The sequence below is a fragment of the Nycticebus coucang genome, chromosome 14, assembly GCF_027406575.1.
Source record: "Nycticebus coucang isolate mNycCou1 chromosome 14, mNycCou1.pri, whole genome shotgun sequence".
Taxonomy (NCBI): domain Eukaryota; kingdom Metazoa; phylum Chordata; class Mammalia; order Primates; family Lorisidae; genus Nycticebus; species Nycticebus coucang.
This window is the reverse complement of record NC_069793.1, coordinates 12,178,948-12,250,201: the sequence shown is the minus strand read 5'-3', so window position 1 is coordinate 12,250,201 and position 71,254 is coordinate 12,178,948. Positions and strand designations below refer to the sequence as shown.

General features: G+C 48.1%; 1 protein-coding gene across 11 annotated transcripts; it reads left to right on the top strand.

The window, feature by feature from the left end:
* Window positions 1–13,889: 13,889 nt before the first annotated feature.
* Window positions 13,890–55,762, top strand: CD6 (CD6 molecule). 11 transcript variants are annotated; one of them, XM_053560177.1, is made up of 13 exons: window positions 13,892–14,188; window positions 42,710–42,778; window positions 43,634–43,978; window positions 44,598–44,909; window positions 45,641–45,943; window positions 47,724–47,789; window positions 49,917–50,057; window positions 50,394–50,492; window positions 51,482–51,604; window positions 53,255–53,326; window positions 53,542–53,796; window positions 54,078–54,188; window positions 54,727–54,940. In XM_053560177.1, exons 1-13 carry the CDS (start codon window positions 14,128–14,130, stop codon window positions 54,789–54,791), a joined length of 2,022 nt encoding a protein of 673 aa, XP_053416152.1. In that variant the 5' UTR covers window positions 13,892–14,127; the 3' UTR covers window positions 54,792–54,940. The 11 variants fall into 11 exon arrangements, with proteins under 11 accessions (XP_053416154.1, XP_053416153.1, XP_053416155.1 ...); XM_053560176.1 differs by having other exon boundaries at window positions 13,893–14,188; window positions 54,075–54,188; XM_053560169.1 differs by having other exon boundaries at window positions 13,897–14,188; window positions 53,974–54,188; window positions 54,727–55,762.
* Window positions 55,763–71,254: the final 15,492 nt, after the last annotated feature.

The following is a 71,254-nucleotide window of genomic DNA, read 5'->3' as shown; positions in this document are numbered from 1 at the left end:
TATAATTTTTCAGACTATAAAGGGGTCTTGTGATCAAGAAGTTTGAGAATTGCTGCCCTCTATCTGCTAAAAGGTGGGAAATAAACCCCACAAAGCCTTAGGTGGCTGCCATATTGGGGAAGATTTCAGATGTTCCAAGGTCTAAGGTATGCTGGGATATTGCCTCTAGGGTAAAGAACAAAGTTTTTTGCACCTGTCATCCCCGCCAATAAGAACAAGGAACAATACAAGGTGAGCCTCTCTGGGTTTTGGAGCATCCTGTCTGAACCATTTATCATGCAATTTGGAGGGCTACCAGTTATGAGTGGGGCCAGAGTAAGAGAAAGCTCTGTGGCAGGTCCAGGTGGCAGTGCAAGTTGTGGCACTACCTTGGACATCAACCCAGATATCTCACCATGTCAGAGATACCCAGATAAGTAAAGATGCTGTGTGGAATCTCTGGAAGGCTCTAATGGAACAAATGTGCAGTACAAACCATAGCTCCTATAGCAGAGATGCTCGTCATTTGGAAATCATCTCCTGGTGTGCTACTGGGTCCTAACAGAGACTTGTGCCTGATGATGGGTCACCAATGACTAGGTGACTGCAGGGCCCCACCACAAGCTGGGTGTTATCATGAACACCAGGTTGTAAGACTGGGGAAAGGGACAAAGCAATCCATTCTATAATAAATAGCTTCAGGCCTAAGCAGAACCAGAAGGTACAAGTAAGTTACATGGACAGATGGCATGTACTTCTCTTGTGATCTCAAGGGAGCTCCCCTTGATGGAGGAGGAAAACCTCATGCCTGGTTCACAACTGGGGCAGCATGATAGGCTGTTACTAACCAGAAATAAGGAGCTGCACTATGGCCTCCCTCAGAACTGGTTCTGAAGGACAATGATGAAGGGAAGTCCTTACGGTGGGCAGAGAAGGGAGGGTACCTCTGGTCATCCACTGTTTATAGAAAGACAAGTGGCTCAAGGCATGGACATTCTCAGAGACTCCTTGGCAGGGGCCTAGAAGGAGCAAGGCTGGAAAACCAGAGACAAGGCTATCTGGGTGGAGGCATGTGAGTGGGCACAGAGCATGTAGCTCTTTACGTCTCTGTGTTATGTTCACCCAGAGAAGCTCTTTCACAAGAGAGGCCTGTGGTTATCAAGTGGACAGGCGGCCTTTCCCTGTGAGTATTGGCCAGTTTTCCTCTGTCAGCCACACCAGCGGGAATGGAGAACTATTTAAGAAGTCTGCAACCAAGCACCAGTTGCCCATGGCATGGCCAACTCAATGACGGATCCTTTTACTGATTTTTCTTCTGTTCCCGTTTCCCTCCTCCTCCTTCCTCAGTCTGTTCCCTGGGATGACATTCTCAAATAACCTATCAGCAAATGAGCCCTTTGTCCTAGGCTCTATTTGTCAGGGAGAGGACAGGCTAAGATACTACCCTATTTAAAATTGTAAATCATTTCTGGCACTCCTAACTCCTTTTCTACAGCTCTATTGCTTTTGTCCATATAATTTACTTATTTATTATGTCTAATGTTTGTTACATTTCTCTCACACTAAAATGTAAGCTCTACAAGAATGAGAATATTGGCTGGGCATGGTAGCTCATGCCTGTAATCCTAGCACTCTTGAAGGCTAAGTCTGGTGGATTGCTTGAATTCAGGGGGTCAAGACCAGCCTGAGCAAGAGCAAGACCCTGTCTCTACTAAAAATAGAAAAATAAGTTGGGTGTGGTGGTGTACTGCCAGTTACTGGGGAGGCTGAGGCAAGAGGATCAACTGAGCCCAACAGTCTGACGTTGCTGTGAACTGTAACTCTACAGCACTCTACAGCAACAGAGTGAGAGTTTGTCTTTAAAGAAGAGGGGTAAGGAGCAAGATGGCAGCCAAGTAACAGCTTCCTTGCAACTGGGCTCGGTGAGTCTTGGGAGAGAAGACACCAGGCACCTCTGGCTGGTGGGATCTGCCCAGAAATATCCCTCTGGGGACACAGGGAGTCAGCAAGAGACTTCTGGACCCTATGAGGAGGACAAAAGCAGCAGAGAACTGGCAAGTGGTTGTGTGTGTTCATTTGGTCTAATCCTGCCAGCAGCTGACTCATTGAAACCCTAGTCCAGAGGCACGGTAACTTAAAGAGCAAGAGGAAGTGAAAGGAAAATTAGGGCAAGGAAATAGATTAAAGAAAATACTCATGAGGAAGAATCAGCAGAAAAATCCTGGCAACATGAAAAACCAGTCCAGAACAATCCCCTCCCCCACCAAGGAACCGTGAGGTAGCTACTGCAGAGGATTCCACCTATAAAGAAATGTTAGAAATGACAAAAAGGGAATTTAGAATACAGATAATGAAAACAATGAAGGAAATGATGAAAACAATGAAGAAAACTGCTGATAAAGTGGAAAATAATCAGAAGGAAACAAAAAAACAGAATCAAATAAGAGATGAATGATATGAAGAATATAGAAAGGATATAGCAGAGCTGAAGGAACTGAAGTAGTCAATTAGGTAACATAAAGATGCAATAGAAAGTATCAACAACAGATTAGACCATGCAGAAGAAAGAATCTCAGAGCTCTTGAGATAACTCAGATAGTTAAAGAGGCAGAAGAGAAGAGAGAAAAAGCAGAACGTTCACTGATGGAATTATGAGACTTCATGAAGCATTCAAACATATGAGTTATAGGTATCTCAGAAGGGGAAGAAGAATGCCCCAGGAGAATGGAAGCCATACTAGAGAATATTATAAATAAAAATTTCCCAAATATCACCAAAGATTCTGACACACTCTTTTCAGAGGGATATCGAATCCCAGGTCACCTCAACTCTAAAAGAGCTTCTTCAAGACACATTGTGATGAACCTGTCCAAAGTCAAGACAAAAGAAAAGATTCTGCAAGCTGCAGGAATAAGTGCCAGTTGACCTACAGGGGCAAATCCATCACAGTAACTGCAGACTTCTCTAATGAAACTTTTTAAGCAAGAAGACAATGGTCATCTACCTTTAAACAGAACAATTTCCAGCCCAGAATTCTATATCCTGCTAAGTGAAGCTTTAAAGTTGACAGAGAAATCAAATCATTTACTATATATAAACACTAAGGAAATTCACCACAATAAGACCAGCTCTACGGGAAATACTTCAACCTATTCTACACACTGGCCATCACAATGAATCAACAGCAAAGTAAGAACTCAGAAATTAAAGAACAGAACCTAACTTCCACCAATGATGCAAAAGATAAAACTAAGCAATGGACTCTCACAAAATAAGATGAATAGAACACTACCACATTTATCAATTATCTCAATAAATGTTAATGGCTTGAATTCCCCACTAAAGAGGCATAGATTGGCTGACTGGATTAAAAAACACAAGCCATTCTTTTGCTGCCTGCGGGAAACACACCTAGCTTCAAAAGACAAATTAAAACTCTGAGTTAAGGGTTGGAAGACAATTTTTCAAGCAAACAGAATTCAGAAAAAAAAAGAGGAGTTGCAATCTTATTTTCAGATACCTGTGAATTTAAAGCAACTAAAGTCAAAAAAGACAAAGATGGTCTCTTTATATTGGTCAAGGGAAAAATACAATAAGAAGATGTTTCAATTCTAAATATTTATGCACCCAACTTAAATGCTCCCAGATGCTTGAAACAGACCTTACTCAGTCTGAGCAATATGATATCCTATAACACCATAATAACAGGAGACTTTGACACTCCTCTTACAGAGCTGGACGGATCCTCTAAACAGAAATTAAACAAAGATATAATGGACTTAAACTAGACCCTAGAGCAAGTATGCTTGATAGATGCATATAAAACACTCCATCCCAAAGGTAAAGAATATACATTCTTCTCATCGGCCCATGGAACATTCTCCAAAATTGATCATATCCTAGGACACAAAACAAACCTCAACAGAATCAAAAGAATTGCAATTTTACCTTGTATCTTCTCAGACCACAAGGCACTAAAGGTGGAAGTCAACTCCAACAAAAATGTTCAACCCCACACAAAGGCATGGAAATTAAACAACCTTCTGTTGAATGACAGTTAGGTGCAGGAAAAAATAAAAGAGGAAATCATTAACTTCCTTGAGCATAACAACAATGAAGACACAAGTTACCAAAACCTGTGGGATACTGCAAAAGCAGTTCTTAGACAAAAATTTATCACTTTATATGCCTACATTCAAGAAACAGAAAGAGAGCGCATCAAGAAATTCACAAACCATCTTATGGAATTGGGAAAAGAACAATCTAACCCTAAACACAGCAGAAGAAAAGAAATATCCAAAATTAAATCAGACATCAATGGAATCGAAAACAGAAGAATCATTTAGAAAATAAATGAAACAAGGAGTTGTTTTTTTAAAAAAATAAATAAAATAGATAAACCTTTGGCCAGATTAACTATAAATAGAAGAGTAAAATCTCCAGTAACCTCAATCAGAAATGATAAAGGGGAAATAACAACTGATCCCACAGAGATACAAGAGATCATCTCTGAATACTACCAGAAACTCTATGCCCAGAAATTTGACAATGTGAAGGAAATGGATCAATATTTGGAATGGCACCCTCTCCCTAGACTTAGTCAGGAAGAAATAGAGCTCCTGAACAGACCAATTTCAAGCACTGAGATTAAAGAAACAATAAAACATCTTTCAAAATATGTCCTGGTCCAGATGGCTTCACACCAGAATTCTATCAAACCTTCATGGAAGAGCTTATTCCCGTACTGCAGAATTATTCCAAAAAATGGAGGAGGAAGGAATCTTCCCCAACACATTCTACGAAGCAAACATCACCCTGATACCAAAACCAGGAAAAGACCCAACTAAAAAGGAGAATTTCAAACCAATTTCACTAACGAATATAGATGCAAAAATTCTCAACAAAATCCTAGCCAATTTATTACAGCTGATCTTCAAAAAAGTCATACCTCATGATCAAGTAGGTTTCATCCCAGGGATACAAGGCTGGTTTAACATACGCAAGTCCATAAACATTATACACTGTATTAACAGAAGCAAAAACAAAGACCATATGATCCTCTCAATAGATGGAGAGAAAGCATTCGATAAAATCCAGCATCCTTTTCTAATTAGAACACTGAAGAGTATAGGCATAGGTGGCACATTTCTTAAACTGATCAAAGCTATCTATGGCAAACCCACAGCTAATATTTTACTGAATGGAGTAAAACTGAAAGCTTTTCCTCTTACAACTGGAACCACACAAGGTTGTCCTCTGTCACCTTTACTATTCAACATAGTGCTGGAAGTTCTAGCCAATACAATTAGGCAAGACAAGGAAATAAAGGGAATCCAAATGAGAGCAGAGGAGGTCAAACTCTTCCTCTTTGCTGACAATATGATCTTATACTTAGAGAACCCCAAAGACTCAACCACAAGACTCCTAGAAGTCATCAAAAAATATAGTAATGTCTTAGAATATAAAATCAATGTCCACAAGTCAGTAGCCTTTGTATACGGCAATAACAGTCAAGATGACAGGCTGATTAAGGACACAACTCCCGTCACCATGGCTTCAAAGAAATGAAATACCTAGGAATATACCTAATGAAGGAGGTGAAGGACCTCTATAAAGAAAATTATGAAACCCAAAGAAAGGAAATAGCAGAGTATATTAACAAATGGAAGAACATACCATGCTCATGGATGGGAAGAATCAACATTGTTAAAATGTCTATACTTCCCAAAGCAATCTACCAATTCAATACTATCCCTATTAAAATACCAACATCATACTTTCAAGACATGGAAAAAATGATTCTGCGTTTTGTATGGAACCAGAAAAGACCCTGTATAGCTAAGGCAGTTATTAGTAATAAAAACAAAGCTGGGGGCATCAGCATACCAGATTTTAGGCTGTACTACAAGGCCATAGTGGTCAAGACAGCATGGTACTGGCACAAAAATAGAGACATTGACATTTGGAATCGAACAGAAAACCAGGAAATGAAACTAACATCTTACAACCACCTAATCTTCAATAAACCAAACAAGAACATACCTTGGGGGAAAGACTTCCTATTCAATAAATGGTGCTGGGAGAACTGGATATCCACATGTACAAGACTGAAACTGGACCCACACCTTTCTCCACTCACAAAAATTGATTCAAGATGGATAAAGGACTTAAATTTAAAGCATGAAACAATAAAAATCCTCAAAGAAAGCATAGGAAAAACACTAGAACGTATAGGCCTGGGGAAAGACTTCATGAAGAAGACTGCCATGGCAATTGCAACAACACAAAATTAAACAAATGGGACTTAATTAAATTGAAAAGCTTCTGTACAGCGAAGGAGACAACAACCAAAGCAAATAGACAACCTACCCAAAAGGAAAGGATATTTGCGTATTTTGAATCAGACCAAAGCTTGATAACTAGTATTGATAGAGAACTCAAATTAATCCACATGAAAAAAGCCAACAATCCCTTATATCAATGGGCAAGAAAAATGAATAGAGTCTTCTCTAAAGAAGACAGATGAATAGTTAACAAACATGAAAAAGTGCTCATCCCTAATTATTAGAGACATGCAAATCAAAAATACCCTGAGATACCATCTAACCCCAGTGAGAATGGCCCACATCACAAAATCTCAAAACTGCAGATGCTGGCGTGGATGTGGAGAGAAGGGAACACTTTTACACTGCTGGTGGGATTGCAAACTAATACAACCTTTTTGGAAGGAAGTATGGAGAAACCTCAAAGCACTCAAGCTAGACCTCCCATTTGATCCTGCAATCCCATTACTGGGCATCTACCCAGAAGGAAAAAAAATCCTTTTATCATAAGGACACTTGCACTAGATTGTTTATTGCAGCTCAATTTACAATCACCAAAATGTGGAAACAGCCTAAATGCCCACCAACCCAGGAATGGATTAACAAGCTGTGGTATACGTATACCATGGAATACTATTCAGCCATTAAAAAAAATGGAGACTTTACAGCCTTTGTGTTTTTTTTTGTTTTTTTTTTGGCAGTTTTTGGCCAGGGTAGGGTTTGAACCCACCCGGTGCCCTACTCATTGAGCCACAGGCGTCACCCTACAGCCTTTGTATTAACCTGGATGGAAGTGGAACATATTATTCAGTAAATCATCGTATTCATATGAGGACAATTAATGACAACTAATGACACAGTGAGGGTGGGGGAAGGGGAGAGCAGAGCGAGGGAAGGAGGGAGGGGGGTGGGGTCTTGGTGTGTGCCACACCTTTTGGAGGCAAGACATGATTGTAAGAGGGACTTCACCTAACGAATGCAATCAGTGTAACCTGGTTTCTTGTGCCCTCAATGAATCCCCAACAATAAAAAAAAGAATGTACATAAGTGTGATGGTATAGGAGTGTATTTAAACAATCAAATTAAAAAAATAGTATCCTAGTCTTTCTAAGAATTTTTTGAAATATGAAAAATTATACTTTGTGTTCTAATGGTGGAAATAAAAATATTCTTATTCAATCAAAAAAAAAAAAAGAAAGAAAGAAAGAAAGTCACCTTGACTTGGAGATTTCCAGTGGAGGTCTGGTAGATCCCAAGGCTGCACCCTCTTTGCCTTCTGGCCTGGTTGCCTCTGTTTTGCGTATCTTGTTTAAGAAATCTTTACTTGCTGCTAGGTTAGGCAGACATCCTCCTATTACATTATAGTTTTGGAGTTGTTTTTTGTTTGTTTGTTTATTTTGCCATTCACATTTAGATTTACTATCTATGTGGCATTGATCTCTGTGCACAGTGTAAGGTGGCCGACTAGAGAAATATATTTTCTTGGGGAGAACCAACTGACTCCCAACTATGTATGGAAAAGCTGCATTTCTGGGTGGCGCCTGTGGCTCAACGGGTAGGGCGCCGGTCCCATATGCCGGAGGTGGCGGGTTCAAGCCCAGCCCCGGCCAAAAATAAAAAAAAAAGAAAAGCCACATTTCTCCTTTGTTCTGCAGTGTGACCCTTTTGTTGTAAAACAAAACCAAGTGTTGGCATATATTGTAATTCTATTCCTGGATGCTGTGTTCCGTTTCACTGATCTATTTGTCTCTGTGCCAATAGCATACAACCTTCATTACTGCAGCTTTATGAGTCTTGATAAGCCTCTTTGCCGACTTGCCCTGGCAATGGAGGCCTGTTTGCTGTCTGGGTGGCAAACGTATCCGGCTGTCTAACTTTTCTTACTCTGTAAGCCATCTTTCTCTTCCTCAATAAACTTTATTTCAAGATTGAAACAAAAAAAAAAAGAAGAACAGGAATTTTTGTCTGTTTTGGTCAGTGCTGTGTCCCTAGCACCTAGAACATATGATAAAAGTTGTGTTTAACTAGATACAATGTACATACATTTAGGTGCTGACTCCTCAGGCTGTGACAGAGAATTCTGGGCCTCGGGAAAACCAAATGCTGGCTGTGAGTGGTTTGGAGATGGTGGTCAGGACTGAGGAGTTTTAGAACTCCAGAGAGTGAGGAAGGGGCTTGGTTTGGGCTGGGGGCAGGACTGGTCCACAGTTCAGGGTCTGGTAGAACCACAGCCTCTCCTGGGAGAGGTGTTTTATTTCAGCCACAGCCTTTATGCTTAGACAACAACGCCCCCCACCCCCGTTGCCCCACCCTGTCCCCCAAAAGGCTGATTTGCCTGTGGTTAAGATCCTGGGGTCTTAGGTTCAGAGACAGAGACTAGCCCTACTACTTAGCTGTAGTGTCTTGAGCAAACTACCTCTCTGCAAGGAGGTAGCAAACTACATCTGCAAGGATGTGCTAAGGACCAAACCTACTTGATTGTGTTATTGCCAGAATTAAGGTAAAAATTCCATGTGAAGTGTTTGGCACAGTAGGAAGTGCCCAGTAAGTACCATTCAGCCTTAACCTGCCCCCTGTGCCACACGGCAGGGCTGGGTGGCATGCGGGTCTGGGTCCTCCTCCCTTCCCCTGGCCTGAGAGGCAGGCTTCCCTCAATCATGTTGCTAATTCCACTTTGCTGAGCCAAGGTCAAGAGAGAGGGACAGCCTGGATGAAAAATGCTTGGGTTCTCCACAGGATGCAAAGCCACTAAGTGTCCCTTGCAAATTGAGTTCAAAAGGTCCTGGCTCTAAGAGTTATAAATAAAAATGAGCTCATTGATTTGGGCGCCCCACTGGGTGCCTCTCAGCTTCCCCTTCAAAGCTTCATGTCCATGAAACATGGGAAGCTTGGGATGAATCACGTCAATCCAGCCTAGGAACACTCAGGTTATACTGTCCTGGCTGTGCCCCCTGCCAGGAGCACCCTTCCCGCCACCCTACACCTTATCTACCTGCTGAAATCTACCATCCTTCTGTTTGTCCTGTTCTTCCTATTTCCTCCCTTCCTTTTCCTTTCCTGTCTTCTTTTGGCTTTACAAAGGGGAACCTCCCCACCCGTTCCATTGTATTGCTCTACTAGTTTAGCACACACAGTTAATTTAACAAGGTCAAATGCTAGTCAGTATTCTGCCCTCCCATCAAATAATAGGCCTTTCTCACTCTGATTGCTCCTTACTAATTCATTTGTTACCATTTTGGTTCTTTAGTTTTATCTCATTTACTTTGTTTTATTTTATTTCATTTTATTTATTTGTTTTGAGACAGAGTTTCACTCTGTTGCCCTTAGTAGAGTGTCGTGGCTTCACAGCTCACAGCAACCTCAAACTCTTGGCTCAAGTGATCCTCCTGCCTCAGCCTCCCGAGTAGCTGGGACTACAGGTGCCCATCACAATACCTGGCTGTTTTTTAGAGACGGGGTCTCACTCTTTCTCAAGCTGGTCACGAACTCCTGAGCTCAGGCAATCACCCTCCTTGGCCTTCCAGGGTGCTGGGATTGCAGGCACCTATCTCATTTACTTTCTTTTTTTTTTTTTTTTTGTGGTTTTTTTTTTTTTTTGGCAGGGGCTGGGTTTGAACCCACCACCTTCGGCATATGGGACCGGTGCCCTACACCTTGAGCCACAGGCGCCGCCCCTCATTTACTTTCTAATCCCATGAATTAAACATTTTTGTAATTGTTTCATACAATCAATGTTTACTTAGCCAGGTGAGGCGGCTCCTTTGTAATATCAGCTATAGCAGGAGGATTATGTGGACAAGAGGTTGAGACCAGCCTGGCCGATATATTGAAATCCCATCTATAAAAATTAAATGGAAAGAAAAGGCAACTCAGTGTAGTGGCAACTGCCTGTAGTCTCTGCTATGCAGGAGGCTAAGGAAAGAGGTTGGCTTGAGCCCAAGAGTTTGAGGCTGCAGTGAACTATGATTGTGCCACTGCACTCTAGCCTGGGTGACACAAAAAGACCCCTTCTCTAAAATATATATATATTTAAACTTTCACATATATTTTGCTCATCATTCCTACTTGAATCTTCGGCTTTCTGGGATTACTGTTCTTGTTCTTAAAGGACATCCTCTAGAATTCCTTAGGTAAGGGTCTGTTAGTTGTAAATGTTGTCAGTTTTCATCTGGAAATGTATCTTTTCTTTTCTTTCTTTCTTTTTAATGAGACAGAGCCTCAAGCTTTCACCTTGGGTAGAGTGCCATGGCATCATAGCTCATAGCAACCTCCAACTCTTGGGCTCAAGTGCTCCCCTGCCTCTGCCTCCCAAGGAGCTGGGACTACAGGCACCCACCACAATGTCTGGCTATTTTTTTTTTTTTTGCAGTTTTTGGCCGGGGCTGGGTTTGAACCCCCCGCCTCTGGCATATAGAGTTGGCGCCCTACTTTGTTGAGCCATAGGCGCCACCCAGCGCCTGGCTATTTTTTGTTGCAGTTGTCATTGTTGTTTGGAGGCCCAGGCTGGATTAGAACCCACCAGCTCAGGTGTATGTGGCTGGCGCCTTAGCGGCTTGAGCCACTGGCACTGAGCCAAAATGTATCTTTTCAACCTCATTCTTGAAAACCATTCAAGGCTTCAGACACCCATCACAACGCCCAGCTGATTCCTTTTCTGAATGTATTTATGTTGTTTGTTCTTTACGAGGTTTTTGTTTCTAGTCCTTATCTTAAACATTGTTATTGTTATTAAATTTCAAGTCTTTTTAATTTTGTGAAGGCAAAAAAAAAAAAAAAGGAAACCTAATTAACACATGTATATGTAAAAATAAGAAAATAAAAACTATTCAAGGCTAATAGTTACTTTGTCTTAGCACTTTGAGATGTTACTCCATTGTCTTCCAGCTTCAGTTGCTGGCATTGAGCATTTGGTTGTCCACTCAGTACTTAGTTCATCCATCTTCTCTCTAGTGGTCAACCATTTTGCCACTATAAATGCTTGCTTTCCAGTTTTTATCTTTTTTTCTTTTTTTTTTTTGTAGAGACAGAGTCTCACTTTATCGCCCTTGATAGAGTGGTGTGGCTTCTCAGATCACAGCAACCTCCAACTCCAGAGCTTAGGCAATTCTCTTGCCTCAGCCTCCTGAGTAGCTGGGACTACAGGCGCCCGCCACAACGCCCAGATATTTTTTTTGTTGCAGTTTGGCTGGGGCCGGGTTTGAACCTGCCACCCTCTGTATATGGGGCCGGCGCCTTACCGACTGAGCCGCAGGCACCACCCCAGTTTTTATCTTTTTTATGAATTATGTTTGGGTTGTGAGAGCTTCTAGGATCTGAGGATTGTGTCTTTCATCAACTGGAAATTGTCCATTTTCTTCTAGAACTCTAATTGGACAAAAATAAGAACTTGCTCATCCTCGACATCTCTTAGCTTCTTTTGTAGTTTCCATCTTTTCATCTGCTCCTTTCTGGGTAAGCGCTTCAGATCCATTTTTTTCAGCTCATGAATTCTCTCCTCAGCCACGTTAATCTGCTGTCTAATCTGTCCATTAGATTTCCAGTTTTGAAGATTATGTTTTTACATAATTTGTATAAGTACCACATGCTTTTTAAAATTTCAGATCTTCCTGATCATTTTTAAAGGTCTCTTGCTCCTTATTTATACCCTCAATTACCAACTTCTAATTCTTTAAGCATATAAATCATCCTTACATTATATATACCATAATTCCAATATTTAAAAGTTTTGAAGGTACGAGTCTTTTGTTTTCTGCTTTGTGCCAGTCTCACTGAAAATCCTTTTAGCCTGTGTGTTACAATTTCATTTCCGTGCTTTTTTTTTTTTTGCATGTGCGCTCATATTCTTTGGAACTTTTTCTGTGGAAATCCTTTGGGGCTTAAGAGTATCAATGTCATTTGTTTCTTCCAAGTGCTGGAGGGACTATAGTCTACTTTACTTTGAAGTAGACTTGTTAGTTATGTTGTTCTGTGTTGCTGTTTTTTGCCACAAAAGTACCACAAACTCCACCTCCAGACCCATTTGTGGCCAAGTTATGGTGAGGGGCATCCAGGCTTCATGTTCCTTTTGCTTCCGCTCAAAGTCACAGCCGAGCCGGCAGGTTTTGTCAAGGCTCCTTAAACTCACGTTCGGCCACCTGGACCCATGGGTGCCTTGGGACAACTGCCACTTCTGCTCCTAATGACCTCTTTGGATTTGTGCATCCTGGTCATTTTTGACCTTTGATTATTTCCCTTCATCTCCTGGCATCTCAGCTATAGGTTTTTAAAGATGACTTAAATCTTTTGTATGTGTTTTTGTGTCCTGGCCTCTGAGGTAGCAGAGGCCACCTACTGTACTGTCAGGAATGGAAGACCAGCCATCCTTCTCAGCCCATTTCAAACATGTTTCTCTTAGGACCAGAAGACCTCAAATTGTGTGTCTTACTCTGGCCTGTGCTTTGGTCACTCATGTTTGTGAACTACATGCCCCTCGAGGGCAGAGGTGGGGAAGAAACCACACAGAGTATCTCCCCCTTGCCTGCCCAAGAGATCCACACTCCCAAGTCTCTGTAAATGAGGGGGGAGCTGGAGGCAGCTGTGCACTGGTCTGTGTTGCCAGGGACTGTCCACAAGGGGGCAGCCACAGCAGGTGCCAGGGCGGGGGCAGGGCTTGGGCAGGAGGGGCCTGGCTCCCTATGGGCTCCTAATGGAGGGGGAGTCTTCCCTATCCCACAGGTGGGGAAATGAAAGTGAGCAATGATGCATGAGGGCCAGGAGGGGTGAACCTGAGATGGTGCCACATGGGGCAGGGCCGGGATTTGAAATCAGTCCCCTTCTGGGCTCAGTGACTTCAAGCTTCTGCTCAGACAAGCAATTATCTATTCCTGTCTTCATGCAACACTTATTCAGCATCTACTGTCTGCTCCACAGGGGGTGCAGTGGTAGATTCGATACACCTGGTCCCTGTCTCCTTCCTGTGGCATCTGCTCCCTGATATGTGACTGTAAACTCAGCCTCTCTGCCTTCCCTTCTTGGGTTCCCTCCCCTCAGCCCTTTGCTTCTGTGGTTTCTTCTGGCCCTGAGGCCTCCTTCATCCTCGTAGGTTATCCTCTGCCTGATTCCCACAGAGGAACGCCCGGCCTGGCACCCAGGGGTAGGGGAAGCTGGCCCTTCTGTGCCATTTCAGGGGGCCTTGGTTTCCGTCTATGTAGAAGGTCGCGTGGCACAGCCACCTCGCAGACCCCTCCTAGTCTCTGTTTCTTGGAGGTGAGCCTAAGGCTCATGTCTCTCAAAAGTGTACCAAGACCATACCCTCCCTCTTCCCATTGCTCCCAAGGTCAAGGTAAGCCTTGGGATATAATCCCATGAAGCAGGATTCCATGGAATAGGACAGACAAATGGGTCAGTCGTGCACTCTCCCACCACGTACGGAAGAAGCATCTACTACAAACCACTTCTCCCTTTTGCTCCAGAAGTGAGGCATGGCCCCTCCACTTCCCTTTTCCAAGAATGTGGGTATGTGTGCGTGTCCGTGTCCAGCTCCGTGACTTTCAGGGTTCAGCAGGCTGGGTGGGCTCCCAGCAGAGGCAGCTGGGTTCTACTCCCCAGTCCCTGTGACACCAGCCTGGCTTCCTGGAGACCAAAACCACAAGCAGCACAGGGAGGCGTGAGAGATACTCACAGGCTGGGGTTGGTCGCATGCGTGTAAGAGCGAGTGGCAGAGAGAAAGGCACAGGCAGGAACAGAGAAGGCCAGAGCGGGCGGGCGAGAGGGGCACTCGGTGGCCGCGTCCTCCGCTGGCCCTAGGATGGTACTTCCTGCTGGCTGGCATGCGTAGCAGCCAGAGATGACCCCAGGCATGTGGCTGTTCCTGGTGACCGCTGGATCGCTGATGGCAGCCCTCACAGGTACATCCCCTTCCCTCACCTCCTACCACTCATGCTGGAGGAACTGGGTCCTGGCCTCCTGATCCCCTTTCTGGTTGTTTTCTCATGGTCACCTTTCTGGAGCCTGTTAGCCAAGACTATGCTCAGGTCCCAGGAAGTCTCTGGAGCTGTGACAATGCTCCAGTCCTGAGAGGCCCCCTGGGAGTGAGATGACGCAGGCAGCATGCTTCAGGTCTCCTCACCAGGTCCCTAGGGGCTGGAGAGAAAGGTGCACCTTCCACACTTAGGCTCAGCAACTTCTCTTCCCATTTCATGCCAACTCTAAGGTAGGAGCCGTGCACCTTCTAGAGAGGCAGGGCCACTGATGATCATATTTTCAATGCCAAGCTCACGGGGCCTAACTTGCTCATAGGCAAGTAGTTCCATAAATAGAATCCAGGGAAACCAAGGGGAGTTCTAGTCACTGATGGCTTTGGCACAACTAGCTGGGATAGTTTAGGGCACAAATGAGCAGGAGGGCTGATTATAGCCACCCTGTCCCATCTGGAACTGCCCCCGAGTGCTGAGACACTCACCATATGGGCCAGGGGATCAAGTGGCCAGAAAGCTTGGGGTGCTTGGCTGTGCACCCCAGATACTTGCTGGTTTTGCTGAGCCGGAGTCCAAGCTGGAGGGAGCTGGGCAGGCTCTAGAGATACAAGAGCTCCCTGCTCTTGTTGTGCTGTCACATTTTTAGGGAGTGGGTGACCCAGTACAGAACCAGATTTCTGGGCAGTTCACCCTGCCGTGGAGGAGCCAAGTGCTTTCAGTCTTGGGTGACAGAAACTCAGGAAGACACAGTGAAGGGGGCTAAGAGGACTGGGTATATGTGGAGAGCCTTAAGGGGTCTCCTCTCTCTCCTTCCATCTGTGGGCACTTCCATCTTGCCACACGGGTTCAGGGAAGCCAGCTGGCTCTGCGTACCTTCAGAATTTGTGTACCTCCAGCCCCGTGTGTGTGTGGTGGGGACAGGGGATCATCTCAGCTTTGCCCTCTCACTCTGCAAAGCAGCACCTCCGGGACTCAGCTGCCGTCTGCCCCTGTGCTGAGACTGGGGGAGCACCTAGAGTGGCCTCCCTTCTCACCTCCATCTTGGCCATCCTCTCTGCCCTTCCCCAGGGTGCAGTTACAGACTCAGGAGTAAGCTTGATCCAAAAGGTCTTCAAGGGCCCAGTGGGCTCTCCCACTCAGGGCTTCAGACCAGCTCCTCCAGCAGCCAGAGGGGGAATAGGCCTTGAACAGCACCATTGTCAAGCTCATGTTTTTGAAACCGTGTGGATATTCAGTTGACTCACTTGTTACTAGTAGGAGTTCAGTTTTGAAAGGAAACTTTACGTCACTATTGTAAATGGAAAACCAGTGTCGTTTGTCATAAATAAATTTTAAAAAAGGTAAAGGCAAGCATACAAAATAGTGTAACAAAACCCAATTTCTATTACATGCTAGCAAAAGGCCCAGCGCCCACCCCTCTGCTAGAGGCAAGACCCGGGAGGCGGCGCAGACGCCTGGCTCCAGCAGTCATTCTCTTGTCAACTTTGCAGAAGGACAGGGAACACTGCGAGCAAAGGGTTGTCTCCTCATAGTGTGACTTAATGGCATCAGATGTGACGTGTAAGCTCTCTTAAGAGCCACCAGTGACATGTGTCCTACTGCTGAGACACACGGCCTAGGAGGAAGGGCTCTCCAGGTAGAAGGAAGATCGTACACAGAGGTGCCCCGGCCCCTCCGGGACTGACATGGAGTCGCTGCCCGGGGCCTGCCTGAGCTTTTCTTGCTCCCACCCTGCATCTGTGTTGGGCTAACCATACTGGGGAGAAGGGATTTGGGTCTCCCAGAAGAAAAGGAAAGAAAGAAAAATGATGGCAAAGAGGGAAGCTGAGAAGGAGGCTCATGAAGGAGTTCTAGGCCTTCACCCCAAGAGCTGTGTCCAGGATGGGGGCACCTGCCTCTGCCCTGGGGACCACAGGCCGATGGAGTCTGGCTCCAGCAGCCAGAAGGGGGAACCAGACCTCCCCTCTTCTGCTTCCCTTCCCAGTCACAGCACTACGCTCTGTCCTGAGCCTCACGCAGCCATTTCTCTGCCCCGGCGTCCTGGATTCTGGGATGGCCTCTGAGTGGGCCTTGGTTTGTGTTGTTAAATGAAGGGCTTTAGAAGTCCAGGCCCTCCAGTGTGCTGCCGATGTCCCCCAGAGGACTGCACTTCTCTGCCTTAGTTTCCTAATCACCCAGCTGGGGATGAAGGGGCAGAGAGAATGAACTAGAAGCCCTGGACTGGGGAAGTTGGGGTGGCGTCGGGAGACCCCAGATTTTGCCCCAGTTCTCCCCCTAATTCACCATGTGGCGATGCTTCTTTTCTTCTCTGACCTTGGTTTTCCCATCAATGGAATGGGGGTACATTGGGCAGACAGTGTGTAACGGTTTGTCCAGATCCCACACTACGATTTAGTAACGAAGAGCAGGGCATTTCTTGCCAAGGTGGTGCCCAGGTCTGTGACGCTAACTCCATCTGTGCCATGGGTGGTGAAGCCCTTAAGGGCTGCTTTTATGACTGAAAAAGCTATTTGTGGTTACTTTAAAAATACTATTCAATTTTTTAAATTAACAAATCTAAAAATCTGTTTTTGCTTTAACTTGTTCAACATACAAAGCGCATTTTATGTATAAGGCCAGTAATTTTTAATAGTGACTTTCAAGGAGCCGTTGATTAATATTTGAGCAAACCAAGTTGAATAGAGCAACTTAAATAATAAATACCATCTACAAATGTAGCTAATTAAAGTCCCTTAGCTTTGTGCTGTCCAATACGATAGCCCCCAGAAACATGCATTTAAAATGTGGTCGTTGGAATAGAAAGGTATAAAGTGTTAAGTGTGCAACAGGTTTTGAAGATGAGTTGAAAAAATAATGTAAAATACCCCATTACTCAATTTTATGTGAATTGCATGTTGAAATGATCATATTTTGGGTATGTTGGGTTAAACACATTTTATTAATACATTTAAGTTTACTTATTTCTTTTTACTTTTAAAAAATGAAGCTTTCAGCGGTGCTTGTGGCTCAGTGAGCAGGATGCCGACCTCATATACTGAGGGTGGCGGGTTCAAACCCAGCCCCGACCAAACTGCAACAAAAAAATAGCCGGGCTTTGTGGTGGGCGCCTGTAGTCCCAGCTACTCGGGAGGCTGAGGCAAGAGAATCTCCTAAATCCAGGAGTTGGAGGTTACTGTGAGCTGTGATGTCATAGCACTCTACCGAGGGTAATAAAGTGAGACTCTATCTCTAAAAAAAAAAATGAAGCTTTCTGGGCATGGGATAGTCCAGGCTACTTGTGAGGCTGAGGTAGAACGATCTCGCAGGAGTTTGAGTCCAGATTTTTTTAAAATGGGGCTTCTGTAAAATTTTAAGTTATATATGTAGCTTGTATTATATTTATATTAGATGGCACTGCCTTTGATAGTCTAAGCTGCATTTATGAATATAATGAATTTCATTTTTTTATGGAATAAGAAACAAAACAATCCCAAGGATTTCAAAAAATGCTTTCAGATCTAAAAAAACTAGCAGAAGCAAAATGAATATTAAGTCTTTTTAAGTATTCTAACAATGGTTACAGATACAGTCAAATTCTATTAAATTTCACCTTAAAATTTGAACTAAAGTCCATTAGTTGATCAGTTGATTAGTTTTCTTTCAAAAGAAAGTCAACGGTCCAATGTTCTTGAATAGTACAAATACAGAACTTCCTGCACCAACACACAGAACTTGACCTAAATTACACCTAACACAAATGTATAAATACTGGGGATGTTGGTTTATTTTATTTTATTTATTTAGTTTGAGACAGAGTCTCACTTTTGTCACCCTTGGTAGAGTGCTGTGCCATCATAGCTCATAGCAACCTCCAACTCTTGGACTCAAGTGATTCTCTTGCCTCAGCCTCCCAAGTAGCTGAGACTATAGGTGCCCCCCACAACACCCGGCTATTTTTTTTGGAGATGGGGTCTTGCTCTTGCTCAGGCTGGTCTCAAACCTGTGAGCTCAGGGCAATCTACCCGCCTCGGCCTCCCAGAGTGCTAGGATTATAGGTGTGAGCCACCATGCCTGGCGTCTACTTTATCGTCTTTATTTTTAAAATTCTAATCTTCCCGGGTTAAAATTACTTACTAAGGAGAAAACAACTATGCCATCAAAGGTAACTTGGGTTGCACTTTGGGAGGCTGAGGCAGATGGATGGCTTGAACTCAGGAGTTCAAGATCAGCCTAAGCAAGAGCAAGACCCATCTCTACTAAAAGTAGAAAAACTAGCCGGGCATCATGGCAGGTGCCTATAGTCCCAGCTACTCTGGAGACTGAGGCAAGAGGATTTCCTGGGTCCAAAAGTTTGAAGTTGCTGTGAGCTATGACACCACTCTCTACACAGGGTGACCGAGGGAGAATCTGTCTCAAAAAAAAAAAAAAAAAAAAACTTGGGTTATATCAAGCAGGTTGAAATTTTCCATCTCAGTGGATTGAGTTAAGGTTGGCTTTTTTGTTGTTTCACCAAAACGTTAGATACGGTTCTCCTGTGCCACTGTTGACTGTGCTATGCCTCTTTTGATGGCCTGAGCCCTCCAGTTGGGCTGGTCCCTTGACCCGTGATCTCTGGATCCATGTTATGCAAACCTAATATCCTTTACCTCCTTCCGGCTTGAGACAGCTTCACCTCTTGATTGGATTAAATTAAACACATGTTTGCTTTTCTATTCTGAATTCTTTTTACATTCTTCTTGCCTGGCCAGACTACGCCTCATAGATACACACATATACACAAGGTGTTGCAGGAGCCTGCATATTCCTTCCGGCTTAGCATGGCTCTCTGCCCACGGGTCAATGACTGATGAGGACGTTAGCATGGCCACCACCACAGAGGGGGCATGGAGGGGGATGGCTCCTAGGGAGCTGGGGCTGGCACTTTTAGCTGAACATAGGTGATTACAGAGGGGTCCGGAATGAGAGGGAAACAAAGCCCACAGCCTCCTTCATTCAGTCCACATTTGGTGAGGCCTTTTTATAATGGCAGCACCAGCCTCATTTTCTGATGGGAATACTCAATAATAAATTTGGGCCCACAGCTGTTCATTTCTGACCTATGAAATCAACCTTTTCCCTGGGAGCAAGGAGGAATAAGCAGGTGATCTCAGCTGAGGCTTTGAGACAAGGGCTAGGAGGATTTCCAAGAACTACCTAGTGGGAGAAAACACCCCTGATTACCTGGCTACTCTCTCCCTGCTTGGACCACAGATTTGAAACCACCAACTTTAACACTCACACCAGGTGCTCAAGCAGACTGTGGTGGGGCTGGGATTCCCCAGGTCCCATAGCCTTTCCCAGCCACCATGTCCTCCAGGCCTCCTTCCCATCAGGGCCTGGTGAGTCATCCAGAACTGCACTTTCTGGGGCCCTTGAACCACTTGGCCTTCCCATGTTTGCCAAAGTGCCATCGACCAGACAATTTCTTAGCACTTTTTGTTTTGTTGTTGTTGTTGTTGCAGTTTTTGGCCGGGGCTGGGTTTGAACCAGCCACCCTCGGTATATGGGGCCATTGCCCTGCTCCCTGAGCCACAGGCGCTACCCCTAGCACTCTTTCTTAACTGCTGTTTTAAACTTAAATACATTTATTTTTCAGGAGAAACTTTACATCTCTCCTTTAAAAGGAAAGCCATTGTAAATTGGCAAAATGATTATAATGGTGAAAACAAACATAATGGAAACAAAATGAAGTCATTTTTCTGCTTTAGGGAGGGTTGCAGGTGTTGGGCAGTAGAGACTAGCCCCATGAGAGCATTTCTCCGCCATCCTGTAATCAGAAATACTGAAAGGGAAATAAAGGGCACGTAATTTAGTGCCAAGTCAGGGACCACATAAATCATGTTGTGTACCTCTGGGAATGGGCCCCCTACTTTGGAAACACTGATCCAGAGAAGGGACAGAGGGGCTGGTACTATGCCCACCTTGTGGTACAGAGCCTGAGGAAGCTGCTTGCTCAGCTTCCCTGAGATGTCCTGGACACGAGGGCCCCGCATTGTGGAGGGGGGTGTCTCCTTGCACCGTGGGCAGCCAGGCAAGCAGTTTCTCCAGTGAGCTTTGAAGTTGGGGATGACACCCAAGTTCATGTTCCCTCATACCTGGAAAACTAACCCCTGCAGTTTGGGTAGAAAGATCCTTGAGGAAGGGTGAGAGGGGAATGGATTTTTGGAACTAGCTCTGACCCTAACATGCTGGGTAATTTCCTGGACAAGTTCCTTCCTTTCTCTGGCCCTAGTTTCCTTCCTAGAAAAAAATGGGCAAATTGAACACTAAGGACCCAGCCTAAAAATCCTCGTACTTTGTGTGTGTTCCTTGAGGCCTTACAGGGTGTGGAGCAGGGCAGCCACCTGCAAACAACAAAGACCTGGCCCTTAGAAACTTCGCCCTAGGAGGGGCACAATATCACGGCCTCGGCCGGCATCTTCCCGCATAGGCTCATGGACCCTGGCTGGAGTCAGGCCAACTTGCGTTCCATCTTGCTGTGCACGTTGCTAGGGTTATTTCTATGCCTGCATGTTGGAGATAAAAACTCCCAGCTCACCAAGGTGTAAAAGTTAATTTAGGAAATGTATCTAACAACACCCATCCAAAATGCAGCACTCAGAAGTATTCGCTTATAAATGTTGCACAGCAAGGCCAAAGTGAATCCCTTGCATACGTGAACAGAAGACCTAGTGGTTAACATAGCAGTGTTTGCACGATGAGCTGCTTTACCCACATGGCAACCTCATTCTACAGATGAGGAAACCAAAGTTTAGTGAAACTAAGATATGCGTCCAAAACCAGTAGCATGTTAAATGCCAAGGCTTGAGCTTGGGCCTCCCAGCCCACAGTCCATGAAAGAGGGCCCTGGTCTCCCTTTATCCTGGTAGGAGGTCTCTCCCCCAAATGCCACCCCTGAGCTTGCAGCCTCACCATTGATTCCAGGGACAGCTCTGAGGGGCCTCTCTTCTTAGCGACCGAGAGGATTAAGTGTGACTGCCTCCCTCACCTTGGCCCTCCTTCTTGGGGTTTGCCAGCCATTGCCATGCACTTGGAGACCAGAAATGAAGGTGAAGTTAAAGAGACCCCATGAGTCAGGGGAGAGCTCGCCTGGCAAGAGGCACCATCTTTTCATATTTATTGAGCACCTGCTGTTTGTCATGCCCTGAGCTGGCACTGAGATGTGTGATAGGACATTGTAGTATCATGAAAAAGGTGATAAAGGGCGGCGCCTGTGGCTCAGTGAGCAGGGCGCCGGCCCCATATGCCAAGGGTGGCAGGTTCAAACCCAGCCCCAGCCAAACTGCAACAACAACAAAAAAATAACCGGGTGTTGTGGCGGGCGCCTGTAGTCCCAGCTGCTCCGGAGGCTGAGGCAGGAGAATCGCGTAAGCCTAAGAGTTAGAGGTTGCTGTGAGCCGTGTGACGCCACGGCACTCTACCAAGGGCGGTACAGTGAGACTCTGTCTCTACAAAAAAAAACAAACAACAACAAAAAAAAAACTAAAAAAAAAAGAAAAAGGTGATAAAATACATCAGCGTCAGCCTGGGATAGGTATGACAACAGGTACAATCCTATGATCATTGTAATCACCTCCCATTGCTGGGGACTTAAGCTCTCCAAGCTCCTGCTTTGCCAATCTCATCACACCTGACAACGTGAAGGCAATCATCCCCACTTTATGGGTGAGAAAGCCAAGGCTCAGAAAGTTACATATTTCATCCCAAACTCGTGGCTGATGCTGAATTTAAATCCATGTCATAACATGTCACCTCTGGAGGAAGCCGAGTGATGTGTTCAGGGGACTTCTCTGTGCTATTTTTTTTTTTGCAACTTTTCTTGAGTCTACAATTTCTTTTGTCTTGTTTTTTGTTTTAGACACAGAGTCTTGCTCTGTCACCCAGGCTGGAGGCATGATCACAGCTCACTGCAACCTCGAGCTCCTGGGATCAAGTGATCCTCCTGCCTTAGCCTCCTGAGTAGCTGGAATTATAGGAACATATCATCAGGCCCATACCACCAGCTTAATTAAAAATTTTTTTTTATAGAGATGGGGTCTTACTTTGTACAGTGGCACCATCATAGCTTACTGCAACTTCAAACTCCTGGTCTCAAACGATCCTCTTATCTCAGCTTCCTAAAGCACTGGGATTACAGGCATGAGCCACCATAGGCTAGGCTATAATCTCAAAACAAGAAGTTAGGGGATTAAAAAGGTTTTTTTTTTTTTTAATTGAGACAGGGTCTCACTTTGTCACCCTAGCTCACTGCAACCTCAAACTCTTGGGCTCAAGAGATTCTCTTACCTCAACCTCCCTAGTAGTTGGGACTACAGGTGCCTGCCACAACACCTGGCTGTTTTTTGTTTGTTTGTCTAGCAGGCCCAGGCTGGGTTCAAACCCACCAGCCCCAGTGCATGTGGCCGGCTCCCTAACCACTGAGCTATGGGCACCCCTCAAAAGGATTTTAGACAGAAGGACCCACTTGAGCAGAAACCTGGAAGTAGGATAGCCATTGAGAGGCCACTAGTGGGGACCTGGTCCCACAGGTCATGGAGAGTGGATGCAGCTGAAATTCCCAAAGGAGCCGAGGGCCAGCCCCTTTTCTTTGTCTGATGTATCCAGACTGCTGTGTCTCGAGGATGCAATGAGCTAATACTCATGAAAAGGTGGAACACGGGACTGGCCCACAGCAGGCACACACACAAAGTGTAATTTGTGACTATTAGCCAGGCAATAACAAGGATGACAGCCTCCTTGCAGCACTCTGCAAATAGGAAAACCTGCCTTCTCACCTCTGCCCTTGGGGGCGTGTAACTATTATTCCCCGTTTCACCAAGTTAGTGACTAAGGCTGGAAGAGGTGAAGTGACTGTACCTAGATGACTCTAACAGTAGATGTCGGATCTTCAGCTCAAACTTAGGACTCTAAGCCCAGTTCTCTTTCCCAGCCCTGGAAACTGGGCAGGGTTTGAGCAGGGCCTCCAGAGCAGTGCCACCAGAGGTATGTGACAGAGCTGGGATCAGACTCCCTTTCTGGTCACAGACCCGTTCCTGCAGCTGCATCTTTCTAAAGGGGGGTGGTGAGGGAGGATCTTGTCTGCCCTTCAGTATATGGATGTCCACCTCTTCCAGGGAATGGGGCGAGGCAGGGCAGAGGTGGGAAAGCCCCCCAGGACTGGTAGGAGGCCTGGTCCCCACCCTGCCTAGCATCTTGCTTCCCCTCCTTCCTTTGGCTAAAGTAAAACACTCGCCAAAGGAACGACACTTCTCGGAGAAATGTGTTGCTCTGCCCAGATGGGAGTCTAGAAATATCACTGTGGCATTTGAGCAGGAAAAAAAACCAAAACAACCAGAGAGGTGCCAGTCATCTCCTCCAATTTGTCAGAGGAGGACAGTGAGATATGGAGTGGGGATGACATGCCCAAAGTCATGGATAGGGCAGGAGAGCCATCTGCAGACCTTGCCCAAGGCCTCCTCCCACAATGCCCAGCAGGGTCTGGTGCTGACCTGTGTGAACCAGGTGCACAATCAGCTTCACACCCCCATGGCGAGGGTGCCGGGGAATAATGTGGCCCGATGTGGCCTGACATGGCCCCGCATGGACACAGGTGACCCTGGGCTCTGCCCCACCCATCTGACAGCCCCTTCAGGCTCTGCCATCTTTTTCTTCCAGTTTTGTTTTCTGTTAACTTTTAATTTCAGCCTAATTTCAGACTTTACTGAGAAATTGAAAGAATAATACAATTTCCATATGCTCTTTACTCACACCCTCCAGCTGTTAACATTCGAGCACATTTGCTTGATTATCCTACCTCAATGTGTCTATTTTTCTATTACTTTTTTCCTGAACCATTTTAGAATAGGTTTTAGGAATAATGTCCCTTTCTCCTAAATACTCCAATGTGCTGTTTTTTGTTTTTTTTAAATAAGGACATATTCTCATATAATCACAGTACACTTATGAAAATCAGGAAATTAATATTGATGCAATATTAACGGGTAATCTACAGACCTTATCCTGGTTTTGCCAATGGCTCCAAAAATATCCTTTAAAAGATTATCCTTGAAAAGATATCCTTGAAAAGAAATTTCCATTCAACACGCTGCATTTAATTCTCACGCTCTTTATTCTCTTTTAATCTAGATAAGTTTTTCAGATGGTCTTTCTCTTTCATGAGATTGATCTTTTTGAAGTGGACAGTCCAGTTATTCTGTAAAACGCCCCTCACCAGGGTTTCTCCGTAGATTCTTAATGATTCAAGTCATGCCTCTCTTGTCAGGCATGTCGCAGAAGCAATGCCCTGTCATCACTGGTGGTCTAACTCTACTTGGCAAAGGTGCTGTCTGTTAGATTTCCCCACTGTAAAGGTGCTCTTTCTTGGCAAATATGTAAATAGTTTGGTCCCCTGGAAACTTTGCCTACTAGTTGTAACATTATGGATGATTCTCGCCTGACTCAGTTAGTACAAGGAGAGCCGCCTGACAGTGGTGTTACGACTCCACCTGTCCTTCTATAATTACAGTCCCTGGCTTGGCTTCTTTGGCTCAGTGCATTGTAAGTGGCCAAGGATTGAGCCGCCCTCAGGTTGAGCCTTTGATGGCCACCGTCTTACTCAGTCTTGGCTCCTCTTCGCCTCAGGACTAGTTCTCCCTCCACCTTTACAAATTTTGCCGTTCATTTGTTGAGCTACTATTATATGTTGAGCACTGTTTAAGTCACTGAGGATAAGGGACAACCCTCATCCTCAGGAGTTTATATTCTAATGGGGAAAACAGACAAATAAGTAAACACATTCCAAAATGGTATCATTGCAGAGAAAAATACGGCAACAAGGGGAATAAGACAACCTAAGGAGACCAGAAGTCACAGGGCTCGAGATCTAGGTGGGGCCTCTGAAGCTGCTGAGCAGAGACCCGAATGATGAGATGATCTTGAAATGCCACAGTCAGGGAGAAGGACATTTTAGGCAGAGAGGAGAGGGCAGGTGCAAAGGCCCTGAGGCAGGAATATTTAATGACATTTTTGTTTTCAGTGTTCGTTTATATGGATATATGCTATTCATTGAACTAATATAGGTGGAAAGATATGGTAGTGATAGAAGATCTCTAGATTTAAATAAACTTGTTTTTTAAAAGGAATTGATATAAAAATATTTGTCGAATAACCATATACACAGAAAGGGCAAATCAGATCACATCCTTCTATACTTAAGACTCTCTTATGTTTTCCCATTTCCCTCAGATTAATTCCAAACCCCAAGTGAGGTTGGTGGGCGAGAGAAGATTGCAGAGGGACGGGGGAGTAGAGGAGATAAAGTGGGAGATGTTGGCAGGAGCTGGGGGCACTTGGGGTTTTGAATTAATCCAAGGGAAATGCAAAACCATCAGAGAGTCTTAAGCATAGAAGGGTGTGATATGATTTGCCCTTCATGTGTATATAATTATTTGACAAATTATTTTACATAAACTCCTTTTTAAAAGTAAGTTTATTTAGGGCCAGGCGTGGTGGCTCAGGCCTGTAATCCTAGCACTCTGGGAGGCGGGTGGATTGCTTGAGCTCAGGAATTCAAGATCAGCCTAAGCAAGAGCAAGACCTTATCTCTAAAAATAGCCCGGTGGTGTGGTGGGCACCTGTAGTCTCAGCTACTTGGGAGGCTGAGGCAAGAGGATCACTTGAGCCTAAGAATTTGAGGTTCCTGTGAGCTGTGATGCCATGGCATTCTACCAACGGTGACCAAGTGAGACTTTGTCTCAAAATAATAATAATAAAATGAAATTAAGTTTATTTAAACCTACAAATCTTCCATCACTACCATTATCTGTCAACCAATATTAGTTTAATAAATAGCATATATACCATATAAGCAATAAGACGCTGAAAACAAAAGTGTCATTAAATAACTTGCCCTCCAAGCCTGAGCCTGCTCTCCCTTTGTTAAAAAGCACCAGGTGTTAAAGGCTGAGTAGTACCACAGGGTTTTTCTCCTTACTGTAGCCACCACTGAAGAACTGGAAAAGGAGTAATTTGCCTACTGGGTGATTCAATACCATTTAATCTTTTTTTTTTATTTTTATTTTATTTTTTTATTAAATCATAACTGTGTACATTGATATGATCATGGGGCATCATACACTCGCTTCATAGACCATTTGACACATTTTTATCACAGTGGTTAACATAGCCTTTCCGGCGTTATCTCAGTTACTGTGCCAAAACCTTTACATTCTACATTTACCAAGTTTCGCAAATACCATTTAATCTTATCTCTTAAATTGTTTTCTGTCCCAGGCCTGTTTCGGGAACCATTTTACTAGCTGGTGGAAGGATTTGGGGACAGTGGGGGGCTGTATCATGAGGGAAGTCAACAGTCAGAGGTGGTGAGCCTGGAGAGGGCCTCCAGTTGCGCAGACCATCCCTGGAAAAACCGAGGCCCTGGAAAGGGACAGGGACTTACCCCTGTCACAGTAATTCTACCCACTCTCCTTGTCACTCCCACCCAATTCTAGCTAACAATTCAGACGCTGTGTAAACATTAGTCATTCTTATTGTAAGAGCATTACAACAACCACATTAGAAGGGAAGCAAGGAGAGAAAAATCTCACCCGGCACCTTCACAGGGAGTTTTTAGCCTCTGGCGGGTGTCAAGGGCTTTGTCTTCTCAGCAGGAAGGCGGGTGTGGTGACTGGTGTCAGGCTGGTTTTCATCCACATTTGTCTGATGGCTGTGAGAATGCAGGCCCTAGGGGCTATGAGACCCACGTGGATTCCAGGCTCAACCACTTCTGCAGTGACCTTGACACATTCCCCAACCTCTCTGAGGTTAGCTGGGTAGGGCCATGTCAGCTTGTCAGCTCTTTTGCTCTAAACAGATGCCAAGACCCTGCCTGAAGACCTCAACATGGCCCCCCTGAATTCAATCTCAAGAAGCACTTGTGGGCTCATAGCTCTGTGGCATCTGGAAGGGAGGCTGGTACCTATCTCGGCCCTACACCACCATGCTGCCAGAATCCTCTAGAACAGCGGTTCTCAACCTGTGGGTCGCAACCCCTTTGGGGGTGGAACGAACCTTTCACACGGGTCATCCTGCACATCAGATATTTACATTATGGTTATAACAGTAGGAAAATGACAGTTATGAAGTAGCAACAAAAATAATTTTATGGTTGAGGGTCAGCACAACATGAGGAACTGCGTTAAAGGGTCGTGGCATTAGGAAGGTTGAGAACCACTGCTCTAGAAGCTCCTCCCGGCTCTCCCCAACTCCCGCCCCCATCCCTGGAGGCGACTTTTGTCACAGGTGTGTATAGATGCATGCAGCTTAGTTTGCTGGGGCTGCTGGGGCAGACTGAGCCATGACAACAGAAACGCATCACCCCAGAGTTCTAAAGGCTGAAAGTCCAAGATCAGGGCCTCAGCAGGGCTGGTTCCTTCTGAGGGCTGGGAGGAAGAAGCTGCTCGCTCCTCTCCCTCTCTGCAGCTTCTGGTGCTTTGTTGGCAATCTGTGGCATTCCTTGGATGGCAGAAATATCATCCAGATCTCTGCCTTCATCTTAACACGGTGTTCTCCCTATATGCAGCTGTCTGTATCCAGTTTGCCCCTTTTGACAAGACGCCAGTCACACTGAATTAGGGCCCATCTACAAAGTGAGAGCCTTGTGACCTCACTTTAACTTGATCGCCCCTTCTTTCCAAATAAGGTCACATTCTGAGGTACTGGGACTTAGGACTCTTTCCGGGGGGGATGCAATTCAACCTATAGCGGTGTGTGTGCATATGTGTGGGGGTTAGGTACTGCGTCATTTGTTACCTAGGTGCAGACAAAAACGTTAGAAAGCCCCACACTATTCAGGAGTGGCTTTGCTGGGTCATGACCATGGCAATGTCTTCTAAAGGGGTTCCCCAGCAATGCCTCTCTTCTCTCTAGTAGTCCGTCTCCCCTTGTTGTTTAGATCTTGCCTGTCTGGTGGGTGTTCAGGACGTTTCCCCAGGGTCTTATCTCCATGTCCCTGTCACTGACAGGCTGGATACTTCCCTGTGTTTATGGGGCCTGCCTGTTCCCTCTTCTGGGAGGTGCCTGTGCCTACCTTGTGTCCACTTCCCCGCCATTTGCCTTTCTTATCCTTTAGAGAAGGGACCCCTTTCCAAAGAGAGTTTCCAGGATCGGCGCCCATAGCACAGTGGTTACGGCACCAGCCACATACACTGAGGCTGGCGGGTTCAAACCCAGCCTGGGCCGGCTAAACAACAATGACAACTGCAACAAAAAAATAGCTAGGTGTTGTGGCAGGCACCTGTAGTCCCAGCTATGTGGGAGGCTGAGGCAAGAGAATCACTTAAGCCCAAGAGTTGAGGTTGCTGTGAGTCGTGATGCCACAGCACTCTACCCAGGGCGTCATAGTGAGACTCTGTCTCAAAAACAAAAACAAAAAAGCAAAGAGAGTTTCCGTGCAGTCAGGTGGGGAGAGAGGAAGAAGCCGGGGGAGTAAAGGTGACTTTTCTGTCCTCACATTTTAATTGAGAACTGACCATCATGGTTACTTCTTCAGGGGAGAGACGGGGAAAATTACAGGTCCACAATCCCTTTGTAGAATCTGTGGGACCGGGGGCAATTCTGAATTTAGAATGTCTTAGATTTTTTTTTTTTTTTTTGAGACAGAGTCTCACTCTGTTGCCCAGGGTAGAGTACCATGGCCTCAGCCTAGCTCATAGCAACTTCAAACTCCTGGATTCAACCAGTCCTCCTGCCTTAGCCTCCCGAGTAGCTGGGACTTCAGGCACTTTCCACAATGTCTGGCTAATTTTTCTATTTTGAGTAGAGATGGGGTCTGGATCTTGCTAGGGCTGATCAGAGCTCCACCAATCCTCCTGCCTCTGCCTCCCAGAGTGCTAGGACTACAGGTGTGAGCTGCCACGCCCGGCCAGAATGTCTTGGATTTTAGAAAGATGATGTGGTGTAGATATTGAATACTATGTAATGTCTTGGCGGGGGTCTGGTCAGTCACTGTAATCAAATATTGTCACATTTCTGCCACAAAATGTATGATTTTTCACATCACACAGAATAAACGACGAAGTCTTGCCACCAACAGAGTCATGAAAACACTTTCGGTTTGGGTGTGTCTGGGGTTCAGAATTACGGCAAAGAACCATGCTAGTATTATCATACTGGATACTGAGAGCCAGCCCTGGGGTGCCCACCTTCTCCTTTATACTCCCCAGAGCCCCAGAAAGTTGGTATTAACGTCACTGTTTATATCAGAGAGGTAAGAAAGTCAGGTCCTGCTATTAAGAGGAAGATAAAGGATTTGAATGCACATCATTCTGACCCCAAATCTACAAGCTTCCAATCTGCCATGTTCTGCCTCATCCTTGGCCTCTCTGCTCCCAAAGACTCCAGAGTTTGGAAACAAAGTCACCAGCCAGATGAGTAGATTGGAAAGGCAGCCTGGGTGGTGAGTGGAAGAGATGAGTTACCTGAGCTGGACCCTTACCCTAAAGCAGCGAGTGCTGCTTGCCAGAGCCTGGGATACTCACCTCGAACCTCTTCAAGAGTTCCCAAGTATTTGTCATACTTTGGCATTGACCAAATATTCATCCAAGTCCTTGCTTGGCCTGGTTTGGAGGTCTAAAGACTTTGCACCACAGGGAGGGAAACATGCAAATGAGAGCTGTCGGGTTGTTTGGCAAAGGCCTGGAAGCCACCTGTTTCCATTAACTTTCTCATCCTTGAGAACTCCTACCCTAAGACCTCTTCAAATGTCCCTTGTTCTCTGAAGTTCAAGTTACTCCCTACCACCTCTACTTTCCCCAGAGCACTTTATTCCAAGCCCTGAGATAGCACTTCTATCTGATCATAATCACCCACAAGTTCATCTGGGTCCCCAACCAAGGTATGGGACATGAGCCTGGCCAAGGAAAGAAGAAATGAAGAGGGAATGAGAGGCACCTCTCTGACGAAGGGCTATAAAGATGAGAAGGGACTTTAGCCACTTCAGAGCACCCCAGCTGTGACTTACAGAGGGGAGTTGTTTAGCCTGATGGCCGAGAGTGTAGGTTCTGAATTAGAGAGACCTGAAGTCAAATTTGGCTCCACCTCTTAGGAACGGTGACCTTGGGCAAATCACTTCATGCAGTTAAGTCTGTTTTCTAGTTTTTTGCCTGGAAAACTAAGACCTCACGGGCCACTTATGGAGAATAATAGGAGTGGGCATGCTCAATATACAAAGCAGGTGCACACAGGGGCATTCAGAAGTTACCTCCCTTTCAGGGAACCCACCTGTATTTCCTGAACTTGAATCCCTGAGTCCTACCCTAAGACCATATGGATCAAGGCTGTTAACACAAGGCGGTTTTGAAGTATCAGATGGAATAACCCCAGTGCTTTCTCCTGCTTCTCCTAAAACCTGATTTGAACATCCATTTACTTACAGAGATGAGGCAGGTGGTGAACAGGGACGGTACTATTGTACCGTGGAGCTGATGGACACAGGAGACGTGCCCAGTGAGCCGAGCCCAGCCAGCCTAAACTCCCGCCTGTTTGGGAGGCCAACGACTCCTGATGGTCTCTGGATGTCCGATCTCAGGGGGGCTTTCTCTCCAGGGCTTTACACCACCTTGGAAAAGTTTCAGCATCACCTCCAGGAGTGGAGAGGATTTTTGCTTCTTGCCCACGTACCAACTTCATTCACCCAGAAACTGCTGTTCCAGCAGCTCTGGGAGACTTCGAAGCAGGGCCCCTCCTGAGAGCCGGTGGGTGGGGGCAGGCCCCCGGGAAAGTCATTCAGGGCTCAGTGGTTTCAGTCTCCGCTCCTCCTCCCAGCCAGGGTTTGCACAGAGGACCATGCACTGGGGGATTTCATTCTTGAATTTCATATCTTGAGTCTCTAGCCCAACACCCCCAGTCCTGTCCTGCCTCTAGGCTTTTGCTCACTCTGTGCCCTCCAGCCCAAACCCTCTACTTACCTCTTCTCACTCCTTTGAAGTCTCCTGATAATAGTAGAAAGAGTGAATCTGGGGAACAAATCTGGATCTGAATTCTGGCTCTGTCAACACAAGCTGTGTAACCCTGAGCTAGTGACTTAAATTCTCTAAACCTCTTTAATGGGTTTTATACCAGCACCTCCTCTCAGGTCATCAGGTAAGGTACATACAGAACTCAGCACAGAGAAAGTCCTCAGTAAAGGTGCTCCTTGACCTTCAAGCGCTGGCCCAAAGGTCACCTCCCCTGCAATCACTTCCTGGATTCACTCACCAGCCCCACACGGCACAGCAGGCCTCTCCCTCCTCTGGGTTCCTGGATTCAAGTTAGCTTTTGACACCGGAGCCTCTTGGCCCAACGATGGACTGAAGGCAGAGTCCAGGAAAGCCCTCAGTTTGGGTTCAAATCCCTGCTTTGCTTCTCGTGGGTTCTGTTGCCTCAGAAAGTTGCTTGATTTGTCGGGTCCTAAGTTCCTCCATCTGCAAGGTGATGATGATAATAGTGTCTGCTTCCAAGCATTGTTAAGGAGATTAAAAAGTTTTTAAACTATAAAACCCCACAGCTTTCTTACCCAGGGAACAGCTCAAGAATGATCGGCATGGTGCACTGACGTGATAAGGACAATTTACAAAAGTTTTTCATACATGCTTTAATTAGTTTAAATTTCGTTTTTATTTTGATCTCTAAAATTGCCTATAGTAAAAATGATACAGAATTTAAAGAATTAAAAAAAAAAAAGGATACCTCCCAATAATGCTACCTTCAAAGATAATTTGTTATAAGCCTATTATGGAATCTTCCGGACATTTTGCTAAAGAGAAATATTACAAATACACAGAAATGCACGGAGAGTGTTTTAACAAACCCCATGCAGCCTCACCACCTAGACTGAAGAAATATAGTTTACAGTTTTGCCCGATTTGTTCAGATCTATATTAGTAAGAAAGAAAACTATACAGTCTACTATTTAAATAATTCCTTACCTTTTTGTCTCCAAAACACTCACACTCCAGAGTGTGATGTATGTGCCTTTTTCTTCATGTTTTTATACTTTTATTATAGAAAAATGTATCCATACACGATGGATGATATGGGGACATGTGCCATATTTCATACAAATGGTACTTTTCTTATTGTTTTCAAGATCTGTACAAGTGGACATAGACCCAGTTCATTTGTTCAACTGAAAAATCCATCCTTTGATGTAATACGGTACAGTCTGTTTACTTCCAGCTGGTGGACTGTTAGATTAATTCTAATTTCTTCTGTTACAAGCAGTGCTGCAGTTAACATCCCTGTGCATATCTGAGTGTGAACATGCCAGAGAATTTTTTTTTCTTAGAATTTATACATATAGTTTTGAGGTCAAAGAATAAACCTCTTGACTTGATGTGGCATCATCGGCCATTTTTCTCTGCACTATGTTTATAAGGATGTTATCATCCTGTATTTATGTTTATAATCTGCTACACATCCATTCATTTTATAGATGCATTTGTTCAAAAAGATCTTTTGGGGCACTTATAGTGGCCCAAATATTGGACTTTTCTTGTGATCTTACGTTAGTCTTGTGAGGAAGGTGAGTCAGGAAGAGATTTGCCCAAGGTCACACCCTAGCCAGGAGGAAGCTGAGTTTCAAGCCCAGGCATGTGTGATTCCAGTCCAGTGCTCTTTCTGCTGCCTAAGACCTGGTAGGTGGTTTTCCCCCAACCAGAAGCACAGCTCCATTAGAGAATTGCTGTGTGGAGATTCGAGAAGAGGGTTCCGGACGTTCTTCTCCTCTACTCAGCGATCTGAATTCTCATGGGAGATCGAGGAGATGGGATTTGTGAAAGGCCAGTGATTCTGGCCTGCTGGGCTCTCTTGGAGCCAGATACTGATACCCTTCAGGATTTTTTTTTATTATAAGCTGCTTGCAACCCTCCATCAAAGGCACAGCCTGGCAAGAGAGCCTTAGGAAGCCTTGGGGCCAGGACCCAGGGAGCCTTCTCTTTGAGAAGACCTCCTGTTGCCATGACAACCGCAGCCCACAGCTCCTCCCCAGGAAGGCTGGATGCCGTGTGCGCAGAGCCAGGGAAGGAAGCAGCCAAGTTGTGAGTCTGCGGCATCTCTGATAAGGTTCCCAAGAAAGGCAGAGAGAGGGGAAGAAATAAACACAGCCTCCTGGGAACGCGACTCATCCATTTGCAGAGAAGGAGACTGAAGGGCCCTTGGAGGCGTCTTTATGCTTGGGATGGAATGTAGAATCAATGGCCAGCTGCCCTCCCACCTCCACTCAGGACTGCGTGAGAGAAAGGAGGTCAGCACGTCCGGATGGGGGGTGATAATAACAGCAGCTGTCAGTTTATTATCCCTGAAGCCCTTGACATGATCCCGTTGGCCCATGTATGGTGCCCAGTGCCAGCTTAACTATAAAACCTAGATGGACTTAGTGACTGTCCCTAGGCCACATAGCTAGTAATTGGCAAAGATAGCTTCAGATCACTGTTCTGTCCCCAAAGTCCCTGTTCTAAATCATGAAAAAAGAATTTCCTGAGAGTAGAGGCTGTTACTCAGATGAATTTGGTGCCTGGGGAAGGTGGTGACTCTCCTTTTCCCTGGATCATCCTACTTACACTTATCTCCCTAATAACTGCTCCAGCTCCCAGCATGTGGGACAAGTTCAGCAAATGTTAATGGAATTGAATGCGAGCAGGTAATAGACTCATTTCTCAGCTTTCGGGAGAAGGCGGCTCACACATGTATACATGCTCACTTTCTTGGGTGAGAGAAAGAGGCGAAATCCAGAAATTGAGTATACCCCAGAGCCTGTTATGTTGTGTTGATCATATCGCTAAGCTTCCCTACAGCCGAGCTTACGAATTGCTGTCCTTTATTTCCCCTTGGATTTGATGATGGAGAGTGGGGGGATTAAAATCCAGGCATGCACAGAAGGTGAGCATCTCCTGTTGTGTGACATGGTGACAAAAGGAAGTTTAAAAGGCTGAATTTCTTTGACCTGAGTGGCTGAAGACTGTGTCCTCAAGCCCTTCCTGTGAATAATGGGGGCCTGTGAAACAAAGAAAACTCAGTCCCCCTGGACATCAACAGCCTCTCCAAGTCCCCCGCAAAGGTGGCACACAGCTACTCCCTCCAATATGACAGCCGGCGCTATGCTTCCTTCCACTTGTATTAGAATTACAGGCTTTTCCTTCTTTCTAGTTGTTTTATTGATTGCTCGCCATTAGCAACACCAAGGGAATTTTTTTTTTTTTTTTTTTTTTATTGTTGGGGATTCATTGAGGGTACAATAAGCCAGTTACACTGATTGCAATTGTTAGGTAAAGTCCCTCTTGCAATCATGTCTTGCCCCCATGGGAATTTTTTAAAGAAAATCATTCCCAACAGTCTTTGCACACTACCACTCAGGGCTCCCCCGTCTAAGTTCATGGCTCTCCTTTTCCAGTTGGCCTGTCTCTCTTCTGGTTTCAGAATTGAAATCAGGAGGTCTTCCCTGCTATGAGGGCTGTGGGACAAAGGCCACCCATGGCCCCCTACCCTGAGGGAGGAAGGAATTTTCATTGCTGGTCATCTTTGGAGTGTGTTTGTGTGTGTCTGTGTGTGTGGGGGGGGGAGGGGGTAGTGGCTTTTGGCAATTAGTCCCTGGAGCCTTGCATGCTGGATTGTGTCACCATTGGACGGCAGGGAGTAGGTTATCGTTTCTGAGCTCAGAGGTGCTGAGATTTGCAGAGTTGAGGGACTTTGTAAAACCTCCAAGGTTGTCAGAACTCCCTGCCTCTCACCTTTGGCATGGTCACCAAATCAGAACGCAGGATGCTCGATTCCAACCCAGTGAAGTGGTTAAGAATGTAGGTTCCGCAACCACACAGCCTGGGTCAAATCCCAGCCCAGCCATTTTCTAGTTGTGTAATCTTAAGCAAATTACTAAACCTCTCAGTGCCTCGGTTTCCTCACCTTATGGGCTTTCTGTGAAAAATAAATTGGGTTATGCACCTAAAGTATTTTAAAATGGCCTGATATGCGCAAAGTACCAAATAAATGTCGGCCATCATTGCAGAGCTGCACCAGGAGGTCTGTCATGGGTACTCAACTGTCTTCGGGCCTCCCCTTCCCCATCTGAGCAATGGGAAGCAGCACAACATCCTTCCTTTATCTCCCTGCATTTTGAACCCAGGTAACTGCTCCCCTCAATGAGGGTTGGAAGCAGAATACTAGGCACCCATCCAGTTGCTTCTCAAGTGTCCACCTGCAAACTGGGAGCACCAGTCAGGCTGCCTACCCATTGATCCAGGGGACAGATTCTTGAACCAGTGCTGCTCCCTTTGAATACCTGAAACCTGAGCCAGGGGCTCAGAGGACAGGCCAGCCAGGTTCTCATAAGTTGTCAGGACACAAACAGTCAGTCTGTGTAAACAAGATGCACGGTGGGCACCGGCCACATACACCGAGGCTGGCAGGTTCGAACCCAGCCCTGACCAACTAAAACAACAATGACAACTGCAACAATAACAAAAAAAAAGATGTATGGTAGGCTCTAGGTCAGCAGGGTCCACACCACTCCCAACACTGGGGAGCATTAGTCCAGGGGCCTGGTGCCAGTCCTGCAGAGGGGCACACTCTGCTCTGCCCCAGAATGGCAGCTGAGCTAACCAGGGGATCGCTGCCCTGCACTAGGAGTCTGACAAAAAACTTGCTCACAAACAGCCTTCTGAGAGAAGCATTGCTAACTCCAGTTTATGGATGAAAGTCTAAGGCTCAAACTGGTAAAATGACCGGCTGAAGGTCACTCAGCTAATAAGGAACAGAGCTGGGCTCCAGCCCACGCCTTTGGATGCAAGGCCTGTGCACGCCCCCATACAGCACTGTCGGATACGTATATGATGGGAGCCACATTTTGTCATTTTAAATTTTTGGGTGCCCCATTAAAAAAGAAATAGATGAAGTATAATTAATAATATACTTAATTTAACCCAATATACTCAAAATATTGTCATTGCAACATGCTGTCAGTAGAAAAATTCTCCTTCTTCTTATTATTTTAGAGATAGGGACTTGCTCCATTACCTAGGATGGAGTCCATAGCAGGATCATAGAACTCCTGGAATCAAGTGATCCTCCTGCCTCAGCCTTATGAGTAGCTGGGGCTACAGGTGCACACAGCCATGCCTGGCTAATTTCTTTTATTACCTGTATAGATGGGGTCTCATCATGTTGCCTAGGCTGGTTTCAAACTCCTGGTCTAAAGCTATCCTCCTGCCGTCAGCTTCCCAAGGTGCTAGAATTACAGGAGTGAGCTGTCACACCCAGTTTAAAAAAATTATTGATATATTTTACATGCTTTTTGTCTTACTAAGTCTTCAAAACACAGAGTGTACTTTATTCTTAAGTCATATCTCAATTTGGACACCCAAGTTTCATCGAAAATACTTGAACCGTATTCACATTTTTTTTTTTTTAGGGTCTCACTTTGTTGCCCACGGTAGAGTGCTGTGGCATCACAGCTCACAGCAACCTCCAGCTCTTGGGCTTAGGCAATTCTCTTGCCTCAGCCTCCCGAGTAGCTGGGACTACAGACACCCTCCACAACGCCCCGCTATGTTTTTGTTGCAGTTTGGCCGGGGCCGAGTTTGAACCCACCACCTTCGGTATATGGGGCCAGCACCCTACTCACTGAGCCACAGGCACCACTCCATATTCACATTTCAAAAGATTTATCATTGAGACAGGAGAATCATATCTCTCAGTTGTTACAACCATTTAAAAAAAATTTCCAGTGATTGATTTGAGTACTGGTTTTTCTTTAATTAAATAGAAACTTTAAAAAAATTAAGTAGAAAGAAATTGAATTAAATAAAATGGAATTTGAGGTTCCTGCATAGAACGTATTTCAAATGCTCAGTAGCCACCTGCAGCCCGCGTCTGCCATATTGGACAGAACAGCTCTATGTGAGTCTCTCTCCCAGCTGGACAGAATGAGCGCTGTGATCTCCAGATTTGTGCTCCTCTGCCACATTTACATATATGAGTGCTTTGTACACAACACAGATGCACTTCCATAATGGTAGACTGGGTGTGTGGGACAGATTTCCCGTCCATATTGATAGAATGTTAGAAGCAGTGCACCGTATTAGTTAAAAGGTGGTTTCCAGCCAGCCAGCCCAGTTTCCAAATCTTGCTTCTATTCCCGATCACCTGGGTGACCCTGAGTGACTTACTTAACCTCTCTGTGTCTCAGTTTTCTCTGTGAGACACAGGAAATGATAATAATACCCACCTCATAGGGTAGCTGTGAGGATTCAAATTGATACTACATGTAAAGCACACAGATAGTAGCTATCATTTATGGGGCATACAGTAAGTGCTCAATAGTCTTTCATTATTTATTTTCTCTAATAATATTGAAACGATATAAGGAGAGAGATCAGAAATCAGAAATCTATTGCTATGCAAGTGAGAATGCGGTCCAGAGAGGGCAAAGGACTCATCCAAGGTCATATAGCAAGTTAATGATAGAAGTCAACCAAGAGCCCCATCTCCTAATGGTGAGCCCAGTGACCCCATTCCACTGTGCCCCCCAACAATGTGATCTTTTCAAGAGAAGAAACACCTTGACTCAACAGCCACATGAGGTCTTCATTTCTTCCCCAGGAGTTAGTGTGCTTTTGGCTGGCAAGGCCACACTGTCTACCCTGGCTCTCTCTGAAGGCCCAGGGGAGCAGGATGAGTCCATAATGAGTATTGGAACTCATCGTCTTAGGACTGCGAGAAAGCCATATGGCCCCCCAAGAAAAAGTCCTGTATTTATTTGGAGCTCTTTCATTTGTATTTGATGTAGAACATTTGAAACATTTAGAACAACACGAAGCAGAAAGAAAAAAAGAAAATTCACCATATGGGCATGTGTTTTATTTTTCCTATGATCTTTTCTTCTGTAGTAGGGATTGAATTTTATTTATGTCCTTTTAGCATCTCTTCTGGGCCAGCATTGTGCAAGGTGCTGGGTGAACAAAATAGAAACCAGCCCTGTCCGTGTGATACTTAGAATCTAGTAAGATTGAGGGTCAGGGAACAGTTCATGATCAAATTAACGATAAAATCACATGTGGCTGGGCCCACAAAGGAAAAACTTAGACTTGCCTGAGGGTAGAATGGAGGATTGAATTTGGGCTTTCTCAAGGTCCTAAAAGAAAGTCCTTAAAGCTTAAAACCTGGCTAGGGTGAGGGTGGGGGCTGCAGGGAAGAGCACGGACCATATGTATTGCTGTATTCTGCCTCTCCCACTAATCTATGTCACAAACTTTCCCTTAACTCATTATAAACTTTGTATAAATATTTTTTGCAAATATTTTTAATGTGCTATAATTTCTTAACCAATCACCTAATCTCTTCTAGACAATTCAGTCTTCTGTCATTCTGATTCCATCAAAGAGACAGTCTATTTGATAATGTGTCTTTTGACATTTCAAAATAGCTTTACTTTTCATATGCTGTTTTTTTTTTGTTTGTTTGTTTTTTGAGACAGAGTCTCACTTTGACACCCTCAGTAGAGTGCTGTGGCATCACAGCTCACAGCAACCTCAAACTCTTGGGCTCAAGCAATTCTCTTGCCTCGGCCTCCCAAGTAGCTGGGACTACAGGGGCCCGCCACAATGCCCAGCTAATTTTTAGAAACAGGGTCTCGCTCTTGCTCAGGCTGGTCTCAAACCTGTGAGCTCAGGCAATCTACCCACTTCGGCCTCCAGCATATGCTTATTTTTACAATTAGCTTCTATTTTAAGAAAGCAATGTAATTAGTCATGTTAGGTTCTCTATCTTCTAAATTTTTTGTGTGTCAACACACAGTAGAATCTCTTTAAGTTGACCACCCAAGGGACTGTAACAAACCAGTCATCATAATGGAGGTCCACATAAGAAACTAGGCCTTCTGTACTGATGTGTGCGTGTGGTGCATGTCCAGCCTATGAAAATTAGGTCAACTTAAGGAGGAGGTCAGTATAGGAAGGTGGTCAGCTATGGAGGTTATACTGTATTAATTTTACATAAATGGAATCATATCATATATGACTTTGAAAATACAGACTTTTTCCTTGTATTGCTTATTTCCTCTCTCTCGCTGGTATGATTCTGCTCCAGGACCAGCTACACAATTTGGAGGGCTTAGTACAAAATGAAAATACAGGGTCTTTTCTTCAGCAAATTATGGAGAATTTCGAGATGGCAACAGCAGAGCATTAAGCCAAGTGTTGGGTCCCTGTAAGAACGGAGCCCTGCATACAGGCCACACACCCACAGAGCTGGCCCTTCTTGGCACTGCGTCTTCTCGTGATGCCCATCCTTTTAATTTTTACATTTTGATCATCTGCTATGTGTTTTTCCATACTTATCTTCAAGTTCATGTAATCACACCACTTCACAGAGGGGAGTTTTGGCTTTGTTTTACGAAAATTATATCACATTATACTTTCTTCCCTGCACCTTGCCTTTCGCACTCAACACAGCACGAACATCTCCCAACCAACGTGGGTCTATTTTATTTTTTTATTAAAAAAAAGATGCCATGCCATAAATAGACCATAATTTATTCAGCGGTTGCCTTGTGGATGGGCATTCACTCTGTTTCCACTTTTGTGCAGCTGAAAAACCTGCAAAGAAAACTTTATATTCAAGCACCTTAACGAAGTGAAGCAAATTCATAGGAAAGGGTAAAGGTTCTGCCTTACTTTGTTTTGTGTTGCTATCACAAAATCCCACAGACTGGATAATTTATAAAAGAAAGAGGGTTTTTTTTTCTCTTTTCTTTCACATTTTTGGAGGCCAGGAAGTCCAAGATCTAAGGGCAGCATCTGGCAAGGCCAGATGTAACAAATCCACTCCCACAACAACTAACCCACGTGACCAAATCACCTCTTAAAGGTCTCACCTCTCAGCAACCACTGTTGCCTTGGGGATTAAGTTTCCAACACATGAACTTTGGGGGACCCATTCAAGCCACTGCAGTTTCCTTTTCAAATAAAGGTATTGTAGCAAAAAAGGTGAACCAATTTAAAGAAAGGTGTGAAGCACACGACCAGACACAAGTAATAATGATGTCTGGGAAGCAGGGGTGCTCCACTGGGCTCTTTGGGAAACCAGGCCCTGATGGAAAGAGGGTTTGAGGTAAACCCTGCTTTGGTTCCCACAGCACAGAAGTTAGACACAGAAGCAAGGCTCCTACTAGGAGAAGGTCCATAACACAAAAAACAAAACCCTCCAGTATCTCATTTCAGGCAACTCCTGCCCACTCTTTTATTCAATTAGTCAATCAGTAAACACTGTGTTGGACACCATGGGGGGCACAGCGCTAACCCAGCCTTGGGCCCTATGTGCCTTACGCATGATAAAGTGGTTTCCCAGACCCAAGCCTAGAGAATGCAGAACTGAGCAAGCCCCCTGCCTACATGTACACACTCTCAAGTCATATACACACAATCACACACGAGCATAATCACTCACCCCACACACATACACACATACACATTGCAGCCTGCACTCAACCCCTTGCCCCCACCCCATGTAGAAATATTGAAAACTATACCAGAGCACTGACTGGTCCGTTGCTGTGGAAACCAGGATTCTGAAATACTAACTTGTGCACATCTGAATTCTTGTTCTGAATATCACATTAGTTGCAGAGTATATGCTCTGAATTCTGAGTCATTTCCTCTTCAGGGGGTCAGGCTGGGCAGCCCACCAGGGAGTTAGTGAGGCTGGGCAATTAGAGGTCTGATTTCTTTCTGCCAGGCTGAGGGAGCAGCCCAGACCGGTGTCTGTGGAAGGGCTGTGCCTGCAGGCGTGTGTGCTTACCTCTTATTCACAGAAAATTCAAGTTGAGTCAAGATCGCTTCCATCTTGAACATCCCCTGGAAACTCAGGGACCCTAACATCCTAATAGGGGAGAAACAGATGGAGGAGGCTCACTGCCAGGTAGCTGCCCTCACGGCCCAGACGTCAAGAGCCCCAGCCTAAGTGCAAGAGAAACCAGGAAACGCAGATGATCTCGCTTGCAGGCACAGCAGTCCCTGCCTGGGAGCCTCCTCCCTTTGTGCTTTGCAAACCAGAACACTGGGGCCCAGAGTGGAGAGGATTCTGTAGAGACAGTGCAAATCCTGGTTCTGCTGTTTGCTAGCTGGGTAGACTCTGGCCATGTACCACTCAGGGTCCCAACCGGAAACAGGTGGCACACTCAAAGTAGAGGAGTTTGAAGGAGGCTTCTTTAAAAAAGGACCGTTTACGAAGGATAACTCAGTAACCAGAAGCTAAGAGCAGCTGAGCTGTTACCATCCTGGGCCCAAAGAGACAAGACTGGGGAGTGGTCAGTGAGACCCAGGAGGAGACAGTCTAGGACAGATAGCTTTCTTGAAGGAGCAATGACCTTCAGATAAGGGACGCAGCCTGCCCAAGAGTCCTCATGGGGATGGAGCCGGGGGAAAGCACCACACCCTTACTCTCCTCCTGCCCTCCTTTCACTGCCGTAGCTCCCCGTTTGCCAAAACTAATGGGACCCAAAAGCCTGAGAGAAGACACTAGACACTAATTAATCCAAAAAAGTCAACTAATGTAATAGTCAGAGGGCAGAGTGGATAGTGCCTCTGAAGGGACAGATGGATACTATCTGACACAGATAGTTGATTTTTACTTGGGCCTCCTTTTGCTAATCTGTACAATGGGAATGCCAATACCTACCCCAATATGTTGTTGAAAGTGAATGGAACACTCAAGCGCCTGTGGCTCAAGGAGTAGGGCACCGGCCCCATGTACTGGGGGTGGCGGGTTCGAGCCCAGCCCTGGCCAAAACTGCAAAAAAAAAAAAAAAAAAAAAAGAAAAGAAAAAGAAAGAAGGTAAATGGAAAAATCTGTGCAAAACTTGACATCTAAGAGGCCCTTACTGAATGTTAGTTTCCATTTCTAAAGGCACTTCGCCTTCTAATGGCCCCCAGCCCAGGTTGTGCCAGTTACCCTAAATCTGGTAGGAAATTCTCAAACAAATCCTCTGAACAAAAATGTTTTTCCTAAATCACTTCCATTTTCAAGTTTCTTCTATATGTCAAGCATTTTCTGGTTTGTCCCATTTCAACCTCACAATAGTTTCCCAAGTATTAGTCCCAATAAATTGGGACTGACACAGAGAGGCTAAGTCACCCATCCATGGGTACCTAGCCAGTAAGTTGGTCTGGCTTCAAAGCCCACTGTCATTCTTCCCTGCTATACCCTGATTTCTGAGAATGTGTGTGCAATTAATGATGATGTGGAGGATGCTGGAACTCCAAAGTTTGAGAATTTGCCTTACCCTGAAGGGAGGCGAACACACCCAAGTTTGAGGACTATTTTGTTTTCCAAAGGGGTCATAAAGTCACAACAGGCTCCAGAAAATGCCACTGCCCAGCATTTTCTGGCTGAGCTTACACACCCGCCACAGTTGCTGCTGTTTAATTTCAGGTCACCCCTCTGCAGCCCCATCTGGCCAGGTCAACACCAGCATTACTGAGAGTGAGCCCTTAGAGCCAGGTGAGTAAATAATCTTTCCGGGGGTCCAGGGTCAGCTTTCTGAACCAAGTGGTAGATGGTCTTCCAGGTGACAAGAAAGGGAAATGGACTTTTAGGGAGGCTCCCTGACTTCAGGCAACACTTCTCCTTTCTGATCCAGTGCCTAAAGTTCCACCATGAGCTTACCCGGAGGTCTTAGCAGTACCACTTTTGAGAGGCCACTGATGAGTCACGTGCACACGGGCAAGGCATTCACAGAACACTTTAAGGGGATTCATGAGAACAAGCTGAAGAGCTCTGGTGGGACTGTTGAGGTTTCATCACATGGACCCTTCACTTACAGACAGATATTTGAGATATTTATTAAGGACCTATTCTGTGCCAAGCAGTGTGCTTGCACACAGGACGCAATCCTGAGCAAAATGGGCAGGTGCTTCCGGAAGGAGAGGCTCTGGGAAAGGGTGACCCACCATTAGCTGAAGCAGGCCATCTTCAACCCTGTGACCAACTCCATGCCTGCTCTCCAGGGATGGACCAGGGCTCCTGACCCACAAGAGGAGGGTGTGTGGGGATCAGATCTATGGCTCTCTATTCCCCAGGCATAAGCTCTCCTAATAACCTCTAGAGTCTCCCCTGAGTACCACCTTCTGACTCTAAGGAGAACCAGAGGGTCAGGCCTCAAAGGGGACTTGGGAATAAGCCAGCCCTGCCCCATTTGCTGGCTGGAAGGCGGAGGCCCAGAGCTGGGCAGTGGGTTATCCAAGGTCTCCTACAGAGTCAGTGGCGGAACCTGGGCAATTGCCCCACCCGCCCTCACCGCCGGGACCAGCAGAGGGAGAAACCATTGAGGTCTCAGCTCCGCTTTGACACTTCCAGGGGAGCAGTTCGGGGTCCGCCTGGCGAACGGGAGCAGCCGCTGCAGCGGGACGGTGGAAGTCCGGATCGGGGCGTCCTGGGAGCCCGTGTGCGGGGCGCTCTGGAGTGGCCGCGCCGCAGAGGCCGTGTGCCAAGCGCTGGGGTGCGGCGGGGCGGAGGCGGCTGCCCAGCTCACTCCACCGACCCCCGAGTCTGGGCCCGATGCGGGGAACGCCAGCGGGGTCCCGAACGTCACGCTGGCTGGGGTGCCCGCCGTCCTGTGCAGAGGCGTCGAGTGGAGGCTCTGCGACGTGGTGGAGCACGCGTGCAGCGGCGACGAGAAGCCGGCCCGGGTCACCTGTGCAGGTATCAGCGGAGCCTTGCGCCCTACCACCTGGGCCTCTGCCTGCCCACTCCCCAGGCCTTCAGCCGCTGCGTCTCGCTCGAACCACTGGACTGGGCCTCGCCCTCCGCACCCCACTTCCCCCGACCCCCCCCCCGTGCAAGTGCAGGGTGGTCTCCACGCCGGAGGACCTCCTGGGAGCATTTCCAGGCCCGCATTTCCTCCCAACTGCCTCCAGGCTACTCCCTCTACACTTGGTCCCCAACCCCATCCTGGGTTCTCAACGCCAACCCGATCCCTAACCCTACTTACAGCCACCCCCGCCTCCTGTCTGGGTCTTTATCTCTGCCCCTTGCCCACATACGGAAATTTGCCACGTTCCAGCGTCCCCGCGCCCTGTGGCCCTCCTGCCCCAGCCCTGCTCTCCAGGCCCCGCCCACCACGTCTCTAATGCCTTCCAGAGCCTGCAGCGCTGCCTACCCTACACGCAGCCTTGCGGAGATTCCCAATCCTGCCCGCCAGGCTGCAACCCGCCTCACAGGGCCCCCAGCCCGTCCACAACGCCCCCTGCCCGTCCGACCTGCTCCCCCCTCCTGCCTTTCCGCCCGGCGCCCCAGCAGCCACGACCCCTCCTGCCCCCAGAGAATCGTGCACTGCGGCTGATGGACGGCGGCGGCCCCTGCGCCGGCCGCGTGGAGATGCTGGAGCGCGGCCAGTGGGGCTCGGTGTGCGACGACACGTGGGACCTAGAGGACGCCCACGTGGTGTGCCGGCAACTGGGCTGTGGCTGGGCAGTCCAGGCCCTGCCCGGCTTGCACTTCACACCCGGCCGAGGGCCCATCCACCGGGACCAGGTGAACTGCTCCGGAGCCGAGGCTTACCTGTGGGACTGCCCGGGGCTGCCAGGGGACCACTACTGCGGCCACAAGGAGGATGCGGGCGTGGTGTGCTCAGGTCAGTGGGCCGCGTCGCTCAACTGTGGCCAACCACCACAGGCCTTCTGGGCCCCAGGCCTGGAGTTGGGAGACGCCCTCCCTACCCGTTGGGGGGCGGGTCACAGCCCAGGAGGCGAGATGAGACCCAGACAAACAAGATTCAGGGGAGGAAGTGGTAAATGTCCAGGGAGGGGAAGTCAGGTGGAGTTTAGAGGCAGCAGGCACTCTGGAGCTGAGGATGGGCCAGTCTACCTCCTGGAGGAGGTGGCGTTAGAGGTGGGACTCATCCTGAGTGGGAGTTGGTCCCTTGGATTGGAGCAGTAGAGGGGACTGGATGCAGGGAGGCTGCTGGGCTGTCCAACTAAGACCAGGAGGCTCTGGGCCAGCTGCTGCTTCTTTTTAATATGCACAAGAATGGGGAGAGGGCATGTTAAAACATGGATTCTGGCTCAGTAGTCTGGGACACAGCTCAAGCTTCTGCATTCCTAGCAAGATTTCAGGCAGTGCTGACGCTGCTGGTCCACAGACCACACTTTGAGTAGCAAGGATCCAGATTACTGCAGCAAGGCTGGCCAGAGAAGCTGCAGCCAACGAAAGGGGGACACAGATGGAGGAGGGAGGGACACACGAAGATGTGGAGACTAGTTGGGCTGCCCTTGTGCCTGTACTACTGATGCCCGCATTGGTGGGTCTGGGCTGGCAGGGCCCAGAGGATCTTGACCTGACTCTGCCCCTTGCACCTCCCCGCAGAGCACCAGTCCTGGCGCCTGACTGGGGGCGCTGACCCCTGTGAGGGGCAGGTGGAGGTATACTTCCGAGGGTTCTGGAACACGGTGTGTGACAGTGAGTGGTACACACAGGAGGCCAAAGTGCTCTGCCAGACCTTGGGCTGCGGAAATGTGGTTGAACAGCCCAAGGGGCTGCCCCACTCCTTGTCGGGCAAGATGTTCTACTCATGCAAAGGGGAGGAGCCCACCCTCTCCGACTGCTTCTGGCGGTTCAACAACTCCAACCTCTGTAGAGAGTCACATGCAGCCCGGGTCCTCTGCTCAGGTATCCCTGCCCCCACCCACCCCGCACTAGCCCCAGCATTTGGACCAGAACTCCACCTGAATCCTAAGAACTTGCAGCCCAAGAACTACAATAGGAATTAGATCAGCAATGGCAAATACAGTAATAAGAAAGATTGCTGTCCTCACTGTGCCCAGGCAGTCATTCGTACTTACTCAGGATCTCTTGTACAGACATGCAACTCAGCCCCCAAACTGTGAATCCAATATTGATTGAGGCATTACCATATGCTAACTTATGGTCCCTGTTGACTGGAATTGTCTCAAGAGTTGAAGCCATTTCACCATCCCAGGGCATCCCTAAGTAAAAAATTATTAGGAGATACTAATAATAAAAATAGCATCAGTGACAGCGTCTGAACCCCTAACCATGTGCCAGGCATGGCCAAGCACTCAGTAGCTCTTACTTCAGCTAAGCCTTGTAACCACTCCATGAGTGGGATCCTACTGTATGTCACCAAATCTGAGATGGCATTGATTATGTCTCACCACTGTTTTTTTTTTTGTTTATTTTTTTTGAGACAGAGTCTTGCTCTGTCACCCAGGCAAGAGTACAGTGGTATCATCTTGGCTCACTGAAACCTGAAACTCCTGGGTTCAAGCCATCTTTGAGCCTCAGCCTTCCAAGTAGCTAGGACTATAGGCACATGCCATCACACCCAGCTATTTTTTGTGGAGATGGGGTCTCATGCTTGCTCTGGCTGGTCTCAAACTCTTGAGCTCAAGCAATCCTCCCACCTTGGCCTCCCAGAATACTGGGATTACAGACATGAGCCACTACAGAGCTAGACACACCATTATTATTTTATGTACAGTAAGGGGAAAAAATGTTAGGCGGATAAACTCTTTTTTTTTTTTGTAGAGACAGAGTCTCACTTTATAGCCCTCGGTAGAGTGCCGTGGCCTCACACAGCTCACAGCAACCTCCAACTCCCGGGCTTAAGCGATTCTCTTGCCTCAGCCTCCTGAGTAGCTGGGACTACAGGCGCCCACCACAACGCCCGGCTATTTTTTGGTTGCAGTTTGGCCGGGGCCGGATTTGAACCTGCCACCCTCAGTATATGGGGCCGGCGCCTTACCGACTGAGTCATAGGCGCCGCCCAGGCGGATGAACTCTTGAGACTCCCTCAAACATCACGGATTGAGGCCATCATCCTGATTTTAGAGGCATTAGCATCTGAGAAAATGAGGGTTAGACCTCACCTGGGATGGTGAATTAAACACTGTATTAGCATCCGTATTTCATTCAGATACCTGGGTATGAATCTCAGCCCCATGTGCCAGTTGGAAGTCTTCAGATAGTCCCTTAACTTCGATATGTGGATGCTGACACTAGATACCTCTTGGGGTGGCTGGGAAACCAGATAATACCTGCCAAGGGACTGTGAGAGCCATTCCTGTAAACACACCTGTCAAATGGCCAAGCGGGTTACGATGGTTGTCGTAATGGCTATAATGTCAGCTCCCCATCTCCTGAGGTCAATAAGAAGAACAAAGTGAAGACTAAATCAAAAGGGGTTTGGGATCTATAGCAGAAAGAAGAGCCCCTGCTCTAACCGAAGAACCCTCCTAGCATTTAATCTATGAGTTCCTCCTTATTATAGGGGGTGGGAAAGGCAAGGTTCCTTAGCCACATGCCCCAGTTGGCGCCTGGCCCCAGTTGCAGGTCACTCGTCTGTCTTGTTCAGTTTCTAGCACAAGGCTTGGTACACAGTAGGTGCTCAGTAATGTGCATGGTGTGATTGGGTGGTGCTTTCTGACAGGTTCCCGGAGCTTGCACAATCTGTCCACTCCCGAAGTCCCAGCAAGTGTTCAGCCGGCCACTGTAGGTGAGTGTTGCTATGCGGGGTATTCCTGGTTTCTTAGAAGCTCTGCAGAGCTTGGGGATGGTGTTTGTGGTTTGTTCCCCGCCTCTCACCTCCAGCCAATGGACCTGCCTTCCAGGGCCCCTGTGGGCACTTTGTGAGCCTCTCTGCCAGGTCAGCCCACAGGTCACTGACTCCTCCCCATCTTGTGCGAGCACCTGTAGGGCAGGAGGAGAGAACTGGAGAGAGAGCCAGGCTGGTCTGAGACCACCTGGAACTGGAGGTGGGGGCTGAGGGAAACAAACAACGTGTTCACAATGTTCCAGGCCCAGGGCCTAGTACAGCCACTGTTCTCCAGCTCCTTAATCCTCTTGGCGGCCAAATGGTAGAGGTCTCATTATAACTTACATCCAGGAAGGAGCTGAGGCTCCAAGACTCAAGTGACAGCCAGCCAAATGCTGGCAGAATTTGCGTTCAAGACTCCCAACTCTGGACCCACGCTTGGCCCATCCATCCACTGTGTGTAGTTGGGCAAGCATCAGAACAGACTTCTGGGGCTCACACCCCAGCTACGCGTCTTGCTAGCTGTGCAACACTGGGCCAGTCTGAACCTCTGTGAGGCTCAGATCCCTAGACTATAAAAAGGGGAATGACAACTATATTACCTTTTCCCAAGCATGTTGTGAGGCTGCTGTGAATTAATTTTTGTAACGTGCTTAGACAGAGTAGGGTGCACAGTAAGAGCTGTTTGGACGTCTGATGTTCTGATTATTTAGTCCCGGCATAGAGCTCTTTGTAGCCCCACTGGTATCTGTAGGGACTGGCCCAGACTCCCCCTGCCTCCTGGCTCCTCTCAGCTTCTCTCTCACATCCCAGAGCTGGGAGGACAGGGGCTGGGATAGAGTGAAGGGCCATTAGGTCCTGCCAGGGGCCTTGACACAGAGAGGGGTTGAGATGCTGGAACTGCACAGGCTGGAGGGTAAGCTCCTGCCAGGCACCCTGTAAACATCGGGGAGCCATGCAGTCCCAGAAGAGCAAAGAGTGACCTGGCCTCCATAGACCATAGCCCAGCCCTTGGTCCACTAGCCCCTCCCTCAGCCAAACGCCCTCTAGGCCCACATGCACCAGCCTCCCTGGCCCCCACGCCCAGAGTGGCCCTTTTACCAATTCCTGCTGCTCGATCCAGCTTCCCCTCCTGGTCCAAGCTGCCTCCTTTACACACCAAAAAGGAAGGGGAGAAAATGAGGACAGGGAAAGGGAGAGCTCATCCCCGTCCCTCCACCCTTCATCTAACTCCGCTCCCAGGACTTACACAGAAAGCAGGAGGTGGGGCCATGTAGTCAGACATGGCTCTAGGCATCCTCTTCGCTGCCCCTCTATCCTTTCTTGTGCTTTGCTTTTTTTTTTCTTTTAAGCAGGGGTGAGGTTGAGAGGGAGGGGAAGGCAAGAAGTCACACTAGAGCAGAGGATGCAGAGCTGGGAGGTTCCGAATCACAGACCTCACTCCTGCCCTCATGGAGGGCATATTTGGGAGAAAGAGTGGTTCCAGGCACAGGAAAAGACCTGTGGTCTGCTCACTGCCAAAGGTAGCTCAGAGCCACCTTCTCTGAGAAACCAGTTTTGATACTCTCACATAGAGAACGAAGTGCCCTTTATGGGGCCACATGCCTCCAGGGTCCCTGTCCAAACATCCATCACCGCAAGCCTTCCTCATACTAGATTGGGTGTACTTGTCAGACTCCCCACTGGACAGCACCCCTCAAAACTTGTGATACTGTTGTCATATTTTGAATCTGAAGGGCCAAGTGCCTGGCACACAGTGGACGCTTAATAATTATCAAAGAAAGTTTTAGTACTGAAGAGCTAGCAGAAAGAGATCCCTGTGGGTGGGTGGCTTGGGGGGCAGGGGGTGGTTTGGGCAATAATTCATTTAGTTAATTATTCATTCATTCAGTATGCATTTATTGAGTACCTACTATATACCAAAAACCTAAGAGCAGATGGGAAAATTTGAAAAAAAAGAAGGAAGGAGGAAGATAGATTAAAAAGGGAAGTGGATCAGCTGTAGAAAGGATGAAAAGGCAAGAAGAAGGGCAAAGAGAAGTCTATGTCCATTTTTCTTTCTCCCTGAATTGGAGTTCTTGTTTCTAGAACCTTCTGTGACAGTGAAAACAGAGGCCATGGGATCTCCGGAGTTAATGCTTCTCATCCCCTGCATTGTTCTGGGAATTCTCCTCCTTGGCTCACTCATCTCCATAGCCTTTATTCTCTTGAAAATCAAAGGAAAATATGGTAAGTGCATAGTTCTGGGAGCCAGGGCCATCCCAGGGTGGCGTGGGCCTTGGCAGAAGCCCAGTAGGCATGGCATAATCTAGCAATAGCCCCAGCCCCAGGGAGCATCTCCTGATGAGAAGGATTTTCCCAGCATGCCAAACAGAAGTGGACTCACTAGTGTGGGTCCCATAGGAGGACCAAACTGTGTGTACGTGTGTGTTCATGTTTGTGTGTTTGCGGGTGTGTTGGGGGGCTAAGGGGATGAGGAAGGAGGTCTTTTGATGAGAACAGAAGTAGGTAGACTGGGAGAGGGGAAACAAATGACTTGTAGAATTTCTGCCTCCTCTCCCTCAGCCATCCCCACTATGGTGAACCACCAGCACCCACCCACCACCATCCCAGCAGGCATGAATAGCTATCAAGTGGTCCCCATTACCATCCCCAAAGAAGAAGGTAGGATGTCCCCCATCTGGGGTGTGGGGAGCTGGGGAGTATAAGAAGGGTACTGCTTAGGTCAAAGCAGTGTGCAGCTGGAGATGAGACCTGGGCCAGCCCACTTGTGGCTATGGGACCTTGAACAGGTCAGGTCCCTCTCTGGACCTTAATGGGCCAATGACCTTCTAGTGCAGTCATCCTAGGACTCTAGACCTTTGAGTTCTGGACAAATATAGGCCAATGGTATTTTGGATCTTGGTTTTCAGAGGAAAGTCACACTTAAATTGGCTAATATGCTTGTGATAATCATTCCCCTCTCCATGGCCTGCCCTGCAGAGTTCCTTCAAGATTCCCCTGGAACATATTTCATATTTTCTGGGTAAAGAAAAATTAAGCCAGTCATCCATCCTTTATGATATATGGATTTCTGCCTCTGGAAAGTGTTGCAAAGGAGATTGAGTTTCATCACATTGTGTTATGAATATATTCAATCACCTTTATTAGAAAGAGTTCAATGACATGAGAACGGTTCAAAACTCAGCCAAGTATTATAGATATTCTTTGCACACAATCTGCTTATGTTTGAGAAGAGAATATGACTACAGCATCTAGCACCAAGCGAAGCCCAGGGCAACCACCCACTGTGTAGAGGTTTATAGCTTCTCTGGGCACGGCAAGAACCTCTCTGTGGCTCAGTTTCCTCACTTAAAATGAGAATAATCATGTGCCCACTTCACATAGTTATTATTTGGGTTAAATTAGCTCATTATAAATGTTAGAACAGTGACTGGCACAGAGTAAGTGCTAAATAAATAAATGTTTAGCTCCTGATATTCAAAATGAGTGAGAGGAGCTTGGGAAATCCAGGCTGAATGGTCCATACAAGGTGGCTTCCTGGTGCTCCCCTTCACTCTGTCTCCCATCCCCACTGCTCACCTTTTTCTGCCCCCTCTCTCTGGGCCCTTCCCCACCACTTTGCCATGCCCCCTGCTCTGTTCTCTCCCCAGTTCTCAACCTGCCCATCCAGGTCCGGGCCCCAGCCCCTGAGGACTCGGACTCCAGTTCAGACACAGACTATGAGCACTATGACTTCAGCACCCAGCCTCCCGTGGCCCTGACCACCTTCTACAGTGAGTGCCTGGGCCAGGCTCCCAATGGACCACCTGCTCAAATCAGGGGGAGAGCCTGCGGGCCAGGGAACCTTCAGTAGGTCCCACCTGGTGCCCCCTGCGTGGTGTAGGCAGGATTCCCCCTGCTCCCCACTGCGTTGACTATCAAGGGTCCTAAGTTGAAGTTTCCAAAGAGCTTTGTGACCCTGCTATCTTGAGTCATCTCTACTCTGACCTCTCTCCCTTCATGTTTGCCTCTAACCATATAGGGCCTAAGATTACCAGGCCCTCAACATTCACCTAAAGGTGGCTGTGTCTGTGTGAGACATGAGGGACTGCAGGCGACAGAGCTTCTTACACGTCATACCCATCCGTGTCCTGTCCCGCCCTGCTTACCCCAGCAGCCTTCCCCTTCCCTGCCTCTGCTGTCATGCAGCTTGCGCCTCTTGGCTGGCTGGTCTAGCTCTTCTCTCTTTCTGCTTGGGATAAGAAGAGGAAACGGTGCCTAAGATAGGCCCAAGCAATGCTGGGACGTTGGAATAGACCTGAGAGCCCCACACCTATTTTGGAATCACATGGGAGCTTGTCAAAAATTCCTGAGCCCCACCTTGCACCTTTCCATGTAAGTCAGGATGAAAGTTTGGCTGTGTGTGACAGAGACCCCCAAGTGACAGCGTCCTGAGGAGTTGGTGAGGGCCCAGTTTCCTTCTTTCTTATTGCTGTGCAGACCCTAAGTTGTTGCTTTTGCTCACATGGTCCAGAATGGCTTACTGCCATGTCCACGTTCCAGGCAGCTGAAAGGGGAAAGATAGGACACTAGAGTGGCCTCTTCATTCCCACTCACTTTCTACCACCTACTAGCTGCGAGAGGGGCAGGGGGAGAAGCGTCTATCTGGGGCAGCCATGTAAAGGTCAGGGATCCCCGGGTATTGGCGAACAGCTAGTTGTCTCTGCCCCACCTATAGACTCAGGGACTCTGGGGTGGGACACATGATGCCACTTCTGCTGGTCCATGCACTGAAGTTTGAGAGCCACAGGGATGTGTCCTTAGAACCTGCAATTCTGAGGCCAGGCATGGAAGAAGCAAGACTGAGAGTCCAAATCCTCCAACACTGAGACTGAAAGTCAGTGGCACAGGGTCCAAAAAAAGACCACAAGGACTCCAAGATCCCTGACACTCAAATTCTTAAGACTCTGTGAGTGTCTCCCTGATTCTGAACTTTGAAGGTACCGCAGAGAATGTGACACAGTGATTCCAGGCCTTCCAGCTTCTGCTCCCAGAAGGGACAAACATCGACTCTTTTCTTGCCCAAAGCTGCCAGGGCCAGAGGAGATTACCCAGAATCCTGACATCTCCTTAAGGAGCAGGAGGGCCCTTGGGGCTGGGGCTGTAGGGTCTGAGGACACCAGAGTTTCTGGCCCCAGGCTGGTTTCAGAGTAAACGCAAGTCTGGCTGAGACTGAGGTTAGGGGTCTGCTTGGATTAGGATGTGAGCCTGGAATCTGATAGGAAAGCCTGAGCCCCCTCTCTACCTCTGGGGTTGTCCTCCCATCCCACCCTGTTCAGCCTCAGGGGCACCTCCCCAGCCCCGAAGAACCCCCACCCCTCCTCCAGACCCCTGGGACACAGAGGTTGAGCCTTCACCCTCCCCACTGCCACCTGTGCTTACAGACTCACAGCGGCACCGGGTCACAGACGAGGAGGCCCAGCAGAACAGGTTCCACATGCCTCCCTTGGAGGAAGGTGAGTCTGGCCAGGGAGGAACAGGAAGGGGGTGAGTAGAATGACAGCCCAGCCTCCAGACAGTAACTCAGCTCACTCCGAGGCCCACCAGCAGCAACCTCCCTCAGGGGGGCCTTCCTGACTCTAACAATTCCTATAGGCAATAGGCTCGCTCTCAAGTCTGATTAGAGGCCCTTTCGCTGCTTCTTTCCTCCCATTTCCCTTTCCTGACCCAGGACTTGAAGAGTTGCACGTTTCCCACAACCCAGCTACCAACCCCGGATACTGCGCTGTAGACCCTCCCTCCCTGGACCCTCAAGGCCACACAAGGAGCAACAGTGGGTCCAGCACATCTTCCGGGGAGAATTACTGCAATAACACTGGCAACCAGCAGCCTCCATGGAATCCCCAGGTGTTTTCTTCACAGAGGAGTTCCTTCCTGGAACAGCCCCCAAACCTGGAGCTGGCCGGCTCCCGGACAACTTTTTCAGGTAAGCTAGGTGTCCCCCAACCCCCATCTTGGAGCCAGCCTGGCCGGAGGAAGTGCAAGGCTGGGAGCCCTGAGCCAGGCTAAGATCAGGATTCTAGGCGAAGCTCCATAGCCACTCACTGTGTGACCTTGGACGAATCTCCTCCCTTCTCTGGGCCTTCATTTCTCCTTTTCCAAGCTGAGAACTTGGCTCTGCTGAACTGTGCAGGCCTCCCAGTTCTGGCAGCTGCCGAAGTGGCTGTCTCCTGGCAGAAGGTGACTGGCTCTGGGGGTTTTCAGCAGGGCCATCGGCTGATGACAGCTCTAGCACTTCATCCGGATCCGGGGAGTGGTACCAGAACTTCCAGCCGCGGCCTCCTCAACCCCCTTCAGAGGAGCAATTTGGGTGTCCAGGTGCCAGTCGCTGGGGACCGTGGGGGGATGGTAGAGATGGACGGGGGAGTTGATGAGTGGGATATCTGTTGAATGCATCAGCCCAAGGGGGAAAAGGAGAGAGGGAACGTTTTAAAAAAATCAGAACAAGAATATTAAGAAGGGGAGATGATGGATGAGGGTGGGAAGGAGAAATATTCCAAGAGGTTGCTTCGATAGCAAGTGATATCCTTGTTGGTGGAGGCATTCAAGCAAAAGCAGCCTTTGGCTCCTTGGGAGAGCTTGTGGTAGCAGACGGGCTCCTGGTATGCAACTGTCCATCACTTTGTGCACTGTGCCATCATGGGGGCACAGCCCTGCTTACCCCACCAGAGAGACAAGGCTCTGCCCTCAGGGCTGACATTCTAGTCCTGGAGATGGCTGTGAATAAGATAATACCTGCTTTCCCCAGCATCCCGCGGGTTAGGGTTGGTGGTGGACCAGACCCACTCAGCTCTGTGTCATGGGGCACCAGGGCAATGACTGGGCCTCCCACTGACCTGAGCCTCCCGGCCCACAGGGTCCCCCAGTCCCCAGCCTCACTCCACTGATACTGATGACTACGATGACATTGGAGCAGCCTAGACTGGATCCAGCTGAGGCCCGTGGGGTGGCTTCCCCTGTCCCCATCTCCTGCTGGACCTACTGGCCTTCCCCACTCCCCCAAAGGTGCCCCCATGGCGCTGAGAGCCCCCCTAGAGAGATGGAAGAAACACCACACCTGTGCCCCTCAGTCTTCCTCCATCAGGCCGAACCTGCTGGCACAGCCCTCCCCGGCCCCGATGAGCACCCCAGGGTGGAGGGTGCTCCTCCAATCCGTGTGAGCCCTCCGTCTCTGCAATGGACAAGAAGAGTCTGCTGGGAGCAAGAGAACTGGACCAGACTCCTGAGGCCTCAGGGGTCTGGTGGTTTGATGCCTCAAGTCTCTGACAGCTCAGGACCAGAGGTGCTGGGAGGGACAAAAACAGGCCCCCACCATGGTGTTGCTGTGGGAGGTCCCTTGTGCTTGGGGCTGTGGAGCTGTTGTCACTCTGATAGGGGGCGGGGCAGCACCCTGCTGGCCCAGGGTTTTGCTCAACATGGTAACTACCCCTGGGCAGGGCATACAGCTTTCCTGGGCGCAGCCAGCTGACACCAAACAGGGTGAGTGTGTTCCCCCCACAAAGGGGCTGAGGCCCAAGGCCAGGCCTGACCCAGAGACTCTCAGAGCCATCAGGGGTACACACCTGTTCTGCAGTAACTATCCTTGGACAGTGGATCTTTATTCTGAATTTCCTTCGGTTTACAAAGAGGGCCCCAGCCCAGCCCTCCCACAGACCCCAGAGACAGAGGCCCAGTCCTTGTGGGGACAGGAGTGCAGAAATGTCTGCCAGGAGGGGGCCTGGAGGATGCCCTAAGCCCTCATGCACCTCCTTGAATAGAGTCAGATGCTCCCGTCCGGGATGCATATGTAAGCGTGCGGTGTTGCACCCAGAGCCACACAGTGTCTGGGGCCCAGACCAGGCTCTGTGTCCTGTGCTGAGTATTCCAAGATTAAACTGAATTGCTGAGTGAAACTTGGGTGTGGAGTGACATGGTCTTAAACTTCATAGAACCCAGGCCGTTTGCACGTGTGTGTGTGTGTGTATGTGTGTGTGCTCGCACGCGCCATGCATTGGATTCCCTCAGCAGTGAATGAGACAAGGAGTTGAGCTCAGACCCTTTATTTGGGAAGTGATCCCAGGGAGCATTGGTAAGAAAATAAGGAAGAGAGCCCAGGGAGGAAGAAAGACGGTACAGGGTTTATCTGTGAACAGGTTGCTGTGGTGGGTTACCAGGGCTCAGTCCTGCTGGGGACCCTTTGAGACACGCCTTAGAATTATCACACCAAAGGGCCAGGGCACTAGGATCTCAATCCACCAACCTCTGCCTATCATTGGTTCAGGGCATTGACCCCCGCTCCCAGCATGCCAAGCTGCATAGGAGCGAGCGCTGAGCACACTCAGGTGTCCGGAGAAGATGCAGGCAGGCAGAAGGTCAGAGGCACAGTCTGTAAGGGGTCGTCTTCCCCAGGAATAGCCCAGAAAGAGTGCCACCAGCACCTGCTCCTGTAGCGTGTGCAACATATACAGGGTGGGAGATTGGTGGGGGCGGCTCTGCCCATTGAGGTGGAAGTGTTATGGTGAATTGGAAAACTTTCTATGGCTGGAGATGCCGGGACAAGACAGGGGCTGCCCTCTGCAAGGAGGTGACTCAGGCAGGGCCCGTGAGAATTTGGCAGCTACCGCCTCCCTGATCTGTACGGACCAGCCCAGCTCAGCCTCCAAAAGCTTCTGAGGCAGGTTCATCCCAGGGGGGTTTCTGCTCAGAAGAGGGATTGCTCAGGAGGAGCTGGAGAGGCCGGTAGAGATGGAGGGGCTGGACGTGAAGGAATCTGGGCATTTCCTCCAGTCCTCTGCCTGCTTGGAGGTTGTGATTTTTAGCTGCAATGAACAGGGCCCACCTCTGCTGTGGGGTGAGGGCTGGGGCTTCAGTTCCCTCCGAGCCCTCCAGGGAGGGGGTGATAGCTGCCACCCTCCTGGGCGGGCCCGTTTTCCGTTCACCTGTCCCAGAGGTGGAGAGAAAGCCGGTGCTCCCCAGGGCAACCGTCACAGGATGTGGTTGCCACTGAGCTGCTCCCCACCTCGGGCCCTCTGAATCCTCCCAGGGCTGACAGGGGATTCCTAGGGGAGGAGCCACTGCTGGGGGCTGGACTCCTAAGCGGGGGTTGTGACAGCCTTTCTAGCTGGACAGTCTGTGTTCAACTTGGTTGTGTGACCTGAGACAAGCCACTCAACTTCTCTGAGTCTGTCTGCTGCAAGTTTGTCTACAGAGTGTTCACGGCAGTGGTAAACATCTCATAGGTGGGGAGAGGGTTAGAGGCTTGGTAATAAACGCTCCTTCTCATTGGTAGATTAGTTACTACAGGAGAGAGAGCTCCTTAAGAGGAGAAAAGTGAGGAGAAGAGAAAACAGCAATTCCAGGGGCCTACGTGCATAGGTGCTGGGGTTCAGGGACGCTGGGAACATCTTGTCCTACTCTCATCTTATAGAGGAGGTCACTGGAGGCTGGGGTGAGAAAAGACTCTCCCAAGGTCACCAAAAGTTAGTATTGGAGTCACAGGCAGTCCTGCCCCACTGCAACCCCACTCAGAGAGAGATGGTGACACCTCTTCCACACCCCCATCCCCCTGCCCCCACCACCACACAGTCCAGGAGTGATTGGGAAACTCTGAGACACTTCTCCCTTGCCCCTCCCAGCCCTGGGCAGTCTGGAGGCACAGTATCACACACAGAAGGGGGACTGATGTCCAGAAGGGAGGTGATGGCCACAGGCCTGGGGAGGATGACGGGGCTGTCCACCTCGGGGCCTCCCTGGGACACAGACCTGTTTCTCGCTGAGCTGAGATGTGTCAGGCCCATGCTGGGACTGGGAAAGCTAAGATAAATGACAGCCAGGCGCCGGGCTGGAGCACCAGCTTGGCAGGGACATCTGGAGAGCTGAAGTTTTAATGCGACTGAAGGACCTGGGAGAGGAAAGACAAAGACATTACCTGGATTTGGCAGCTGAGTCCTGATTTCAGAAACATTGGTGTGGGGGAAGGGGCTGTGGCTTTGATGGTTTTGGAAGGGCAGGGAGAGGACAATGCACAGGGCAGGGAGTCCAGGTCTTCCTGGGAGGTGATGGCTGCTCTGGGTTACAAAGGCTGTGTAGGAGTTAGGCACAGAAGGAGGGAGAGAAGGGCATTCCATCTCTGTCAATGGTATGAGCAAACACAGAGCAAGAAGCTGATGGCTCTCCAACGTCCAACTGGATGAGAAGTGAGATGGTTCTCACACCAGTTCTCACAGAGAACCAGACAGTTCTCATATCTTCCCTATTTCATGGTGAGAAAATTTAGGGCCAGAGAGGTTAAGTAAAATACCCAAGGACACACAGCTAAACAATGACAATGCTGTGATTTAAATATGGCCATCTAGCTTTAGTCTGAGCGATAACCATGGCTCTTCTAATGGAAACTCATTCCTGTCCCTGTGTCACTGGAGCCACACTGCAGGGCACAGCCAGAGCCCCAGCCTAGCTCTGGGATCTGGAGACACCAGCCTGTCTGTCCACCGCCAGCACAGGCACCCGCCACCCACTGCACTCAGGGATGGAGAATTATTCACTGCCTGGACTCCCGTAGGCAGCCAGGCTCTGTGCTAGGCTCTGGGGGGCATAGAATGGAATGAAACTCCTTCCTCTTTGGGAGTTTACAGTCTCCAGAGATGGACAGAGACAGTAACTGCGGTCCACCGCCATGGGTTGGTGGTGGTGGTGATGATGACGACGCCAGGCAGCTGTTATTTCATTTAATCTTCATAAGAGGCCTCAGAAGGTATTATCTTCCCTAATTTATAAATAAGTACACTGAGGCCCAGACAGGTTAAGTGACTAACCAGAAACCACACAGCTTGGTGTGTGGCACAACTTTTGTACCTAACTCCAAAGCCCCAATGTGAAACCGCCACACCGCACAGTGAGGGGGCATCATGGGCACATTTAACTGACGTGAACTGAAGTTTATCTGCTCAGCAGCAAAACAGAAAGACAAAGAGCAGCTGAGCCCACTTCTTCCCTCAGTGAACAAACACCCAGAAGGAGCGAGGCGGCAGCTGGGGGCCCTCTTTTCCCTCTGATCCTGAGAGCCGTTTCAGCCCAGGGAATCTTGCCACACTAGAGGGTATTTTAGTTATTAAGGATTCATTTTTCAGACATGGCAGGCCTGAAACATGGCCCACCACTTCATCTGGTTGCTGTAATGCTTCAGGGAAAAATATCTGGGTTGGAGCCAGAGCAAGAGAGACTCAAATACAGTCACCTTCCTAAGGGAGCAGTCTTTCTCCTTCCCTTCCTCCTCTCTCTCCCCCCTCCTCTCTCCCTGCCTCTCCGTCTCCCTCCCTCTCTCCTTCCTTCCTTTTGAGTGGGAAATACTTTAACATGTTTCAAAACTCCAACAACATAAATTCAGATCATTAAAATTGTGCCCTGCCGCCACCCACACTATTATTTCTCTGATATAAGCACAAACCAAACGAATATGGATGCCTCTTGCCACCCTCCCCCTTCTTATACAAAATTGGTGTTCTGGATATACTTTTAGGATCCTTGCCTCTTTTCGCTTCTTGGGGTATCCCAGCAAACTTTCCTAAGAGATCCTCAAGAGTTAAGGTTGAGCATATTTGAGTTTCATCCCACATGTTGCCCAAGCCAAGGGAAGAGCCACCATCTCTGCTAGGGTTTATTGGGGAAAGTGGGACAAAAGAGGGGACACTTGATCTGGCTATTGAAGGATGTGTAGGAGTTTGCTGGTTGGAGAAGAAAGTAAAGGATGTTCTCAGTGGCAACTCATGTAAGTAAGCATGTTGCCTGAAGCGAGGAGGGAGTGTGGGGGTATACAGGTGGGAAAGACAATCAGGGAACACCTCAGAGGATCTTGTATGGCTTGCCTGGGAGTTTTGGTCATTGTTCTAGACTGGGGAGTCATGAGCAGTTCCTAAGGCAGAGAAGTGATCTGATGAGATGGATGCTCTAGAAACATCCCTGAAGTGGAGGTGGGTTGGAGGGGCCAGGACTGTGAGATGGAAAAGAAGGCACATGTTGGGGGAAGGATCCAGGATTTGCAGAATAATCACAGACACAGGAGATGATTTTCCAACGCTGAAGCTCCCAGCCACAATGATAATATGATGACAGGGACATTAACACTGATAGTTTCTATTCCGAGTACTGAACGGTGTGCCAGGCATTGCTCTGAGCACATGATAGGCATTGTCTCATCAATACTCACCACTGCCCCAAGAGGTACTAGCATCATCCCCTTCTCATGGTTGAGGAAACTGAGGTTTTGGAAGGTTCAGAGTTTTTCCCAGGGCTGTTAGCTCATCATGATGTGGCTGGGCTGCCAGCTGCCACTGCACGTGACCTCCTCCTCACCCTGTGGTGGTCAGATCCATGCCAAAGGCTCATATCTGTGCCTGCTGATCTGAATATCCCGCAGGAGCCAGTGTGGTCCTTCAGGACCCTCAACCAATCTCCGTCCTCCAGAAGTCTGAGTGAGCCCATGGGGACCAGGCCAGGAAGAGGCTCTGGAAGGGGCCACATGGGCATGGCTCCAAGGCTCCAAGGCTCCAAGGCCACTCCCAGGGAGCGCAGGCGTGAGCTCCCCTTCCCTGGCAGGGAATTGCTTGCTGATCCCCTGGCTTCTCCACTGGAAACCTCACCTCTGAGGGACACCTGCCAAGCCTCTGCTTGGCTCCCACTCCTCCCTATCACTCCATCTGTGGTTTCCACTTCCGCCCCTCGAGAAGACCCTCTTGGCACTTCTGGTGAATGGACAGAGGTGGCTGGAGTCCCATGTGGCTGTTTAGTGTGGACGCCTCTCGGCATGGTCCCAGTCCCCTGTCCTGGCTTCAAGAGGCTGGGATGGAGGCTCCATAATGGGGAGGAGCAGGGGAGCCCCCATCAAGGAAGGGATGAGTTCAAAGTAGCCTCAGTGGAAAGTTCATCTCCCACCACATCCTTCAGCTGTTTACCAGCTTGACGGGGTTCTGGCATCCTGACATGAAAAGAGGCTCACCCCTCACCAGCACGGTTGAGGAAGGACCGAAATAGCAACAGAGGAAGACAAAGAAGAGAGACATAAGAGCGAGGGAGGGTGGAGAATAATGAGACAAAGAGGAAAAGAGGAAGGCGGGGCAGAACGGCGCATCTGAGCAGGCGTGGAAGGGACGACCAGGCCAGACAGAGCCGCCTCTATCCTCCCCGTGCCCTTGACCCCGGCCCCTGCCAGGTCCCTCTCAGAGCGACCTCCCTTAACTTGCAGAACTTCCCAAGGCCATGAGGTCTCCTAATCTCTAATCTCTATTCCCTTTCAAGTGAGAAAAGTGAAGCGCAGAGAAGTCATGGAATTAGTTCAAGGTCACCCAGCTAGGATGGGGAGCCAGAGTCACGCAGCTGCCACATAGCAACAGACGGGAGAAGAGAAGAGAAAATAGAAAGGTGGAAGGCTGGGCAGTGAGAGGGTGGCTGGAGGCTGAGGGCAGGTTGCCCTTCCTGTCACTCTCCCCAGGCCACTGCATCTGAGCCCCTCCCACCTGCCCAGCCATCCACCAAGCCCAAGAGGAGGGGAAGGGTCATCTCCCAGGGCTGTGGGCTCTGCCTGGGACCATTTTCCTTTCCAGAAACCTACTCATAAACATGCCCTTTTCCTGTGGGGTCTCCTGTCTTCTGAGCCACTGCAAAGGTCACACTCGTGGGCCCTCCACTCTCCCATACAGCCGGGAGAGGAAATAATCCGAGTCCACACACTCACAACCCATTCCCCTCCACAGGCCTCTGGGCTGCACTCAGCTGTCCCAGAGACCCAGCATTCAGTATACGGGGCCCCTGCTTTCCCCATACCTCCCGCTGGGGCCACCATCCTTCCCCAGGGGTCTCACTCAGTGTCTCCCACCTGGTATGGAGGCAGGTGGAGGCTGTTCTCATCTGAGCATGAGATACTAAAATAACTGGTGTCAGAAGCTCCCCAACTTTTCAGCATGGCCGAGATATAGTGGTGCCGTTTGTCATATGACTCTGGTGGTCACCCTCTTCTCCCCTGCACATATGGCCCTGCCTTCCCACAGCCGGCTCTGCATTTCCTGTCCTCGCCCTCATTCCTCCCCTTCTTGGCAACCTGAAGAGTAGGTGTGTGTATCCTGCACTCAGCAGCAGAGACCTGGCACAAGTTGGAGGCACAGAACATCCCCCAGATGTAGGTCTGTCCTCCAAGGACCATGGCCTACTGTCCCCAGGCCACCTACCCTGGGGAGAATTAGTGCAGGGCCAGAAGTAGCCAGGTCATCCTGCCAATGTTGAGGCCCGTCCAGCCGTAGGGGACTCTCTGGAGTACGGAGGTGGTGGCAGTAGCATTGGCTCTGGACCTCTGCCCAGTGACGACCTGGAGACCTCTCTGTCCATTCTGGTTCTCACCTCTTCTCCTGTCCATATTCAAGTCTTCCACAGTTGGGATGTGCATGTGTGTGCACCTACCCCAAAGTGTGCCTTCCTCCCAGCCCTTCACATGCACTCAGGAGAATGCCCGGACCCAACTCTCCCTGTCCACGGTCTGGGACAGCCTGTGTTGTTGCTTTATACATGGTCCTTACCCCAGTGTCCCAGGCCTGACCATAGCAATGGGATGAGGACCCAGGGGCAGGAGGAAATTGATTTAAAGCATCACTTTTCAGCATTTCTCAAACCTGTTCTCCATGTACATCTTCATGGCTTTTGCTTTATCTGTGGACCTTTTGTTCTTTTGGCCACTTAATGTTTTTTATTTAAATAGACCCACTCCTTTAAAACTTAAATTTATTTTAAAAGGAATCTTTAGACATTTTACAAAACATCTGGCACATACTTTTCGAAAGTGCCAATGTCACAAAATACAAAGACTCAAGGGCAAGGCACAGCCTGGGGTTTTCTTTGACGATAAAAGACGTTATTGGGACAGGGAGTGAAAGAGAAATGAGGTCTGGAGGTTACGTAAGAAAACATTATTGCTTTTAGGAAACACACTCTGAAGTATTGATATATTTAGGAGTTAAAGGTCAGCATACTTTAAAGGGTTAAAAAAATCTGTCTCTGGGCAGCGCCTGTGGCTCAGTCAGTAAGGCGCCGGCCCCATATATGGTGGGTGGCGGGTTCAAACCCGGCCCCGGCCAAACTGCAACCAAAAAATAGCCGGGCATTGTGGCGGGTGCCTGTAGTCCCAGCTACTCGGGAGGCTGAGGCAAGAGAATCGCTTAAGCCCAGGAGTTGGAGGTTGCTGTGAGCTGTGTGAGGCCACGGCACTCTACCGAGGGCCATAAAGTGAGACTCTGTCTCTACAAAAAAAATCTGTCTCTCTGTGTGTGTGTAAGTCAGTAGGTTGTGGGAAGAGAGAGAGAGAAAGAGAGGGAATATTGACACCAGGGAATCTGGATGAGGGCTTCCAGGAATTCTTTGCTTTATGTTCACAATTTTTGTCTATGTCTGAAATTGAATTAAAATTTAAAACAAATTTAAAGGAAACTTCGTGTTGCTGTTATAAGTGAAAAACCTATATCAATCACTTACTGTAAGTTGGTGATAGTTCCAAAATAAAGCAATGCTGTTATTCTCACTAGACACGTTTGTAAGTCTGAGTCTAGGACCTGCCTAGTTTGAGTTCTCTATGGAGACCAGCAAGGGTGCGAGGCGTTCAAGACATCCCCAAACCAGCCATAGATGTTCTGCTGCCTGTGATGAGAAGAATGGGTGCACGGTTGAAAAGGGCGTTGCTTTCTCACTCTGTGATTTGATGGCATTCAGAGTCCTACCCCATGGCTATGAGCTCCAGAATATTCATTTCCTGTAAGTTCACTGGGCATAGGGCAGTTCCAGAGAGAAGAGAAGGTCTCTGTCCTCAGGAAGCTCACAGCCCAGCAGTCATGGGCCGGAGGACGGAAGGCAGTCCAGGGCAGGGCTTGCCTCTCTGAATCCCAACATTTCTGGAGTGCCAAGAGTCCAGGGCTGATGACCACGAGGCCAGCAGGAGCCCGGGGGCAGAGCAGGAGTGGCTCAGAGCTGGTGAAGAAAAGAGGACATTGTCAATGTGTGAGAAATGAAGTGGCAGGACCCAGTCCCACTGTCACATCCAGGAAAAGAACTAAGCAGCCCATTCATTTCATATCTGTTCTGATTCCTCCAGTTCCCTGTGTCCATTCTGCTTCTCCCACTCCCACAGGGTCTCACTCAGTCGCCCTGGGTGGAATGCACTGGCTTGATCATAACTCACTGCAAACTCAAACTCCTTAGCTCAAGTGATCCTCTGGCCTTAGCCCCCTGAGTAGCTGGGACTCCAGGCATGTGCCACCATGCTGGCTAATTCAAAAACGTTTTTTTTATAGAGATGGGGTCTTAATACATTGCCCAGGCTGGTTCCCAACTCTTGGGCTCAAGTGATCCTCCCGTCTTGGACTTCCTTCCAAAGTGCTGGGGGTATAGACATGAGCCACTACACCCAGCCTCTGCTCCTTTCTGACTGCCAATGAGAATTTTCTCCCCTTTTTTCTTATGGGACATTTCATTTTTTTAAATTAATTGTTTATTTTAGAATAGTTTTAGAAGTACAGAAATATTACTTAGATAGTACATAGAGGTCCCCTACACCCCAAGCTCAGTTCCCCCTATTGTAAAATCTTGTATTAGCCTGGTAAATTTTTCACAACTGTTGAACCAACACTGACTGATACATGATTATTAACTAGAGTGCATACATTATTGAATGGCCACGTCTTCCAGGGCCGCCTCTTGGTTGTGACAGTTTCTCAGGCTTTCCTTGTTTTCGATAACAATGGCAGTTTTGAGAAACATTTGTTCAGGTGTTTTGTAAAATGATCTTTATCTATGATTTGTCTCGTGTTGGGGGAGGAAGGCCACAGAGGTGACGTGCCATTCTCATCCCATCATATCGAGGGTCTATCCTTCCAACACGACCTGTCACTGCGGATGTTGGTCTTGGTCACTTGGGTGAGGGACTGTTGGTCAGGTTTCTCCACTATACAGTTACTGTCCCCTCCCCCTTTTTAAACTGTCCCCTCTAGAAGGAAGTCGCTATACATAGCCCACACCCAAGAAATAGGGAATCAGACTCTGCTTCGTTTTTTTTTTTGAGACAGTCTCACTATGTCGCCCTGGGTAGAGTGCCATGGCGTCACAGCTCAGAGCAACCTCAAACTCTTGGGCTTAAGCAATTCTCTTGCCTCAGCCTCCCAAGTATCTGGAACTACAGGCACCCACCACAACACCTGGCTATTTTTTTGTTGCAGTTGTCATTGTTGTTTAGCTGGCCTGGGCTGGGGTTGAACCTGCCAGCCTCAGTGCATGTGGCCGGTGCTGTAACCACTGTGCTATGGGCACCGAGCCCAGGTTCTGCTTCTTTAAGGGCAGAAATCAGTGCTTTTCAACCCATACGTCATGGCACACTTCCGTGAGAGGATCTTAGGTGTGCTGTGAAAATTTTTTTTTTTTTTTTTTTTTTTAATTTGGCCGGGGCTGGGTTTGAACCCACCACCTCCGGCATATGGGACCGGCGCCCTACCCGCTGAGCCACAGGCGCCGCCCGCTGTGAAAATTTTTAAAGACCATTAATTAAATTATTTTTGAAAGAAATTCATAGTCTTTTTTTTTTTTAAGACAGAGTCTCACTTTGTCACTTTGGGTAGAGTGCTGTGGCATCATAGCTCACAGAATCCTCCAAATCTTGGGCTCAAGTGATCCTCTTGTCTCAGCCTCCCAAATAGCTGGGACTACAGGCACACGCCATAATGCCCAGCTAATTTTTTTAGAGATGGGGTCTCGCTTTTGCTTAGTCTGGTCTGGAACTCTTGAACTCAAGCAATCCAACCACCTTGGCCTCCCAGAGTGCTAGGATTACAGGCATGAGCCATCACTCCTGGCCACTATATTATTTTTTTATGTTTTTCTTTTTTACCAACATAAATTAAGTGTGCCACGGAAGTTTAACTGTAGGTTCAAGTGTGCTGTGAGATTTTTAAAAGGTTGAAAAACATTCTATACAAATAAATTACTTGGTTTTTTCTTCATGGGAGATTTGTCTATTTTCCTCTGTTTATCCCTCTATTTTATTCTATTTATTCCTCTATCTGTTGATGTTAGTGTGAGCCCACAGGTATTTACTGCGGATTGTAATAATCCAATATTAATTTCTTTTCTGGTGCACGTTGTCCCAGCTTTGGCCGGTGGGAGCTTTTGCCTCCGGCTCCTGTGACGGTTTTCACGGGCTCCTGTCGCTGTGGGTTTGCTCGAGCACTTCTTTACTTTCCTGTACCACATGATGCTTCAGGATTTAAAAGGGAAGGAAATTGTCATGTATGCCACAATGTGGAAGAACCTTGAAGACTCCTGCTCAGGGAAATAAGCCAGTGACAAAAAGACAAATACCGTATAATCCCACTCATATGAGAAACTTCGAGATGTCAGCTTCGTAGAGACAGAAAGTAGATGGGTGCTTGCCGGGGACTGCAGAGAGGGAAGTCTGGGGAATTAGAGTTTAATGGGCGCAGAGTTTCAGTTTCAAAAGATGAAAGGAGTCTGGGGGTGGATAGGTGCACACTATGAATGTATTCGATGCCCTCGAACCATACACTTAAAAATGGTTAAGATGGTCAATTTTATATTGTGTGAGTTTTACCACAATAAAAGAAATTGGGGGGAAAAAAGATGCTCCAAGTTCATCTGGTATCTGAGAATAATATTTAGAAACAAACTCTGGGTTCTTGGTGTGCTTATCACTACTGGAGTCTGCTTGTTTCTAAGCTGTCTTGCTGATGAAGTAAGGAAATGTGTGTGCGTACACTAACCTGCACCTATGTACAAACCCATGAACACGCTGTATGCATCATCCGTTTCTGTATTAAGGTGAACACGAGCTCACACCAATGCCCCCAACCCTACACCATGACCACATGCACCATTCTGTCCATCTGTAACCTCCCATTCCAACAAGAAACTGGTTCTCACTACCCGCCAACCATTCACTTAATTGTTCCACCCTCTACGTCATTTTTGTCACACATGTTCCTCTTTTCTCCATCAAGTTTATATGTTGCTCAAAGGCAAGGCCTGAGCTTTTTATGTTTTCTTTCTTTCTGTCCCCCCTTCTCTCCCCTTAATATCTAGCAGAACGTCTTTAAAACAACAACATAAATACTGTTAGCATCTGCTCTGGGTCATCTTCTCAGTCTGTCTCTAGAGAGGCAAAGATGGGTGTGGTCTGGCTCCCCAGCTGCCAACAGACAACTGTGGAACACTAAATGCAGCGGGATGACAAGGCTCACACATGACTGTAGAGAACCACAGGGGAAGAAGCCCGCAAGGCCAGGTCCATGCAGGCAGGGGTGGCACCTGTTTTGTTCACTGCTGTATCCCCACACCCAGAAGTAGCTCTGGCACAATGAGTGTTTGAGGAAGGGTGGGGGGAGCAGCCCTTCACTTTTGTGTAAGTGCCTTTCAAAGCCTTTGCACTTCTATTTCTCATGCATAGACTCCCTCATTTTTATTTATTTATTTATTTATTTATTTATTTATTGAGACAGTCTCACTTTGTTGCCCCTGGTAGAGTCAGAGCAACCTCAGACTCCTGGGTTCAAGTGATTCTCTTGCCTCAGCCTGCTGAGTAGCTAGGATTATAGTCACCTGCCACAATGCCCAGCTATTTTTTTTTTTTTTGAGACAGAGTCTCAGGCTGTCACCCTGAGTAGAGTGCCGTAGCATCACAGCTCACAGCAACCTCCAACTCCTGGGCTCAAGCAATCCTCTTGCCTCTGTCTCCCAAGGTAGCTGGGACTACAGGCTCCTGCCACAACGCCTGGCTATTTTTTGGTTGCAGCCATCATTGTTGTCTGACAGGCCCAGGCTGGATTCTAACCCGCCAGCTCAGGTGTATGTGGCTGGCGCCTTAGCCGCTTGAGCCACAGGCACCAAGTCAATGCCCAACTAGGGTCTCACTCTAGTTCAGGCTGGTCTCAAACTCGTAAGCTCAGGTGATCCGCCTGCCTCGGCCTCCTAGAGTGCTAGGATTACAGGCATGAGCTACCTCACCTGGCCCTAGACTCCTTTAAATGTCCCCCTTCTGTGTTGGACCTGAATCACCCAAAGGGGACCCGAGTCACCCATGTTAGCAGAATGAATGAGCTACTACAAGCTGCCACCCACCTTCCTGGCTGCCTGGGCTTGTGCAGTTATTTTGATGCCTTGTAAACTATTAGTCTATAAAGATGAATGGAAAATGGAAACACCAAGGGCACATTCCAACGAGAAGATCAGGTCTCACTGATTTAATCCAGTAGAGGCAAAGTGAAAACCATCTGGCTTGCACACTCTCTGAAGCTTCCGGGAAAAATCCTCCAGGCTGACGCTGAGGTCTGCCTTGCCATCCCCCACCCCTGGCATGATTTTTCCTGTTGTCGGGGAAGGATAAAATGAAGAGGCCTCGACTTGCTTTTGAGTTAGGCCTACCAGGCACACTGGCCCTGCCAGGAATAGCATCTACAGCTTTTATAGCACCAAAGGTCTTTGGGTAATTGCCTCTCTTGTCTAAGAAGCTGGCTTGCTTTTCCTTGACAGTGTTTCTATAAATAGGTTATGGTGCAACCTGAACATCTGTGTCCCAAAAAGGGTTTTTAAAAGTTGTTAAAAAAATAAAAAAAGGATGTCACTGGCATCCCTTGTTTCTGCACCAATTTAAAACACCGAAGTGGCTCAGCCTTGCCCCTCTCATGCTCATCCCCCCAGCATCTCCTCCCCCACCAGCCCCGCCCCAGGTGTCATATCCCCACTGAGACAGGCCCAGGTTTCTGGAGGTCCCAGACACAAACCCTGGCTGTCCAGTTGGTGAGTCCCAGGCTGCAGGAGCCCAGGCCTCGCCTGAGGGATGGGACTGTCTGTCAGGGAGTCCTGCCTGAGCTGTGAGTGACAGTTCTGAACACCAAAATTCCCTCAGTGTACCACTTTTTAATTAAGCCAAATTAAAAGACAAAACATAATTAGAAAGTAAGCCTTGGGGGCAGGGGGGTGGGAGTAATATATTATTCCAAAGAAGAGAGAAATATTTTGGTAACGTCCGTTTAGAATGGATGTTACGGCTCCTTCATTCGTTTCTGTTTTCATTCAATTTGCAAACGTCCATCCGACTCCTACTCCAGCGGCTCCTCTGGCTCTTCTTCCTCCCCCTCCCTTGCTTGGTGCCAGGCATTTTCCACACATCTTGGAATGTAATCCTGACAGCTCTCGGCAATAGCTACCGCTATTATCCTGTAGCTTAGGGGGCAACACACGACCAGCAGCACAGCTAGAGCTCAAACCCAGATCCATGCAGCTCTCTGCACACTGCAGCCTCCCGGGCTCACCCAGCACCCGCCCCAACCACCCCGGGCTGCAGGCTTTGCTCTGGGGATGTTCTCCAGAGAAGGGAAGAGGACGGAAGAGACAATGGATCCCTCTCAGACATCAATTCAAGGACATTTGATTAGAGAAAAACGCCCACATGAAAACTGGAGAGCAGCCTTGAGTGTCATGCGACGAATTTATCGGCACCATCTCAGCAGCCGCCCCCTCCCCGAGGTCTCGATCAGCGGGATATAGAACACCTCCCGTCTGAGAGGCTTCCTTGGGTGAGTGGCGGGGCTGCAAGTGGGCCTTTGGCAGCACCTAGAAGGGCAAACATGCAGCTGGCATGTTACCCAGGTATGTCCCTTCCAGGAGGCACTGAGAAATGAAGTGTGGCCAGAACCTCACGTCCACCAGATACCAGCCCCACTGCACTTCTCTTGACATCAGAAATTAGTACTAAGTTTCTAAGCCAGGACAGGAGAGACATTCATGAGGCCTGTTCTAAGCATGCACAACCCACTTGCTGGAAGCCTCAAAACATGACTGCAATGTCTGGGACCTTCCCCCCACCTCGGAGATGAGGAAGTTGATGATCAGAGGGCTTCGGCAATAAGGCCACGGGCCACACAGTTGGTGCCAGAACTGAGACACAAGTCCTTCCTCCCAAGCCCCAAGTTTGCTCTATTCTCTCTCAAGGGTCTCAAACTGGCAGCCCTGGGGCCAAACTGTCCTGCACATGTGCTTTTTGAGTCCAGCTTGGTGTTTTAAAATTTCTTTTGGAATGAATGGTCAACATTTGAAAATCAGGAGATTTCACATAGAATTCCAGGTTCCTGGTTTACTACCCCCCTCCCCCCCACCAGTTTACTTTTGAAAAATTGGAAAGCCTGCCAAGCCCAGGCCTGGAACCTCGACAATCAGCTATAATGGGCTGGGCTGGCACCAGAGGAGGCCACCACCCTCTCTGTTGATCCTGGCTTTGTCATCCCTGCCCCACTGCACATGGTCTTCCCCTCCACGAAGGCCAGCTCAGTGATACTTGACCTCCAGGGTGTACTACGTATGGTAGAGACCGGCATAGCCGGCCCAGAGACCCTGAGTACCCAGCCCTCCCCACCTGTTGCTTGCTGCACCTCCCCCTAGCTGAGGCCACACAGGTGGGTGGGGTTGCACAATATCCTCCCGGGGCACCTGAACCCAGGGCCTGTGAGGTGCAGCCCATCCCTGGTTATCCTGTAACTCATGTGACACCTCCCACTGCACCCTGCAAGGCCCACGCACGAGATGAGTTTTTCATAGACAAACCCAGAGGGGATGAAAGCCAGACATGCCACCCCCGTCTTGCCACTGAGCCTGGCACTGGGTGGGGCTGGATGAACCCAGTGTGGCATCCGGTCTATCTGTGCTCGGCCTTCCCTAAGGCTTCTAAAAGGTCTAGAAAGCATATGGGCTTGGAATGGGCCAGGATTGTCCTCCAGGGACATTGGACATTTGTAACAGGACAGATTGATTTGTACAAACATTTATTCATTACAAGCTCTGACATGGACTGATGTTGGGAAGCGCCACTTCCTCCAAATCACCACTCCCACCCGCTGCTGCAAGCGCCACACTCCTTTGCATCAAAGGCATTGCCTCCTCAGTGGTCATTTTTAAAGACAAGTACTTCTGGGAGGTATCAGCCATTAATGCCTGAGTACGAACTGCTTTCTCAGGCTTCTAGAATTTTAAGAGAACACAGAGATCACTTGATCCAAACAGCCTTCCTCCCCCCCCCCCTCACCTCCAGACTTATCCACGGTCAAGAGCAGAGCTGGAAGCACCAAGGGGTTTTCCTAAATTTGTGGTCTGGGGCAGCAGTGGGTGAACTTTTCCTGTAAATGGTCAGATACTAAATATTTCGGAACTTACTGGCCACACAATCTCTGCCACAACTGCTCGACTCTGCATTGACTATAAAAAGCACCTAAAGAAGGAGTGTAGCCACCTTCCAATCAAACCATCTACGGATGCTAAAATGTAGATTTCATGTGTCTTTTCTTTTTTTTCAACCATTCGAAAATGTAAAAGCCACT

Bases quoted from the DNA above. Each gene is read 5' to 3' on its own strand.
- CD6 (XM_053560169.1), top strand. From the start codon at position 14,128: ATGACCCCAGGCATGTGGCTGTTCCTGGTGACCGCTGGATCGCTGATG. The intron at 42,779-43,633 runs GTGAGTAAATAA...TGACACTTCCAG, and splicing joins GAGTGAGCCCTTAGAGCCAG to GGGAGCAGTTCGGGGTCCGC. The intron at 54,189-54,726 runs GTGCCAGTCGCT...CCCGGCCCACAG, and splicing joins GGAGCAATTTGGGTGTCCAG to GGTCCCCCAGTCCCCAGCCT.